This window comes from Elaeis guineensis, chromosome 12, assembly GCF_000442705.2.
Source record: "Elaeis guineensis isolate ETL-2024a chromosome 12, EG11, whole genome shotgun sequence".
Lineage (NCBI taxonomy): Eukaryota > Viridiplantae > Streptophyta > Magnoliopsida > Arecales > Arecaceae > Elaeis > Elaeis guineensis.
The window spans coordinates 72,987,215-73,059,303 of NC_026004.2; positions in this window are offsets into that span (position 1 = coordinate 72,987,215).

Here is a 72,089-nt window from a genome sequence, read left to right on the forward strand (position 1 = left end):
TAACAGGGCTGTGGGGGCACATATGGGCATTGTAAGGTCTCTCCCCCATCTGGTCTAAAAGTAACGGGCCTTCGACTTTATGAGGTTGCCCTTTTTTTTTGATACAGTTTGCTTGAATTGTCCAAAGACACATGGGTATGTGATTTTGATTAAAACGAAGTCACTGGTAGTACATCCGTAAGTTTTCTAGCTCCACGATCGTGGGAGGTCGGCTCCTCCGAGCTCCTTAAGATAATAAGTTCCGGGCCGGACTGCTTCTTTGACCTCATAAGGTCCCTCCCAGTTTGGGGCGAGCTTCCCCGGTCCTGAGGTTGCGAGACAGCAGCTCGTCGAAGCACTAGATCTCTACTTTAAAGGTTTTGTTTTGACCCGGGCGTTGTAATATCGGGCAACTTTCTGTCCGTAGGCTGCCATTCGAACCTGAGCGATCTCCGTCTTTCTTCTAGCGATCGTCCACGTAGACCTCCATATTTCGGCCGATCTGCTCTTTGAAGATTTTGTTCACCAGCCGTTGGTAGGTTGCACCCGCATTCTTGAGGCGAACGGCATGACCCTGTAGCAGTAAAGGCCGCGATTAGTGATGAAAGTTATCTTTTCTTCATCTTCTGATGCCATTCTAATTTATTATAGCCGGAGAATGTGTCCATAAAAGTGAGGAGCTCATGGCCTGAGGTAGCGTCCACCAGTTGGTCGATTCTGGAAGGGGGTAGCTGTCTTTGGACAAGCCTTATTCAGCTTTTTGAAGTCTATACACATCCTCCACTTGCCGTTTGCTTTCTTGACCAAAACAACATTGGAAATCCAATCAGGATAATTGACTTCCTTAATGAATCCGGCCTTGAGAAGCTTATCCACTTCCTGGCTATCGCCTTCTGCCTTTCCGAGGCATGACTCCGGATTTTTTCTTTTGTCGGTCGATGCTTTGGGTCGACAGCCAGATGATGCTCCATGACCTCCATGTCAATCCCCGGCATGTCAGCCGGAACCCAAGCGAAAACGTCCGCATTTCTTCAGAGAAAATCAATAAGAGCGTCGCACCTCCTCCCCCAGGCTAGAACCAATTAGCACCACATGATCCGGTTCCCATCATTCAAAGGGATTGGTACTAGAACTTCGATTGGGCCGCCCCTCTCTTCAGTGAGGTCATCGCGAGCATCTAGTCCGTCGACAGGACAGGGGTCGATTGATCGCTTCTTCGTAAGGCGATGTTGTAGCAGTGTCTAGCTAGGGCTTGGTCTCCCGGACCTCTCCAATCCCCTGGCTGGTGGGGAACTTCAGTTTCAAATGGTAGGTCGATACGACAGCCTGAAGAGCATTGAGGCCGGGTCGGCCAAGGATTGCATTGTAGGCGGATGGTGCCTTCACCACCAAGAAATTCACCAGGGCCCTGGATTGCCTTGGATATTGACCCGCGGCCACAGTCAAAGCTATCATCCCTTCTGTCGGGATGGCATCACCAGTAAACCCAATCAGGGGGGAGCAAATCGGCCTCAGATGACCGCCAAGAACGGACATTCTTGAAAAGGCGTTGTAGAACAAGATGTCGGCCGAACTTCCTTGTCGACAAGAATGCGACGGACGTCGTAATTTGCTATATTCAAGGAAACTACGACCGCATCGTTATGAGGGAATTGGACTCCCAGGGTGTCTTCTTCAGTAAAGGTTATGGGTTCTTCAACTTTTTGCCGCTTGGGGAATGCAGCTGGCACGTTGGTTGCCTCCCGCGAGACTCCCCCGAGATGGCGTTAACGGAATTCGGCGGAGGCCGATCATCCGGCCGCTCTGCGTTGGCGACCATAGCCGGAGGTAGCTGTGCAAGGGCCTCGCGAGAAGGCATCAGATGAAGAAAGGAGGAGTGGGTGCCAGAGAAGACGGCGGAAGGGGATCCGTTGAGCGCTCCTTTAAGAACAAGGGTACTGCGAAGGTTCAGCCCTCCTTCTAGCGCCAATCTGTTGGTGCAAAAATCTGCTTGGTCGGAGAAGCTGGAGTCGGGAAGTCGCGGTCACCGCGGGACCTGCAAAGAAGTCTAAACCGGAGGTGGGGTTGCTCCGGCAAGACCCTTCGATGCTCAAGTCAGTTCTCTGCCTCAACAAGAATGGAGTGCTCGAACGGAGAATTTAGCAGAGTTTTGAGATAAGAAATGAGCTTATAGAATAACGTATTGGGTCCCCTTTTATAGGGGAGGAGGTAATGATTGATGGCGACGTTCGTAACCATCTGGTAGTGGGCAGACCCGTGGCTATTGCTATGGCCTGCCACGTGGAGCCTGTTGCAGGTAGTGGAGCGGAATCATGGCCGTTGATACAGCCTGTCAGAGAGTAATAGCTGCCGGAATCCGCCACAGGAAGTGGAGCAGGATCGTGGCCGTTATTGTGGCCTGCCAGGGGGTGCAGATCCATTGGTTAAAGTTCGGCAGCGGTCGGAGTCCGGCCACCGTAGAGGTCCGGACGAAGACTGTCTGCAGCCGTTGGAATCGAGACGGAGCCTGCTCCCATAGGAGTCCGGGCGAAGTCTTCCAGTAGTTGACGCTGAGGATGGAGCCCAGCTCCCGTAGGAGTCCGGGCGGAGTCCACTTGAGGTCGAAGTTGTCGGCGGAGTCCGGCTCCCGTAGGAGTCCGGACGCAGTCTGTCTTGCAGCCGTTGGAGTCGAGGATGAAGCTCGACTCCCGTAGGAGTCCGGGCGAAGTCTTCCTGCAATCAAGGTTAAAGGCGAAGTCCGGCTCCCGTAGGAGCCCGGACAAGGCTTACAAGCAGTTGACGTTGAGGACGGAGCACGGCTCCCGTGGGAGTCCGGCGGAGCTGTCTGTAGTCGATGTCGGCGGCGGAGCCCGGCTCCCGTAGGAGTCCGGGCGGAGTTGCTTGCGGCTGAAGTTGTTGGCATCGAGGATGACCTTCTCAAAGAATATAATTTTTTTAAAAATTATAACATGCATATCAAAAGTTTTTACAATTAAAACTAATAGACCAAAACTCAAACCTAGAATCACCTTGTAGATGTCGAACAAACCAAAACTAAGTATGCAAAGAGTTAGAAACTAATACTTTCTAGAATAAGCATTATGGTAAAATGGCAATCTTCATAAGACTTCAAAGTAGAAGTCCTCCAATGGTGATCCACACGAAAGAAGATCAAGGTCCTTCCCAACCAGTGTAGCACCGTAACTTTTTCTTTACAAGTGTGCTGTCGGCTTCCTTCTCAAAGAATAATCGCACCAATACCCATTTACCTTCGATTCCTCCACTAGGACCATGCCAAGATAGTTACCTCTAAAAATCTCATAATCTTGAATTTGATTTTGTACTGCAACACATGAAAAAATCAAACCCTAGGACAAGCACGCCACACTTGCTTTTTTCTCACCTCTCTTCTTTCTAGTTTTTCCACTCAATTTTCTTATCTTTTTGCTCTATTTTTTTTTATTTTTTCCTCTCATATATAAGCCTAAGAATTAATTTTTTTAAGATTTTAACCCATGTGGAACATCCCATATAAATATTGGATGAAGGAATGGCAGGGAGTCCCAAGGGGTGCCAACTCTTAACACTCCACCTCCCACATAGAAATTAAATCTTCGATGAATTAATTGGTGTAGATGAGTCTTTACATAGAAGGACTCCTCCTCTTCTATACCTCATAAATTTTTTAGATTAATTTAGCATGTGACAATTAAGGAATGAGTGGATAAACAGGAGGTGGTTAGGTGCCTTAATATAGAAGGACTCTTCTTTCTCTTAGGTGCAATAAATATGGGGCAGCAATAAATAAATATTTGGACCTAGTGGCATGGAGGACTCCTTTCTCATCTAAAACACTTCAAAGATAAGGAAATAAATCAAATAAATTAGACCTAATCTAATTAGATCAAAGGTAGTAGGTTAAGACTGGCTCAAATTTATTTGAACTAATCTAATTGGAAACTTGGGTTAATATAATATGCTAGCATATCAAATAAACCCCTCAGATTTATATTAAATTCTAATTAAATTATATCAAGATCAAATCTCAAAGTATGTGACCCATTGAGTTTCAAATCTAGCCAGCAGTGCACTCAGACTCTTGACCTAACCCTGATCCGATTAAACTAGGTCAGCCCAATTGCACCAATTAACTAGAACTTTTTTTAATTAATTTTTAAATTAAACTTTTAATTTTTGTGAGTCTACAAGTCAAGATTGACATCTAGCAATGTATCATGACCACTCGAAAGAAATAAAATTTGATAGAAATATCTAAAATATATTTTAGTGATAAGTTATCATGTAATTCAATCTTTCAGTCGTACAACACCCCAAATGAGCTATGGATATAGAATCATGTCAAGTCAATTGCTTATCTAAATGTATCTTGATCAAAAGGTGATGATTTAATTGATGATACGGTAGAAATTTCTTTCTAATTATCATCCTACTTTGGCTAAAGACTTTCAGAATCATCAACCTATAAGATCATATAGGATGTTCACTTCTTTTATTAGGAGTGATCGATCCTTTATTGATCACTCACAATCTCTATGCATAATTCATCATATCCAAAACATCCCACACAAAGATTAGAGAATCAAGTTAGAAAGTGAACCAAAATATGGATTCATATACACAAGGTACCATGGTGATCTTGTTGGAAAATATGTCCCAAAAATCAATTATCAAGCTGTTGACGGTTGAGCAACCTTTATTGTAATTGATTTGTTAATAAATAAAATATATTTTTGGTATTTTTATCACAAGTTTTCATCTTCTAATAAACTCCATTATGGTGATGAAGTCCTTAGGACTATTTAAGTTTGATAAAGAGAAGATTTATCGATTAGTCCTTAAAACTATTCACGACTAAAAGATAGGTTGTTAATAAGGATGACAGCTTCTATCGAGCATAGGTCACTGTAGGCCATATGGGTTGGTTGTCTTCTTAACCAAGGAGTGTGGAGATACTGTATGACATACAGATGAGATGTAAGGGTAATCATTATTGAATGTGACCAACTCTAGAGCATTCTGCTGTCAAAAATGTCTCTAATGAGATATAGGTATAAGTGTCCCTTAGACCTAAGATCACCTCAGTGACTTGCAAGCAACTCACTGTGCTTTGGTACTGGACTAACTGAATTTTTAATTCAATGGTGGAAGGCTTCTAAGCATAGTCAAGAACTTGCAAAGTTAGAGTGTGATCAAGATGGGATTGACCACCCCAAGAGTTGGAGAAGAATGAGTCGCTGTATTTCAATTTAGCAAAACTTTGGTTTGGATAATCCATCAGATAGATTTGATATTTTGAAATACAATGTGGACAACCTGATCAGAGTTGACAGTTGAACTCTGAGGTGTCCTATGAGCATTTTGGTCAAGGAGATGAATTATATGGAAACTATATCCGTATGGGTTCTAAGAATGTTGTTCTACACATTCATCTATCTGGCCATCGGGTACCATTGCTAGATGGTCACTTTGATTGATATAAAAATTTATTTCTATACTACTGGCTTAGGTTCGGACCTATGAGATTACACACATTAGAGTTACGATCCAATCGGATGGTTGATCAATGATTAAGAATCATTCTAGGGTTAAACGATCAATACGATTGACATTTAACCTAGTACAAATATTGCAGAAGATCGATTAGCAATTCGATTGTTAATTGACTTAATTTGATTAAGTCAATGGTTGAGATTAAATTAATTGAATATAATTTAATTAGATTTAGTTTGGACTTGATTGGATCAAAGTCCAATTGGTTTATTGGATAAGCCAAGTGCAAGGAAAAACTAGTCCTAGTTCAATTAGGACTTGGGTCAAACTAATTTTAATTTGATTAAAAAATTAAATCAGATTTAAATCTAATTTAATTGATTAAATTAAGTTCTTAATTGGGTTAAGATATATTTTAATTAGATTGATTTTGATTTGATTTGGTTTGAGAAATCAGATTGGAATAAGTCATAGATTGAATCCTAGTAAGACTAGGATTCCACCTTGCGTCAATTAAGCCCCCACGCCCACTCTCCTTATCCCACGCCCACTCTCTTTTATTTTGTATGACAAAACTTCTCTCCCAGATCTTCACATATGCCCAAAACTTTTCTCTCTTTCTTTCTTACATGGAAAGTGGTTGTGGATCAAGTCAAAGTAGGAATTAGTTTGGATTTCAAATTCTATAGATAGAGTTTTAGGAAATCAAAACTCATTCCTTATGGCATTGATTTTATTCAATTTTTTTTAATATTTTTGTGGCTTTTATGGCACATAATATGCACCCTTTTCTGATGGTCCATGCATAAAAAGAAAGAGGGGGCACCCAAGAGTTGGGCACCCCTTGTCTTGCCATGTTTGGATAATCCTTGACTAGGTATTTGACCTAGACAAGGACTCTATCATATCTCTCTACTTAAAATTAATTTCTTTATGAAATTTTTTGAAGAATAGAGAAAAGAGAGACCTTTGAGGCATACAAAAATTAGAGAGAAAGAAGATTGGGGCATGGAGATACACTAGACACAAGACTTGATGTCTCGGTGAAAGCAAAGAGAAGAAGAAGAGGGTCTTCTTCTAGGGTTGCTGTGTTCACCTCTTCCCTTTTTCCATCTTGAGTTTTCTGAGAGTGTCTCAGATCTAAAACTCCTACTTTTCATCTTTGGAAAAGTCCTAATCAAGAAGAAGGAGGTATCTGATCGACCATCAAAGAAGGATCAATGCAGTACTAGCATACTATGCTGATTTCCTAGACTAGAACTTCTGATCGTGATTCGTGGGCTCGTGTGGATGACTCTTAGAGGTCAGACACATGTGCGCTCGCAACATTATCCTCAAGCTCGGATCAGTAAAGTTAGAACATCTAACTTGCAAGGTAATAAATCTGATCTATTATATTTTACATACATTAGATGTAGTATAGAAATATGTTGATATAATCAATATGTAGTTCTTGTTGGGAATAGTGTCCCAAAGCCAATATCAGCTTGTTGACGGTTGTGCTCTTTCCTGTATTAGTACATGAATTATAAATAAATAAAAATTATTTTGATATTTTTCATCATAAATTGTTTCATCTTCTAATGAACTCCTGTGTTGTGGTGAAGTCCTTAGGACTATTTAGACTCGACAAAGAGGATTTATCGTTTAGTCCTTAAACATGTTCACGACCAAATGATACGTTGTTACCAATGAAACAATGTTTATCAAGCATAGGTTGTTGTGTGTCATATGGGTTGGTTGTCCTCTTAACCAAGGAGTGTGGAGACACTGGTATGGCATACAGATGAGATGTAAGGGTACATCTACACTGAACGTGATCGATTTGGAGCTTTTTCTACTGTCAAGATTTGCTCCAATGGGATATGGGTATAACTGTCCCTCCGACCTGAGACTACCATAGTGACTTGCAAGCAACTCACTACACTTAGGCACTGGACTACCTGAATTTGTAATTCAGTGACGGAAGGCTGCTGGGTGTAGTCAAGTACTTAACTTGTCGGTGCGTGCATCAAGATGGATTGACCACTCCAGTTCAGGAGCTGTGTATAATCGTGTTTCAATTTAGCAAAATTTTGACCAGGGTAGTCTTAGTGAGGAGTCACAGGACTGATTGAGTTGAGCACGATTCGGATGATCTGATCAGGGTTGACAGTTTAACCCTGAGTTGTCCTATACACAGGGGTCAAAAGGGATGAATTATACAATAACCATATTCACGTAGGTTCTGAATGTTGCGATTGCGACTATTCGACCTGTCCAGATGTCGGGTACCATTGCTAGATGGTCACTTCGATTAGTATAGGAATTGATTCCTGTGCTACCGGCTTAGGTTCGAACCTGCGGGGTCACACACATTAGAGGTTCCTATCAATCTGATGGCTGGTGAAGAGTCTCACTGGACTGAGACTCTTCGACCAAGAGTCCTAATGCTCGGGGACTTTGAGTCCTACATGTCTGGGATTCTATGATCAAGAATCAGGATTCTCTGATGTTTCCCAGCTATGCAACCCAAGAGGGGGGGGTGAATTGGGTTTCTAAAAATTTTAACTTAACTAATGACTTATGAAGAATGTTTGTCAATAGCTAAATGAATGAGGAGAATAACCTTAGTTTAAGATTAATTGCTAAAAGCAAAAATGCAAGGAAATAATGAAGAGTTAAAGAGAAGCAATTATGCACACCACAAAAAAAGGATTTATAGTGGTTCGGTGCCAACCTTGCACCTACATCCACTCCCCAAGCTCCTACTTGGGAATTCCAATCCACTAAACTTGTATTCAACCTGAATACAAACGTCGAAAACTCCGACACTAGCTATCCCAAGCTAGTCCACTTGTTTCTCGGGTACAAGCCAACCCAATACACTCCGATTCCAGGTTCGGATCAACCTTCCATTATTTTGGAACCCCTCCAAAACAAAAACAATCACTCAAGATGAGTAAAATAATTTATAGCACAAATAAGTACAAGAGAAGCTCCTTTAATGAGCGAATATAACTTTAAATACACTTTACTCAAGAGAAGAAGCCCCTTTTTGGATTTCTCAAAGTGGATGGAGAGTTGATTGAGCGCTGAGGAGTTGGTGAGCTTGGATTGATGGCTTCTTGAAAGCTTTAAATGAGCTCTTGATTAGGGCTGAAAAGTTGGCTTGAGAAACCCCTTTCTCTTTTGAATGCTCTTGAATGCTCTTCTTTTTCTTTTTAATCTCTTGCTTTCTCTTCTTAATCTCTTTCTTGTTTCCCACCTTTTGAATCTTTTATAGCTTTAAAAATAGAGAAAAATATTTAGGCTGAAAAAGACCGTTAGACCATATTAAATGAGCATTAAAAGCACTTAAAATGGGTTAAAAACTACCGTTGCGGAAAAATCCCGTCACAGGGGTCGACTCATAGTCGACTCTTGCCTCAGGGGTCGACTCATGAGTCGACCTTGTTGAAGCAACCAGAAAATAGGATCTGTAATTTTTGGCCTAAAACTGCAGAGGTCGACTCATGAGTCGACTCATGCCTTGAGAGTCGACTCATGAGTCGCTCACATGTTGTGCCAAGCCAAAAATTTTGCATGCCAAACTGCTCATTGTGCCATGAGCTGACTCATGGGTCGACTCATGGATTTCAAACATGCATAACTTCAAAAATACAAGTCCAAAAATAATAAAATTTTGCCAATAGATCACAAATCTTTTGTTCTACCAAATGATACTATTAAATAAGGTTTTGATAAAATTACGATTTTGCCCCTGAAGAGCACAAAGACTTTTTCAAATAAAAAATATTCGTACCCCTTCAATCTGCTTTGTAATCATCAAAATCAATCTAGGAGCAACAATCTCCCCCTTTTTGATGATGAAAAACACTTGAACAAAAGCATTTATGTGAGTCATGAATTTCAAAAAGATGCATTATAAGTGCATTTGCTTGAAAAGAATATTGATTCTTTTGGCATGTGATACAAATGGTCATATGCATAAATAGTTTGCCCATTTGCTTAAAGATTTGAAAATTTCTCATTGGATTATGTGATTTTGGTGTTAGAGCAAAAATTTATTTTTGTTATCAGAGCAAGCTGTATCTTGAAAATTTGCTCATTCCCATTTGATTATTTAGTTTTAGTATCAGAGCAAAAATAATTGAGTGTACCAATGCATGTCTAAGAATTAATTTATAGAGTATATCAGAGCATGTTAAATTTAAGATGTATCAGAGTAAGTTAAATTTTAAAGCATATCAGAGCATGTTTAAAGAAGTAATGTTAAAGGTTGCTCATTTGCATTGTACTTAGCAATTTTCTCATTGTATTGTTAAGTCATTTAATAATTTTACTTTTGATATGTTCTTTAATTTCTCCCAATTCATTCATTTTATTTTCAAATCTTTTAATAATTTATAATTTTACTTTTGATATATTTCTTTTTCTTTAATTTCTCATAATTTATAATTTTCTTTTGATATGTTTCTTTTTTTTAATTTCTCATAATTTATAATTTTGCTTTTGATGGGTTTCTTTTGCTTTAATTTCTCCAATTTATAGTTTTGCTTTTGATGGGTTTCTTTTTCTTTAATTTCTTCTTTAATTTCTCCAATTTATAATTTTGCTTGTGATTGGTTTCTTTTTCTTTAATTTCTCATAATTTATAATTTTACTTTTGATGGGTTTCTTTTTCTTTAATTTCTTCTTTAATTTCTCCTAATTTATAATTTTGCTTGTGATGGGTTTCTTTTTCTTTAATTTCTCATAATTTATAATTTTGCTTTTGATGGGTTTCTTTTGCTTTAATTTCTTCCCTTTTTGACATCATCAAACATTGTTAACTCCCCCTCTTTTTCTGAATACGTTTTCTCTTTAATACTTCTAGTGCTAATCATTAGTGTTTGCTCCCCCTTAATATAGCAATCATTAACCAAAATATGCCATAGATTTCCATAGATATGAATCATCAACAAAGAGAAGTTGTTTCAACAAAGAGAAGATATATAACCAAAAGATGATTGACATTATTACAAAGAGTAGATATATAAATAAAAGATGATTAAAACCATAGTTGTTTCAATACATATTTCATAACATAAAAGTCAGCTAGCTAATGTCATTACATGGCCCCAAAATATAGATCCTAGAAAGAACAAGAGACTAACACCTAGGATCTAGTAAAGATCATGACTAGATGGATCGGAGTCATCAGAGATAGGATGAGGAGATGATGGATCTCGACCAGAAGAACGTCCTCTACCCCGTCTGCCTCTGGCACGAGCAGGTGAGCGAGATGAACTAGGAGGCTGAGAACGTTGAGAGGCCAAGGACTGGACTGAAAGAGTGAGTCTGATGGAATCAAGAACGTTCAGTGCTCTCGAAACAGACTGAAGTAGAGCAGTGAACTGAGTAGATGCATGCTCACTCGAGCCTCTGATCTCTCTCCTCAATAACTCATAACCACCCTCCAATGCACCTCTGAGCCTGCCAGCCTCTGCAGTAAGGTCTGTGACCTCAATAGAGCTCTCCTATGGCTGAGGATGGGCCAAAGCTAAGACTTGCCCCTGCAAGTCAAGAACTCTCCCAGTCAGTCTCCAAACGGTGTCCTCTAGCTACTGAATCCGAATAGACTGATCTGAGATCAACTGAAACACAGTGGAGATATGGGGAATCAAGGTTTGATCAGATGAATCTAATGGAGTGGACCCTGGTGCAAATGTAGTAGTGCTCCACTGTTGAAAAAGTAAGGAAGCCACACGCTGAGATATCTGCTCGATCTGATCATCAGCCAATCTGAACTCTGAAGGAGGTGCTCTGCTCTCTGCTGATGTACTGGTGTGTGCCTCCTGGTGAACTCTGAAGGGCCAACCTCTGGGTCTGGAACAAACTGGATATCTGGAGATGCTGCCCTGAAGTCATGGAGAGGAGATGATGGACCTTCTTCTTCAGCTCTGTCTTCTACTCTGTCCTCAGCTCTCTCCTCAGAACCCTTGATCCAACTACCATCAGTTTTAGTAAATCCCATACGGTGCAGAGTGTGTTGGTTGATGGTGTCTACGTGAGAAAGCTTAGCAGATGCCTCCCCCTCAAAACTGACTCCAAACCTCCTGAAAACTCGAGTGAGGGCCATACCAAAAGGAAGATGTGCCTTGGATCTGTTCAGTGTCTCTCTCATGGCCTCAATCATTAATACAGGGAGGTTTAATGGGGTTTGAGTGATCACATGAAACATTATACAAATATCTCTGCTAGAAAGGAGGTCATGCCTACCACTCCTAGGGAAGAAGAGCTTTGTCACTAACTGATGTAAGATCCTCATTTCAATAGATAAAATTTTGGCTTCCAATTTATTCAAGCTTCCCGAGTAGGTTCTCCCTAGAATTACACTGATTCCCTCTTCCTTCACAGGGCAAATATAGTATTTCTCCCAAAATAACAGGATCCAGACAAATATCAACACCCTTAACTGTAGAAGTCACTGTTTCATTCCCATAATGCAGATTTTGATAAAATTCTCTAACTAGGTCTACAAAAGTGACTTCCTTGAGAGAGCAGTAGAAACCCCAACCTGGTTTTTTATTTTTGTTCCAAAGGTGAAACCTTCTTTTTCAAAGAATCTAAAATTCACATTCTTTCCGGTTTTAACCTTCCTATCAGATAAGGAGATTTTACTAGGGCTAATGGGAGACAGAGAGGGACCTTGAGCTGACACAGAAGCCGGAATGGGAGCAGTGGAGGACTGAGCAGCTTGCCTTTTTCTGCAGACATTTTCTTCCAGCTCACGGACCGATTTTCTTCTCTGAGGGAGCTTCATCTTTGGAGCCATTCTCACCACAGCAGCAGGCAGAGAGACTGGGAGGATCAAGTGGATGAGTAGAAGAAGGGCTACAAAAGGATGGAGAGGGATTTGGCAGAGAGAAGAGGCGATTTTGAGAAGAACGGTGGAGGCTAGGGCACGCTCCAACCACTTCAATCAAAGGGGAAAGATGCGAAAATCTCCTTTCTCAGGCGGTGATTTGTGGTGGAGAGGAGAAGGGAGAACAATCTTGAGCTAGATCTTTGGTTTTGGAGAGAATGAGGATGAGGATGCCGGTTCTTGGAGGGAGGAAGACGAAGAGAATGAGTCGGCTCATGAACAGGCTTCAAATTAAAAAGAAAGAGCCCGTGAGAAGTTGGCAAAAATTTCAAGTATGCCCTAGGGTCGACCCTAGGGGGTCGACTCATGAAACTCAAAAAATCAGGAAAAATATGAATAAATTCTGAAAAAATTTAAAATTTTGGGAGAAGGAATTTTGCTCAATGACAAGTTGTGAGAATGATAATCTTGAGCATTTAGGACCAAGAGAGATGATGGAAATTGAGCTCAAAGAATTTTTGACATCAAATATTTGGAATTGGAGAAATATTTAGGCATAAGGATCAAGAATTCCTAGATTTCTCCTAATTTCACAGAATCTATCCTCACTAAGGGCCTTTGTAAAGATATCAGCTAATTGATTTTTAGTGCAAACATATTCAAGAATTATATTTTTGTTTTGAACATGTTCTCTTATAAAATGATGTCTTGTTTCAATATGTTTGGACCTTGAGTGTTGAATTGGATTTTTAGATAGATTTATGGTACTTGTGTTGTCACATCTTATTGGTGTTTCATTAAGTTTGATTCCAAAGTCTTCGAGTTGTTGCTTAATCCACAAGATTTGAGCACAACAACTTCCGGCTGCAATGTATTCGGCCTCAGCCGTAGACAGTACTACCGAATTTTGTTTCTTGCTAAACCAGGAGATTAGGTTAACTCCAAGAAATTGGCAAGTTCTACTTGTGCTTTTTCTATCTAATCTACATCCAGCAAAATCAGCATCTGAATATCCTAATAAATCAATTAGTGAGTCCTTAGAGTACCATAACCCTAGAGTTTGAGTACCATTCAAGTATCTGAGGATTCTTTTAACAGCATTCAAATGAGATTCTTTAGGATTAGATTGATATCTAGCCCACAAACAAATACTAAACATGATATCAGGCTTACTTGCAGTTAAATATAATAAAGAGCCAATCATACCTCTATAGTATTTTAAGTCTACACATTTACCTTCATCATCCTTGTCAAGCTTACATGAGGGGCTCATGGGTGTGCCAATTGGTTTGGAGTTCTCCATTCCAAATCTTTTTAGTTCCTTGGTGTACTTGCTTTGGGTGATGGAGATTCTCTCTTTTGTTTGTTTGATTTGGAGTCCGAGGAAGAAGGTAAGTTCACCCATCATGCTCATCTCGAACTCCCCCTGCATGAGCTTAGCAAAGTCTTGATAGAGAGATTCATTAGTAGACCCAAAAATTATGTCATCAACATAAATTTGTATTACTAACATATCATTTTGATTTCTTTTAATAAAGAGAGTTGTATCTACATTACCTCTAAAAAAACTATTATTTAGTAAAAATTTGCTTAGCCTATCATACCAAGCTCTAGGTGCTTGTTTTAATCCATATAAAGCTTTATTTAATTTAAAAACATGATCAGGAAAAGCATGATTTTCAAATCCCGGGGGTTGTTCTACATAGACTTCTTCAGCAATATATCCATTTAAAAATGCACTTTTGACATCCATTTGAAATAATTTGAATTTCATAAAGCAAGCATATGCAAGTAGAAGTCTAATGGCTTCTAATCTAGCAACAGGTGCAAAGGTCTCATCAAAATCAATTTCTTCTTCTTGATTATATCCTTTAGCAACCAATCTTGCTTTATTTCTAATTACATTACCATGCTCATCTAATTTGTTCCTAAAGACCCATTTTGTGCCAATTATTGAATAATTTTTAGGTCTTGATACTAAAGTCCAAACATTATTTCTTTCAAATTGATTGAGTTCCTCTTGCATTGCATTAATCCAATTATGATTATTTTCAGCTTCTTCAATAGTTTTTGGTTCAAGATGAGATACAAAAGCACAATGATTAAATACATCTCTAAGTAAAGAATGAGTTTTTACCTCATGCATAAATCACCAATAATTAACTCCTTAGGGTGATTGTGAACATACCTCCATTCTTGGGTAGGTCATTTGTACCTTGAGGTTGTTCTTGAATTTCTTCACCTCTCTCATCTTGTTTGTCTTCTTGTTCCTCGTCCTCTTGAGTTGTTGAATCTTTCAGAGTGATCTCCTTCATTCCTTCTATTAGAGGATCTGCATCATCAACACCCTCATTCTTCCTTGAAGGAAGATCGTTAGATTCATCAAAAACAACATGTATGGACTCCTCTACTACTAAAGTTTTTTTGTTAAAAATTCTAAAAGCTTTACTAGTGAAGGAGTAACCCAGAAAGATTGCTTCATCTGATTTTGCATCAAATTTACCAAGTCTTTCTTTACCATTATTTAACACAAAACATCGGCAACCAAAAATATGAAAATATGCAATATTTGGTTTTCTTTCTTTCCAAAGTTCATAGGGGGTTTTCTTTAAAATTTGTCAAATCAAAGCACGATTTAAAATGTAACATGCTGTGTTAATTGCTTCCGCTCAAAAATATCTTGGAAGGTTGCTTTCACAAAGCATGGTACGGGCCATTTCTTCTAAGGTTCTATTTTTCCTTTCAACTACCCCATTTTATTGGGGTGTCCTAGGAGCAGAGAAGTTATGGCCAAATCCATTTTCATCACAAAAGTTTTCAAAGTCTTGATTTTCAAATTCAGTTCCATGATCGCTTCGAATATTTTGAATTGAAAATCCTTTTTCATTAGTGACTTTTCGATAAATTTAGTGAAAATATGAAAAGTTTCATCTTTGTGTGCTAAAAAGAAAACCCAAGTAAAATGAGAGTAATCATCTATAATTACAAAATCATATCGTTTTTCTCCTAGACTAGTGGTTCTAGTTGGTCCAAATAAGTCCATATGCAAAAGCTCTAAAGGTCTAGAAGTTGAAACAATATTTTTGGTTTTAAATGAAACTCGTGTTTGTTTACCTAGTTGGCATGCATCACAAATTCTATCTTTTTCAAAATTCAGTTTAGGCAAGCCAAGAACTAATTCTTTCTTAATTAATTTTGAAAGAGAATGCATGCTAATGTGTGCAAGTCTACGATGCCAAAGCCAACTAGTCTCATTAACTTTAGCATTCAAGGATACTAGGCATTGCATGTTTATTTTGGCTAAATCATTTAAATCTACCATATAAACATTGCCATGTCTATGTCCAATAAATTTAATGCCATCGTTAATAGGACTAGTCACAATGCAAATAGATGATTCAAAAACAACTTTATATCCTTTATCACAAAATTGATTAATGCTTAGTAAATTATGCTTTAAACCATTAACTAACAAAATATTTTCAATGTATTTGGAGGGAGTGATACCAATGTTACCTATCCCAATGATCTTTCCTTTGCCATTATCTCCAAAGGTGACCATCCCTCCATCCTTAGCATCAAGCATGATGAATTATGATTCATCACCAGTCATGTGTCTCGAGCATCCACTGTCAAGATACCATTTCCTGTTTCCTCTTTGGGATGCTAGACACACCTGCAAGCAAAAGTCAAGTTTTTGTTTTAGGTACCCAAGCTTTCTTGGGTCCTTTTTGGTTAGTCAAAATGGTTCCTTTTGGAACCCATATTTTCTTTATAGTTGAGTTTGCAGATTTGTCAAAGAAGCAAGTGTATGACTTATGTCCTACTTTACCACATTTGAAACAAGTAATATTGGTAGACTTGTTACTTAAAGAGTTTACATAAATATTTTTCAGATATTTTTGTTTCTTCAAGGGGTTATAGCCAAGTCCAGCCTTATCATATACGGCTTTTTGATTATCAAGAATCATATTGAGTTTTTTTGAACTTAAGGTGAACTTTTCTACTATTGGTTTCAGCTTGGCAATTTCATTCTTTAAGCTTTGATTTTCTTGAAGCAAGGTGGATTTTTCAATTGAAAAGTTTTCAGCTTGTTTCAATAAAGATTGATTTTTCAATTTCAGCTCTTTGTTTTTCATCCCTAGTTTCTTTAATTCATCAAATAAATCATAGAATGCTTCATGCAATTCTTCAAATGTAAAGTCACTAGGGGTTTCAAAATTACCTCATTTTCGTGTGCCATAAGGCACAGGTTGGCTTGTTCGGTTGAGGTTTCCTCATCGGAGCTTGAGTCATCACTCGCACTCTATGTGGTCATCATGGCCTTCTTCTTGAACTTCTTGGGACCTTTCTTCAGTTGTGGACATTCGGATTTGAAGTGTCCCGACTCTTGCACTCGTAGTAGATAAGGGGTTGGTCTTTCTCTTTTTCTTTACTTTGTTCCCCTTTTGTGAATGGCCTCTTTCTCATCTCCTGTTTCCTTTTTCTCAAAAATTTCTTGAATCTTCGAGTGATGAGAGCCCTCTCTTCATCCTGTTCTTCATCTTCAGTGTCATCAGTTTCTTCCTCAGGAGAAGCTGTGGATTTGAGGGTAATGGTTCTTTTCTTTTTGACTTCTTCCTCTTGATGTTGCTTCATGCTTAGCTCATGAGTCATCAAAGATCCAAGCAGCTCTTCTAAAGGTAGAGTGTTCAAGTCTTTGGCTTCTTGGATGGCAGTCACTTTGGCTTCCTAAATTCTTGGCAAGGACCTGAGAATCTTTCTTACAAGCTCACTGTTAGTATAGGACTTACCAAGACTCTTTAAACCATTAATGATATTAGTAAAATGAGTAAACATTACAGTTATGGACTCATCATGCTCTATTTTAAATAATTCATATTTATGCACAAGCATGTTTATTTTAGACTCTTTTACTTGATTGGTTCCCTCATGGGTTACTTCTAACCTATCCCATATTTCTTTAGCAGATGAACAAGTAGAAATGCGATTAAATTTGTTTGCATCAAGAGCACAATAAAGTACATTCATTGCTTTAGCATTTAATTGGGCCATCTTCTTATCAACCTCATCCCATTTTTTTTCGGGTTTGGTTGATTCCTCACCATCTATTATTTTAGTGGGTGTGTGAGGATCGTTCACTATGATACTCCACATATCATAGTCGAGTGGTTGTATGAATATTTTCATCCGAGCTTTCCAATAGGTGTAATTAGACCCATTGAAAAGTGGAGGTCGGTTGGTGGATTGCCCCTCGGCTAGAGAAGTCCGACGTGGGTTGCCATAGATCTTTGGCTCTTTGATTGTTTAGATCAAAGACGGGCTAGAGCACCGGGCTCTGATACCACTTGTTGCCCAGCTATGCAACCCAAGAGAGGGGGTGAATTGGGTTTCTAAAAATTTTGAACTTAACTAATGACTTATGAAGAATGTTTGTCAATAGCTAAATGAATGAGGAGAATAACCTTAGTTTAAGATTAATTGCTCAAAGCAAGAATGCAAGAAAATAATGAAGAGTTAAAGAGAAGCAATTATACACACCACAAACAAAAAGATTTATAGTGGTTCGGTGCCAACCTTGCACCTACATCCACTCCCCAAGCTCCTACTTGGGAATTCCAATCCACTAAACTTGTATTCAACCCGAATACAAACATCGAAAACTCCGACACTAGCTATCCCAAGCTAGTCCACTTATTTTTCGGATACAAGCCAACCCAATACACTCTGATTCCAGGTTCGGATCAACCTTCCCTTATTTTGGAACCCCTCCAAAACAAAAACAATCACTCAAGATGAGTAAAATAATTTATAGCACAAATAAGTACAAGAGAAGCTTCTTTAATGAGCGAATATAACTTTAAATACACTTTACTCAAGAGAAGAAGCCCCTTTTTAGATTTTCTCAAAATGGATGGAGAGTTGATTGAGCGCTTGAGGAGTTGGTGAGCTTGGATTGATGGCTTCTTGAAAGCTTTAAATGAGCTCGTGATTAGGACTGAAAAGTTGGCTTGAGAAACCCCTTTCTCTTTTGAATGCTCTTGAATGCTCTCTTGAATGCTCTTCTTTTTCTTTTTAATCTCTTGCTTTCTCTTCTTAATCTCTTTCTTATTTCCTACCTTTTGAATCCTTTTATAGCTTTAAGAAATAGAGAAAAATATTCTAGGCTGAAAAAGAGCCGTTAGACCACATTAAATGAACATTAAAAGCACTTAAAATGGGTTAAAAACTAGCCGTTGCAGAAAAATCCCGTCACAGGGGTCGACTCATGAGTCGACTCATGCCTCAGGGGTCGACTCATGAGTCGACCTCTGTTGAAGCAACCAGAAAACAGAGATCTGTAATTTTTGGCCTAAAACTGCAGAGGTCGACTCATGAGTCGACTCATGCCTTGAGAGTCGACTCATGAGTCGACTCACATGTTGTGCCAAGCCAAAAATTTTGCGTGCCAAACTGCTCATTGTGCCATGAGCTGACTCATGGGTTGACTCATGGATTTCAAACATGCATAACTTCAAAAATACAAGTCCAAAAATAATGAAATTTTCGCCAATAGATCACAAATCTTTTGTTCTACCAAATGATACTATTAAATAAGGGTTTTGGTAAAATTATGATTTTGCCCCTGAAGAGCACAAAGACTTTTTCAAATAAAAAATATTGGTACCCCTTCAATCTATTTTGTAATCATCAAAATCAATCTAGGGAGCAACATCTGATCATGAGTTTCACACATTTTGGGTACCGGGCTCAAGAGTCTCACTGGTTTGGGACTCTTCGATCAGGATTTCATATCGATGGACTTTGATGCCCGATTGCCCATCACATTTGGTCTCAGTATTTATGAAAAGTTTAATTAGTAATTTGATCACTAATTAAGTCAATTTAATTGAGTAATTATTTTTGGATCAAGCAAATTGAACTGGATTCAGTTGGATTTGACCCGATTAGGTTAAGAGTTGACCTAATCGTCGAGGTGGTTTGGTCCCTAATTTGAGCGGGGGTTGGGCTTAGTCAATTTTTGATTTGATTAGGATTTTATTAAGCCTAATTAAGCCTAACTATATTAGGTTTAATTTAGTCTAATTATGCCTAACCTATTTTAATAAGGTTGGTTCAATTAGATTTGAAACCACCTTGACTCATCTCCCTGTGCCACCTCACCTCACCTGTGCCTATTTGAATTCACAAGAAACAAGTTCTCATGAATTTTCTCCCATGCAGAAGCCTTCCCACACCCCTCTTTTGTGTGCCATTTTGAGTGGATAAAGATGGTTGGTTGGCCATTCAAATTCAAATGAAGTTTGAATTTGAATGGGCAACTATTCTCATGCGCCACCTTATCCACTTGTGCACCACTTATTCTACACGAGAAAAAGTTTCTCATGTATATTCTCCACGCACAAAGAAGCCCACGCCCCTCCCTTCTCATGCCTTCAGTGGATAAGTATAGGTTGGTTGGCATTTGAATTCAAATTCGATTTGAATTCAAGTGAGCAACCACCTAGCTTTATCCTCTTACGCAATAAAAATGCGGTAAAAATGCGGTCTTGCACCATTTTAAAAGGGATGAGAAGGTGGGGCATGCACACATCTGATCTGTGAGAGAAGGGTGGCATGAGAAAAGCCTTGTGAGAGAGAAAAAAAGAAAAGAAGAGAAAAGAAAAGAAAAAGAAAGGGTGCAGGTTTTTCTGAGAGTACCCTAGGGTTTCCGCCTAGGGTTTGAGAAGTGAGAAGATGAGCTACGAGTGTTGTGAGCCCACCAAACATTAGGAAGAGCTTCATCAATCTCTTAAACACCTTTATTGATGATCTGGAGCATCCGAGGAGTCGACAGACATCGATTGAAGGAGTTCAATCAGCATCAGTCATCGAAAAGGTTCTGCAATGAACTAACATTCGTGAGGAGCCGATCAGACCGAGAGCTTTGTGTGGATGATCCATGGAGGTCAGACATACTGTGTGGCTACATTACAATGATCAGACCATCTCGACAGTGATCAGATTGCGACGATCGACTACCTGCACGAAGGTAATATATTTTGAACACATAACAGTAAAATATTTATTGTCGAATTAAAAATTTTAAATTTAAATGCATGCTATATATATCATATTTAGATCCTTGTATAGGATTAATATATGTTAATTAATTAGATTAATTAATAATTTTTACTATAAAATTATAATTTTGAAAAAGTTTTAAAATTATCATTTTACCCCTGCACCCAAATTTCACTTCAAATGGTATCAGAGCGGGTTCTAAAATGTGACATACATTTGCATGCATAGATTAAGTAGTAATCTAAAAGTTTAAATTTAAAATTTAAATTTAAAATTTGAAATTCAAAATTTGAATTTTAAATTTTGAATTTTGAAATTTAAAATTCAAAATTCAAAATTTTAAAATTCAAAATTTAAAATTTGAAATTTGTTTAAAATTTCAAATTTGAAATTCAAAATTTAAAATTTAAAATTCAAAATTCAAAATTTAAAATTTAAAATTTAAAATTTAAATTTTGAAATTGGTATATTTAGATATACTTGATCCAAGTAGCAAGTAGTCTAATTAGGTTGGTTGCCATGGTCGTCCAGTCATAGGAGAAAAGTAGGGTTTAAAGGCCCTCTCCTCCCATTCGATGGGGTTCTCCTATGGCAGTAGGGGTGCCGATGCGATTATATCCCATGCAGATGAAGCAGCGAAAGGACTTAATTGTAAAGGTTCAATTGTAAAATTTATCATGAATATGTAAGATTAGATCTAAAGGAATATTCATGGTTTATTTTGATTGAGTTATTTTTTGTTATGTAATTAGCAATAGGATTGTTGTTTATGAAATATGCTGATCCGTTTGTGAAATGAGTCAACACATTTGGTGAACATAAAATAAAATCTTTCAAATTTGAAAATTATTTTTGAAATGCCAAACCCTGACCCATCAGCCTAAATACTTAATTAAAAGAATTAAGTATTGTCTAGTTAGTCTAGAATTGTGAATTAAGACCTAAGACAATTGCATAAACTTGTGGGTCAATGGGTTAGATGGATTAGGTCCATAATTGGGTTAGACCTAAGGTTAGCTTAAAGAAATGGACTAAATTAGAGTAATTGGTCAAATCTAATCAAAAGTTAAATTAGATTAGGTCAAAGACACTCTAGACTCAACTCCAATAGTTGTAGTTGAATGGATCCATGTCTTTAACTAGACCAAGATGGACTTAATTTATGGCTACATGGTGAAACCCTATTTACTAAGTTGATCAAATTAAAACTAATGAACCAGTTAGTGTCTAAGGTAAGTTTGACAGTCTGACCAGTGGTTTTTAACTAGGAGCTACTCGCATTGATTCGATCTCTGATGAGTTAATGGCATATCCCTTCCACTGATCTCACTTACCTGGCCAACCTGGTAAGTTAAATTTTGATTAGATCACTTGGTGATTAGGGCTCACCCATATCATTAGGTAAATCAGTGTGACTGATTTAGGTGCTCCTAATGCCGGCTTTAATTAAATCCTTTTTAATCTGACTTGGTGAAGTCAGTGGGAGGATTGAAATTGGCAGGTTAATTTTTTCTCTTCTATCCTTTAATAAAATCCTCAAAAATTATTAGGTCCCTAAAAATGATTAAGTTATAGTGATAACTAAGTCATAGCCTCCCATTAAGTGAGTGATAATGAGTCCATTAGTTTAATAATCACTGGAGGCCCAAAGGCCTGGTGCTTATTGACTAATAGAATTATCATTCATAATATGATAATTTGGTTGAGTCTTTTTGATGGTGGTCAGGTTGGCCGGCCAAAGTCGGGTTTGATCATTTATTGGTCTGATTCACCAAATCAAATCATGTTAATGGTTGGACCTAACCAAATCTTTTCAGTGGAGGCCAAAGCCTACTGATTAGGTTCTGGGGTAAAATAAATTACTAGAAGTTGTTTAGAGAAATAACTGGTTATGAACCTACCCATAGATGCACATGGGTTGACCAACCAAAGTTGGGCTCGTGTGTAGTCTGTGTGGATTCTAGTACCCACTAAGAAATTAAAGTAATTCCTCAAATTGAATGTTGAGGTTACCAGTTCGTAGAAATACTGGGAGAAACTTTAGACTAAAGTCTAAGTCTTTAGTATTAATAATTTATATACTAATAAAGGTCTGATTTTTTTTGATGCAGCTATGGCCACTACCCTATCGTTCTGATCATTATTAGATAATGACAAGCTCATGGGACCTAATTTTGATAGCTGGTATCGAAAATTAAAAATCATCCTTGAGCATGAACGGATCCTTTATGTAGTAACGGATCCGGCACCTGAGGAGCCAGCCCCGAATGCTAGAGGGACGGTCTGAGATACTTATCAGAAGTGGCTCAACGACCGCACCACCGTTCGGTGTAAAATGCTGGCAGCAATGAATGATGAGTTCAGTCGTAGGTTCGAGAATGCCCAGCCGTAGGAGATGCTTCAAATGTTGAACGACTCCTTTGGCAAGCTTGATGATGTTGAAAGGCACAAAACTAGTTATGCCATTTTCAATGCTCGGATGAGGGATGGAGCCTCAGTCACTGATCATGTACTGTACATGATCAAAATGATTGAGTGCCTATGTAAACTGGGCTTTCCCTTGCACGAGCAGCTCGGTAAGGATGTGATCCTTAATTCTTTGCCCAAGTCCTTCCTCTCCTTCCTTACTCATTTTCGGATGACAAAGCCTGCAGTGAACTACCACGGCTTGTTGGAGTTGCTGCAGAATATTGAGAAGGACCACCAGCTCCATAAGGAGTCGGTGAATGTTGTGGGAGGGTCTTCTTCTGGTCGTCAACCCTTTAAGAAAGGGAAGAAGAACAAGAAGAAGAAGAATAAGATGGTGCAGCCGCATGCTGGGACGTCTGCACAGAGTTAGACCAAGAAGTGCAAGTTCGACTAGAGCCAGGAGGAGTGCTTCTTTTGTAAGAAGCAGGGGCACTGGAAGAGAAACTGTCCGCTATACATTGCCTCCTTGGACCCGAATAGGCCGAAGAAGAAGCAAGGTAATTATATGATAATACGTTGCAACTTTTTCATTTGTGATACTACTGCCTGGGTATTGGATATCGAAAGCCCTTATCATATCTGTAATTCGATGTAGGGTCTGCAAGTCAGTAGGAGATTTGATGAAGGTGAGAGGTTCCTGAACGTTGGAGATGGAAGCAAAGTTTCAGTTCTAGCCTTAAGAATCATGAACCTTGTAATCAACTCTCGTAATATAATTTTGAGTGAATGTCACTATTGTCCCAATTTTTTATTAAATATTATTTCTGTAGGCTTTTTGGCCATGTACAGTTATGAATTTTTAATAAAAAGAAATGTTTACAATATCATTTTGAATGGTGTTATAATATTTGTTGGACAACTAAATAATAGAATTTACTTACTATCACAGCCTGTTAATATGGTTCAAACCTCCGGTAAACACCCTAGAATGGATAATATGTCAAAAGTCTACCTTTGGCACTATAGGCTAGGTCATATCAATAAGAACAGGATAAACAGGTTGGCTCAAGAAGGAATTCTTGAAGTTGGTGATTGTGAATCACTTCCAACCTGTGAGTCCTGTCTTCTTGGGAAGATGACCAGATCATCTTTTACTGAAAAAGGTGAGCGAGCCAGTGAACTCTTGGATCTAATACATTCTGATGTATGTGGACCCATGAGCTCAAGTGCAAGAGGTGGATATTTCTACTTCATAACCTTCACAGATGACATATCGAGGTATGGGTATGTCTACTTAATGAAGCATAAGTCAGAGTCGTTTGAAATGTTCAAACTATTCCAAAATGAGGTAGAAAAACAAACTGAGAAGTGTATTAAAACTCTTCGATCTGATCGAGGAGGTAAATACCTTTCCAATAAGTTTTTGACATATCTTGGAGAGAATGGAATTCTCTCTCAGTGGACTCTTCCTGGAACACCATAGCATAATGATGTGTCTGAAAGGAGGAATTGGACCTTGTTGGACATGGTTCGATCCATGATGGGGTTTGCTAGTCTACCGATCTTCCTCTGGGGATATGCACTCGAATTGGCTTGTTACCTTCTAAATAGGGTTTCGAGTAAGTCTGTAACCAAAATGCCTTATGAGATATGGATAGGACGTAAGCCAGTACTCTCACACTTTAGGGTTTGGGGGTGTCCGACTTATGTTAAACATTTAATTACGGACAAGTTTGACCTAAGTCTGACAAGTGTTATTTCATAAGGTACCCAAAAGAGACCAAAGGGTATTATTTCTTCTTAGCTGATGAGCAAAAGGTGTTTGTCAGCCTTAAGGCAATCTTTTTCGAAAAAAAGTTCCTTGATGAAGGGACTGTTGCCTCTAAGGTCAAACTTGAGAAAGTTCGACAGGTGAAAAAACCGACACAAGTTGCTGAACCTGAACCGCATTTGGTTAGATCAGATCAGGAGCCCATTGTTTTTGCACCCTTAAGGCGGTCTGGTAGAGTACCACGTCAACCGGACAGATACTATGGTTTCTTGATCTGAGACGGCAATCCCGTCGAACTTGATGAAAACAATGAGGATCCAATCACCTACATGGATGCAATGCAGAGATCTAACTCTGAGAAATGGCTAGAGGCCATGAAATCCGAAATGGAGTCCATGAATGTCAACGATGTGTGGACATTGGTTGACCCACCCGAAGGAGTAAAATCTATAGGGTGTAAGTGGGTCTTCAAGAGAAAGAGAGGCGTAGATGGAAAGGTAAAGACCTATAAAGCCCGTCTGGTTGCCAAGGGATATCGTCAATATTATGGTATAGACTATGATGAGACATTTTCTCCTGTGGCAATGCTCAAATCCATTCGGATTATGTTTGCGATAGCTGCCCATCTGGACTATAAAATCTGACAGATGGATGTGAAGATAGCTTTCCTAAATGGAGAGCTGGACGAAGAGGTGTATATGATACAACCTGAAGGGTTCACATCCACAGATGAGTCTAAGGTGTGCAGGCTACAGAGGTCCATTTATGGACTTAAGCAGGCATCCCGAAGTTGGAACTACGTTTTGATAGGACGATCAAGACGTATGGCTTCGTTAAGAACAGAGAAGAGCCCTGCATTTATAAGTGGGCTAATGGTCCAATAGTGGTATTTTTTGTATTGTATGTGGATGATATTCTCTTAATCAAGAATGATGTCCCTGCATTACAAAAATAAAGATTTGGCTGTCGTCATAGTTCTCCATGAAGGATCTGGGAGAAGCTTCCTACATCCTAGGGATGAGAATCTATAGGGATAGATCTAAAAGGTTGCTTGGCTTATCCCAGTCCACATACATTGATACTATGCTGAAGAGGTTCAGCATGGAGAATTCCAAGAAAAGCTATCTACCGATAGGCCATAGAATTTCTCTCTCGAAGAGGGATTGTCCGACAACACCTCAAGAGAGAGAGCATATGGGTAGAATTTTATATGCTTCGATAGTGGGATCTATCATGTATGCCATGACATGTACACGACCAGATGTGGCATACTCACTAGGGATAGTGAGTAGATACCAATCTGATCCAGGGGAGAATCACTGGAAGATTGTTAAAACCATCCTAAGGTATTTAAGAAATACTAAGGACCAGTGGCTTATTTTTGGTGAATCGGACTTGAAACTTATAGGGTTTACAGACTCTAGTTTTCAGTCTGATCATAATGACAATAAGAGTGTGTCGGGATTTATTTTTACCCTTAATGGTGGGATTGTCTGCTGGAAGAGTTCCAAGCAGCACACTGTGGCTGATTCAGTTTGTGAGGCAGAGTATGTCGCTGCATCAGATGCTGCCAAAGAAGCGGTGTGGCTGAGAAAATTCATCACCGAGCTCAAAGTAGCACCCTTCCTTGTTGGTCTAGTTCTGCTCTACTGCGATAGCTCTGGAGCCATTGCTCAGGTGAAGGAACCGAAGGCACACCAGTGGATGAAACATATTCTGCGCTGCTACCATCTTATCTGAGAAATCATAGATCGAGGTGACGTCGACCTTCAGAAGATTGACGGAAAGGAGAACCTGGCCGACCCATTCACTAAAGCCATTGCAGTGAAGGAGTTCGATGACTTCAAATCAAAGATGGGTATTAGATACTGCACCGATTGGCTTTAGGCCAAGTGGGAGATTGTTGGAAATAGTGTCCCAAAGCCAATCGTCAGCCTGTTGACGATTGTGCTATTTTCTGTATTAGTATATGAATTATAAATAAATAAAAATTATTTTGATATTTTTCATCACAAATTATTTCATCTTCTAATGAACTCCTGTGTTGTGGTGAAGTCTTTAGGACTATTTAGACTAGACAAAAGAAGATTTGTCGTTTAGTCCTTAAACCTGTTTGCGACCAAATGATACGTTGTTACCAAGAACAATAATATTTATTAAACATAGGTCGTTGTGTGCCATATGGGTTGGTTGTCCTCTTAACCAAGGAGTGTGGAGACACTGGTATGGCATACAGGTGAGATATAAGGGTACATCTGCACTAAACATTACCGACTCCAGAGCTTTTTCTACTGTCAAGATTTGCTCCGATGAGATATGGATATAACTGTCCCTCCGATCTGAGACTGCCACAGTGACTTACAAGCAACTCACTGCACTTATGCACTAGACTACCTGAATTTCTAATTCAGTGACGGAAGGCTGCTGGGTGTAGTCAAGTACTTGACTTGTCGGTGCGTGTGTCAAGATGGGATTGACCACTCTAGTTCAGGAGCTGTGTATAGTCGTGTTTCAATTTAATAAAATCTTGGTCAAGGTAGTCCTAGTGAGGAGTCACAGGACTAATTGAGTTGAGCAGAATTCAGATGATCTGATCTGAGTTGACAGTTTAACCCTGAGTCATCCTATACACAGGGGTCAAAAGGGATGAATTATACAGTAACCATATTCACGTAGGTTCTGAATGTTACGATTGTGACTATTCGACCTATCCGGAGTCGGGTACCATTGCTAGATGGTCACTTCGATTAGTACAGGAATTGGTTCCTGTGCTACCAGCTTAGGTTCGAACCTGTGGGGTCACACACATTAGAGGTTCCTATCTGATCTGATGGTTGGTGCAGAGTCCCACTGGACTGAGACTCTTCGACCAAGAGTCCTAATACTTGGAGGTTCTGAGTCGTATGTATCTGAGATTCTGTGATCGAGAATCAAGATTCTCTGATCATGAGTTCTACACATTTTGGGTACCGAGGTCAAGAGTCCCATTAGTTTGGGACTCTTCGATCAGGGTTTCATATCGATGGACTTTGATGCCTGATTGCCCATCAGATTTGGTCTCAGTATTTATGAGAGATTTAATTAGTAATTTGATCATTAATTAACTCAATTTGATTGAGTAATTACTTTTGGATCAAGTCAAATTGAATTGGATTCAATTGGATTTGACCCGATTAGGTTAAGAGTTGACCTAATCGTCGAGGTGGTTTGGTCCCTGATTTGATCAAGGGTTGGACTTAGTCAATTTTTGATTTGATTAGGATTTTATTGAGCCTAATTAAGCCTAATTGAGTTAGGTTTAATTTAGTCTAATTGTGTCTAACCTATTTTAATAAGGTTGGTTCAATTAGATTTGAAACCACCTTGACTCATCTCCCTGTGCCACCTCACCTCACCTGTGCCTATTTGAATTCATGAGAAACAAGTTCTCATAAATTTTCTCCCATGCAGAAGCCTTCCCACGCCCCTCCTTTGTGAACAGTGCCCTCATTGCCCTCATTGCTTTCAAAAGAGTCAAACTTTTCTCCCATTGAGAAGCCTATTTGAATTCATGAGAAATAACTCTTCTCTAGAATCTTAGATCTAGGAATTCTCTGATTTTATAAGATAAATTTTGATTTATTTTAGTCTTCCGCTGCCTAATCTCGAAAAAGTTTCAAGATCTAACCCTGAAATCCTAGATTTGATTCCTTCAGATCTTAGGTCAAAGGATCACTTGCATAACTCTCACTAAAGAACAACCAGCTGATATGTAAATAAAACTCCATCAGATATTCTCTTGGAGGTCAATTTAGTGAACTCATTATCTAATGAGCACCCACATCTTTGTATTAGTGTCACCATACAAGTGGTTGTGAGATCAATCACCCTCACCATTGAGCATACATAGGATGTGCTAGCCTTACCGGTATCATTGATCTCCAACTCAATGAACCAATGATTGAAAATATTTTAGATCAAGGCTATCAAGAATTTAGGTCTCACTGGCATGATCTCATCATGATCTTAAAATCATTGTCCAGACCTATAGGGTTCATTATAATCTTAAAACAATAATAAGATGCAGCATATAATGAATCAAAGTACCTATTTTATCAATTAACAATATCAGGTACATGAGTTTGGAAGATAAAATATAGAAAAATATTTCATCACATCCCATATGTGATTGGTTTGTAGGGTATAATTCTTTCATGAAGACCCTCACTGACCTCCTTAACATTGGCGAAAAAGTTGAGGAGAAGACCAGAGCATTGATCTTACTTTCATCACTTCTCCCTTCTTTTGAATCTTTGGTGACTGCTCTTCTCATGGGGAAGAGCACCATCATGATGGAGGAGGTAACTTTTGCTCTACTCTAGAATGAGGTTCTTAGATGAGAGAACCGAGCCTTGTGTTTAGATGGTGACTTGGCCATGATGGTGTCTGGAGGTAGTGGTGGCAGAAGATAAAGAGGAAAAGGATCGCAACATGGGTGGTCTAAGTCCAGGATGAGGGACTCAAGCAAGATCAGATGCTATTAGTGCAACGAACTGGGGCATCGAGTCAGAGATTTTTCATAACCAGAAGATCAGATGAAGGCTACTGTGGCGATAGTAGGTAGCAATATTGAAAATAGTGATAATGTTCTTCTGATCTCAAATGAGATATATTTTTCTTCCTACCAGTGGATTATGGATTCTACCTGTTCGCATCATGTATGTTATAGAGAAGAGTTGTTTGACTCTTTTGAGAGCAATGAGGGCACTGTTCACTTGTCAGATGGATCGAGCTGTGCGATCGAGGGCATTAGGAATGCTAGTGTGAAGGTATATGATGGAACAATCAGGAAATTAGGTGAGGTCCAATATATACCCTATTTCAGAAGGAATCTGATCTCACTGAGCAGATTGGATTCGACTAGCTACAGGTGGAGAGTTGATGGAGGAATCCTAAAGGTCTTGCCCGACAGTAGAATTGTGATGAAGGAAAGAAAGTATGGAAGACACTACTTTTTGGCAGGGAGCTCAGTGCGAGGTGGAGCTTCAGAAGCCAGTAGGAGTCCAGTGCGAGGTGAAGCTTCAGGTGCAGGTGGATCGGGCATGAGATGCGAGACTCGAGAGGATGACCAGCGATGTCGTAGGATGAAGTTTCTATTATCGTAGGAGGCTACCTCAAGCAGGTCTTAGGTCAGGAAGACAATAGTATGTGATGGAGATGCGATCGAGCAGCCTGGCTCAACTCCCATGTTTATCCATCCATGATCAGTAGGTATTTATCTCAAAGCATGGGGACAAGATCATCCAGAAAGCTCTTAAAATTAGGAGGAGGCCAAATGTCGAGTCGAGATAGAGATTGTTGAGAAAAATATGTCAAAATTTGATCCACAGGTGAAACCACATCCTAGGAAGGAGAAACCCATGCAAGAAGACCCATGGACATGAGAGGTGGGGCTCGGGGGCTTGCAGGCCAACAGAGGGCCCATGCCCTTGGGTGTAGCCCAGTGCACAGGCATGCATAGGCGAGCATAGCCCAGCACGTGGTTGGGCCCAGCTTATGGGCACACGGCCCAGCATGAGTGCGCACAGACGCACCATGGGTGAAAGTGGTGTGGCATACCATGGTCTACCGCACTAGAGAGGCTGGTGTGGTCCATAAGGGGCTGCATGGACCAGGCACCCATTTCTAAGTGGTTTCATGCAGTCCATAGTTGTTGGGTATAAAATACCCACAGCCGAAACCCCCAGCGGAATCGACGACGGAACAGAACAGCTCCGCCCGGACTCCTACGGGAGTCGGGCTCCACCACCGGCATCGACAGCAGCTCGGCTCCGCCCGGACTCCTACGGGAGCCGGGCTCTGCCTTCGACTTCGAGCAGCTCGGCTCCGCCTGGACTCCTACGGGAGCCAGGCTCCGCCTTCGATATCAACAGCAGCTCGGCTCCGCCCGGACTCCTACGGGAGCCGAGCTCCGCCTTCGACTTCGAGCAGCTCGGCTCCGTCCGGACTCCTATGGGAGCCAGGCTCCACCTTCGATATCAACAGCGGCTCAGCTCCGCCCGGACTCCTACGGGAGCCAGGCTCCACCTTCGATATCAACAGCAGCTCAGCTCCGCCCGGACTCCTACGGGAGCCGGGCTCCGCCCTCAGTATCAGCTGCTGGTAAGCTCCGTCCGGACTCCTACGGAAGTCGGACTTCATCTTTAACTTTGATTGCAGAATGCTCCGCCCGGACTACTACGGGAGTCGGGTTCCGCTTTCAGTATCCACTGCAGGTATGCTCCGTCCGGACTCCTACGGAAGCCGGACTCCACCTACGACCCCAACCGAAAGGAGGACCCTTCCCGGACTTCTACAGAGGCCGAACTCCGACCGCTGTCGAGCCTCGGCCAACAGATTCGTGCCCCTTGGCAGATCACAATAACAACCATGATCCTGTTCCACTTCCTGTAGTGGATTCCGCACGGCTCCATTACTCTCTGACAGGCTGTGTCAATGGCCACGATTCTGCTCCGCTCCCTGCGGCAGGTGCTGCACGATCCCACTACTCGCTGACAACTAGCGGCAACGGACGCCGCTCCACTACCTGCAACAGGCCCTACGTGGCAGGCTATGACAATAGCCACGGGTCTACCCCACTGCCTTTCGCAATAAATTCTCCTGACCATGGGCGGCCCACTACCAGACGGTTACAAATGTCGCCATCAATCCGTTGCCCCCTCCGCCTATAAAAGAGGGACTCAGATACGTTATTCTCTAAGCTCATTTCCTATCTCAAAACTCTGCTAAATTCTCCGTTCGAGCACTCCATTCTTGTTGAGGCAGAGAACTGACTTGAGCGTCGGAGGGTCTTGCCGGAGCAACCCCACCTCCGGTTTAGACTTTCCTTGCAGGTCCCGGCGGCGACCGCGGCTTCCCCGACTCCAGCTTCTCCGGCGAAAGCAGATTTTTGCACGAACAGGATTGGCGCTAGAGGAAGGGCGTGTGTCTTCGCAGCACCCTTGTTCTTAAAGGAGCGCTCAACGGACCCACTTCCGGCCATCTTTTCCGGTGCCCAATCCTCCTTCCCTCATCTGATGCCCTCTCACGAGGTCTCTGCACAACTACCTCCGGCTATGATCGCCGATAAAGGGTGGCCGGATGACCGGTCTCCGTTGGATTCCGTTAACGTCATCTCGGGGGAATCCCGGTGGGAAGCAATCAGCACATCAGCTGCATCCCTCAAGCGGCAAAAAGTTGAAGAACCCATAGCCTTCACTGAAGAAGACGCCCAGGGAGTCCAATTCCCTCATGACGACGCGGTCGTAGTTTCCTTGAACATCGCAAATTACGACGTCCGTCGCATTCTCGTCGACAACGGGAGTTCGGCCGACATCTTGTTCTACAACGCCTTTTCAAGAATGGCCACTCTTGGCGGTCATCTAAGGCCGATTTGCTCCCCCTTAATAGGATTTACTGGTGACACCGTTCCGACGGAGGGAATGATAGCTCTAACTGTGACCGCGGGTCAGCATCCAAAGCAGTCCAGAGCCCTGGTGAATTTCCTGGTGGTAAAGGTGCCGTCTGCCTACAATGCGATTCTTGGCCGACCCGGCCTCAATGCCCTCAGAGCTGTTGTTTCAACCTATCATTTGAAATTGAAGTTCCCCACCAGCCAGGGGATCGGAGAAGTTCGGGGAGACCAAGCGCTGGCCAGGCGTTGCTACAACATTGCCTTGCAAAGAAGCGATCAAGCGGACCCCTGTCCGGTCGATGGATTGGATGCTCGCGATGACCTCACTGAAGAGAGGGGCGGACCAATTGAAGATCTAATACCAATCCCTCTGAATGATGGGAACACAGAGCATGTGGTATTAATTGGCTCCAACCTGGGGGAGGAGGTGCGGACGCGTCTTGTGGATTTCCTCCAAAGAAATGCGGACGTTTTCGTATGGGTCCCGGCGGATATGCTGGGGATTGACACAGAAGTCATGGAACATCATCTGGTGGTCGACCCTAAACATCGGCCGATAAAAGAAAAAATCCAGAGTCATGCCCCGGAGAGGCAGAAGGCAATAGCCGAGGAAGTGGATAAGCTTCTCAAGACCGGATTCATCAAGGAAGTCAATTATCCTGAGTGGATCTCCAATGTTGTCTTGGTCAAGAAAGCAAACGACAAGTGGAGGATGTGTATCGACTTCAAAAAGCTGAATAAGGCTTGCCCAAAGGACAGCTACCCCATTCTCAGGATCGACCAACTGGTGGACGCTACCTCGGGCCATGAGCTTCTCACTTTTATGGACACGTTCTCCGGCTATAACCAGATTAGAATGGCATCGGAAGATGAAGAAAAGACAGCTTTTATCACTAATCGCGGCCTTTACTGCTACAGGGTTATGCCATTTGGCCTCAAGAACGCGGGCGCAACCTATCAGCGACTGCTGAACAAAATCTTCAAGGAGCAGATCGGCCGAAACATGGAGGTTTACGTGGACGATATGCTCGTGAAAAGCAGGTCTTCCGAAAATCATGTCGCCGACCTCGAGGAAACCTTTGGCGCTCTTCGAAAGTACAGAATGAAGCTGAACCCGACCAAATGCGCCTTTGGGGTAACCTCAGGAAAGTTCCTGGGCTTCATGGTATCGGGGCGCGGGATTGAGGCCAATCCGGAGAAACTTCGCGCCATCCAAAATATGACCGCCCCAAGGTCGATCAAGGAGGTTCAGTGCCTCACGGGGAGGATTGCGGCCCTTAATCGCTTTGTCGCGAGGTCGGCCGAACGATGTTTGCCCTTCTTTCAAACCCTCAAGCAGCCGAAGAACTTCTGTTGGACCTCTAAATGCCAACAGGCATTCGAAGAATTAAAAGGCTACCTTAGCTCACCCCCACTGCTGGCGAAGCCCGAACCTGGGGAGGAATTATTTTTGTACCTGGCAGTCTCTCCCACAGCCCTCGCAGCTGTCCTTGTCAAAGAAGAAATGAAAGTCCAGCGGCCGGTCTACTACATTAGCCGTGCGCTGAGGGACGCCGAGACCAGGTATACTAAATTAGAAAAACTGACCTACACCTTGTTGATTGCAGCTCGAAGACTCCGACCTTACTTTCAAGGGCACACGGTGACACTACTCACCGATCAACCGATCAAGGTGGTTTTGCACCGAGCTGATACCTCTGGAAGAATGGCAAAATGGGCAATCGAGCTCACAGAATTCAACATCAACTACAAACCTAGACCAGCAATAAAGGTCCAAATATTGGCAGATTTCATAGTAGAATGCACCATCCCCGAGGAGGCCGAACCTGAGCAAAGTCAAAGGCCCGGTTCTTTTAGACCGGATGGGGGGAGAGGCCTTACAACGCCCATATGTGCCCCCACAGCCCTGTTAGGGACAGGAGGAGAACCTCGCCCTAACTTGAGCAAAGTCAAAGGCCCGATTCTTTTAGACCGGATGGGGGGAGAGGCCTTACAACGCCCATATGTGCCCCCACAGCCCTGTTAGGGACAGGAGGAGAACCTCGTCCTAACTTGAGCAAAGTCAAAGGCCCGGTTCTTTTAGACCGGATGGGGGGAGAGGCCTTACAATATCCATATGTGCCCCCACAGCCCTGTTAAGGACAGGAGGAGAACCTCGCCCTAACTTGAGCAAAGTCAAAGGCCCGGTTCTTTTAGATCGGATGGGGGGAGAGGCCTTACAACGCCCATATGTGCCCCCACAGCCCTGTTAGGGACAGGAGGAGAACCTCACCCTAACTTGAGCAAAGTCAAAGGCCCGATTCTTTTAGACCGGATGGGGGTAGAGGCCTCACAACGCCCATATGTGCCCCCACAGCCCTGCTGGGGACAGGAGGAGAACCTCACCCTAACTGGAGCAAACCCGGAAATCCGATCCTTCTAGACCGGATGGGGGAGAGACCCCACAGCGCCCTAAAGCGCCCCCGCAAGCTAGGCTAATAACGCGAGGAGGACCTCACGCCGGCCCGAGCAAAATGAAAGGCCCGGACTCCTATGGGAGCCGGGTTCCAACGACAAAAAAGATTTCACCCGGACTCCTACAGGAGCCAGGCTCCATCGACGACATCAGCTACGGGACAACCACGCCCGGACTTCTACGGAAGCCGGACTTTGCCTAGGACTTTGGTTGCAGGAAAACGAAAGCTTTGCCCTGGCCCCTACGAGAACCAAGCTACTCCAACTTCAGGAGGACTTCTCCGCTCGGACTCCCAAGGGAGCCGGACTCCGCTTCGACTTCAACAGAGAAGAAACCCAAGCAAAAAGGAAAGCAAACAGTGCCCAAAGGCAATGGAAGCCTGGACCCCCAAATTCAAGCCCTAGGGGGACTTCGGGCCCGAAGGGCCCCAAGCGAGCCTGCAGCCGTCAACGGAATCACAATTGGATATCTTCGAACGACGTAAGAACTGAAAAAGTAGCTCGGCAAATGATAACCCCACTGAAGAGGCCGCCGACGACCTTGGGACGACGTGACACAGACGAAGAGAAGGAAAGGAAAATGAAGAAGTTCGACAGACAACTATTTAACGTGAGATGCAGACGAGGTACCAAAATCTCTTTCTCATTTAACAAGAGTATACGTTACAGGACCCGGTGGGTCAGAAACAAAAAAAAAAAAGAGAGAAAAAGAAGATACACGTCATTACAAGTCTCGCAAGCACGGTTCGGGCAGGACGAACCGGAGGCCACTACGAACTCCTCTCTCCGTCTCTATCCTTCTCAGTCGCGTTCTCCAGTGCGTGTACCAGCTCTCACCCCATCTCGCCTCATTCTATTTCCGAAGTCCCAACCCTAGTGGAAAGGGGTGGGATAGATCTCCGGAGGCGGTAAGGGCAACGGCGGCAGTAGCGAAGACCTGTTTCAAGAAGAACCGGAGTCACCTCGGAAGCGATAGCGACTCCAGAGATGTACCTCATCTCCGAGTGCACCACGACAGCCGCCCCCCAAGATGCTCCGACAAGGTCAGCATGCGCTACTTCCACCGTCCCCGCAACAAGTTCTACTGCCCCACCGTCGACGCCGACCGCCTCTGGTCTCTCGGCCCCGACGGCGTCAAGGATCCCGTCATGGCTTATGTCGACTGCTCTGCCCTCTTGACCGGTATCACCCCACCTTGCTACTCCGAAATTCGCGGGCAGAATAACTTCACCAACAGCCCCCGTTATTAAACCCCTGTTGTTGAAGGAATTCTTCCTCGGGCCCCCTTTAAAACGACAGAGATTCTCACTGGCAGCCATTCTCCTCCTCGCCTTCCTCCAAGCCCTAAACATTCCCTCAAGAACGGCTTCCGGGGTGGAGGACATGACGTAGGGACCCTCAAAGAAGAATTGGGGGGCTGAAGGAGGCAAGGACTGGTGCGAGGGAAACAAGACTCTCAGACGAAAGAAAAGCGCCAGGATGAAGCCACGAAAGGACTGAGGGGTTTAAATAGCCGACGGATCCTAGCGCAGTTATGGCGGCGAGTATTCCTGGGCCAGCTGGTGTGTGCCACGTGTCGCGCTTATCCACTTCATTGCTATCGAGGGTTGATCGCTCACAAATTCTCATGGCACGACGCTTGGGATCGCGTTTCAACGGGAGTTCCGAAAAGACTCTTCACCGAGAAGCGGGCTATGACGTACACGCATTAAATGCCAAAATATCTGGAGGCGGCAGTGCGCAGGATTCGAAGAGACGATTTTGGCTGTACCCATCTCTCTCTCTGTACTTCCTTCATCTGAAATTCAAACTCGAAAGTAGAGGGACTAGTGTTAGGTATAAAATACCCACAGTCGAAACCCCCAGCGGAATCGATGACGGAACAAAACAGCTCCGCCCGGACTCCTACGGGAGCTGGGCTCCACCACCGGCATCGACAGCAGCTCAGCTCCGCCCGGACTCCTACGGGAGCCGGGCTCCGCCTTCGACTTCGAGCAGCTCGGCTCCGCCTGGACTCCTACGGGAGTCGGGCTCCGCCTTCGACTTCGAGCAGCTCGGCTCCGCCCGGACTCCTACGGGAGCCAGGCTTCGCCTTCGATATCAACAGCAGCTCGACTCCGCCCGGACTCCTACGGGAGCCGGGCTCCGCCTTCGACTTCGAGCAGCTCGGCTCCGCCCGGACTCCTACGGGAGCCAGGCTTCACCTTCGACTTCGAGCAGCTCGGCTCCGCCCGGACTCCTACGGGAGCCAGGCTCCACCTTCGATATCAACAGTGGCTCAGCTCCGCCCGGACTCCTACGGGAGCCAGGCTCCGCCTTCGATATCAACAGCAGCTCAGCTTCGCCCGGACTCCTACGGGAGCCAGGCTCTGCCTTCAGTATCAGCTGCTGGTAAGCTCCATCCGGACTCCTACGGAAGCTGGACTTCATCTTTAACTTTGATTGCAGAATGCACCGCCCGGACTCCTACGGGAGCCGGGTTTCGCTTTCAGTATCCACTGCAGGTAAGCTCCGTCCGGACTCCTACGGGGGCCGGACTCCACCTACGACCCCAACCGAAAGGAGGACCCTTCCCGGACTTCTACAGAGGCCGGACTCCGACCGCTGTCGAGCCTCGGCCAACAGATCCGCGCCCCTTGGCAGATCACAATAACAACCATGATCCTGTTCCACTTCCTGTAGCGGATTTCGTGTGGCTCCATTACTCTCTGACAGGCTGTGTCAACGGCCATGATTCTGCTTCGCTCCCTGCGGCAGGTGCTGCACGATCCCACTACTCGCTGACAACTAGCGGCAACGGACGCCGCTCCGCTACCTGCAATAGGCACTACGTGGCAGGCTATGACAATAGCCACGGGTCTACCCCACTGCCTTTCGCAATAAATTCCCCTAACCATGGGCGGCCCACTACCAGACGGTTACAAATGTCGCCATCAATCCGTTGCCCCCTCCGCCTATAAAAGAGGGACTCAGATACGTTATTCTCTAAGCTCATTTCCTATCTCAAAACTCTACTAAATTCTCTGTTCGAGCACTCCATTCTTGTTGAGGCAGAGAACTGACTTGAGCGTTGGAGGGTCTTGCCGGAGCAACCCCACCTCCGGTTTAGACTTCCCTTGCAAGTCCCGACGGCGACCGCGGCTTCTCCGACTCCAGCTTCTCCGACGCAAGCAGATTTTTGCACCAACAATAGTGAATTGAAGCCATTTCACCTAGTTTCTATGAATTGATAGTGCAATTGGATGGGCGAGAGAGTGAGCGAGCTTGATCAGCATGATCTAGGCTTGATCTGATGGACTAGAGGTGTTGTTTGAGTCCTATTAGAGTTCTATCTCTGATCTTCACATAGTTTGAGGCCTTTAAGAGGCCCTATGGGCAACAGAGAACCAGTGGCTTGGTGATTCGATAGCAGTAGCCGAGAGTGAGTTCGGTAGGTAGCAGACAGATCCTGAGGGCACCAGTAGAGAATAAAAGTTGGAGCTTCGAGCAGACTAGCAAGCAATGGATAGCGGTCATTTCAAGGGGTTTCCTAGAGAGAGCTTTGTGCGAAAATGCTTCTTGTTGAGAAAGAGGGATTGGTGTACAAGGATTAAGAGTGTGATTTTCTCTTATAATTTTTTTCTTTTTTTTATAGTGAAGGTTGTGTTGGGTTCTAGCCACGTAGTGGAAAGTAATTTTTAAAATTTTTTAAAACACTCAAATCAATAGCTATATCAAATAAAATTATCGAGCCGAATCCAAAATACTAGAATCACCTTGCCGAACACAATCAAAGCAAATTCTAGCATGCAAAGAGATAGAGTATTATACTTTAACTAAAATAAAAAAGTGGCACATTGGTGTTCTCCACAAGACCCCAAGGTAGAAGTCCTCCAACAGTGATCCACATGGAAGTTGGTCAAGATCCTTCCCAATCGGTGCGCAGCCACAGCCTTGTCTTCTCAAAAATACTGTCGGCTTCAAACTTGTGTCATGATCACACCAAAATCTAGTTGCTTTTGATCTTGCTACCAAAATGACACCAAGAAGACATCTTCAGATATCACAATCTAAGAGTTAATTTTTAGCTCCAACATATGGAAAAACTAAATCCAAAGGCACTCTGGTAACACTTGCTAAAAATTTCACCACCCTTATAGTAACTTTTGCCACTCAAATTCTCCTCCTTCTTTTATCAAAATTTTTTTAGATCTTTTTTTATGATTTCTACATCCCTTCTCTTTAGCTCATCCAAAAATTTCAGCTAGAAGCTATCTAGGGCCTCCCCTATAAATAGGAGACCATGGGATGTTACATGGGATGAAGGGGCACCAACTTTTGGTGCTCCAACTTCCCACATGCCAAATAAATTTATCAAGTGAATTTTTAGAGATTTAGATACTTGGATCAGAAAGAATTTCCTTCTTTATGTGCCATAAAAATTTTATTAATTTTTGGCATCAAAACATAGGATTTCTGATTTATCTTCTAAGGCAACACGTTTAATAAAGAGCCTTCTTTAAGGAGGACTCTTTATTTCTCATGCTAATTTGAGATGGGCAGCAATTATATTTTTGTATCGCTTTTCGTGAATGTGAAGGAGTCCTTCTCTACTTAAAATTGATCCAAGTTGGATAAGGATCCAATCCAAATTGACCCAGTCCCTTTAGGTCAAAGCCAACTGGTCTAGGTTAGCTCACATACTTTGAACCAAACTAATTTGGGAACATGGATTAATACAATATGCTAGCATATCAAATTAACCCATAAAATTTATATTAAACTCTAATTAAATCAGATCAAGATTAAATTTTAATGTGTGTGACCCATTGGATTCCAAATCTAGCCAGCAGTGGATCCGAACTTTCGATGTAATCCTAATCCGATGAGATTAGGTCACCCAAAGAGTTCCAATCAACTTGGACTCTTCCAAATTGATTTCAAAATTAAATTCTTTCAATTTTTGTCAAGTCTACAAGTCAATATTGATATCTACTAACATGTTATGACTATTTGAAAGATTTAAAATTTTGATTAAAAATTATCAAAATACCCTTCAGTGGTAAATTTTGTGTAATTCAATCCTTCAGTCAAACAATATCCTAGATGAGCTGTGGGTATGAAAATATATCAAACCCAATCACTAATCTTTATGTATCTCGATCTGAAGGTGATGATTTAGTTGATGATATATTAGAAATCTTTTTCTAATTATCACCTTGCTTTGGCCAAAGACTTTCAGAATCACCGTCCTATAAGATCACATAGGATGTTCGCTCTCCTTATTATGAGTGACTGATCCCTTATTGATCACTCATAATCTCTATGCATACTTCACCATATCCAGAACACCCCACATAAGGATCAGAGAATCAAATTAGATAGTGAACCAAAATATGGATTCATGTACATAAGGTACCATGGTGACATCAAGTCAAAAGATCACTTACACAACTCCCATTAGAGAATTATCAGTTGGCATGTAAATAAGACTCCATCTGATTGTTCTCTCATAGGTCAATTCAGTAAACTCATTCTCTAATGAGTACCCATATCCTTATATTAGTGTCACCACACAAGTGGTTGTGAGATAACCATCTTCATTTCTGAACATATATAGGACATGCCAGTCTTATCGATATCATTGATCTCCAACTCAATATATCAATGACTAGAAATATTTTAAATCGAGCTATCAAGAATTTAGGTCTCATTGGTGTGATCTCATCATAGCCCTAAAATCATTGTCTAGACCTATGTGGTTCATTATAATCTTAGAATTAATAAGATGCAACATATAATGAATTAAAAATAATAATTTTATTAATAATATTAATATCAATTACATAAGTTTGAAAGATAAATTATAATAAACATCCTATCGCATCCCATATGCGATTGGCTTATAGGACATAATTCTTTCAATCTCTCACTTGCACAAAAGTCAATTGCCCCTATACATGATACCCATGCTATCAAGGTGATGGTCAAACTACTGCATTGACATGGCCTTAGTGAACGGGTTTGCTATATTGTTCTTAGTGTCAACATGCTCCACAATCACATCGCATCTTTCGACTATCTCCCGAATGAGGTGGAACCGTCTTAGGATGTGCTTGGATTTATGATGAGACCTTGGTTCTTTAGCTTAAGCAACTGTCCCAGTATTATTACAACAAAGTGGCACTGATTGTTCAATCCCTGGAACCACATCCAACTCTGTGATGAATTTCTTCATCTAGACGGTCTCCTTAGCAGCTTCACTTGTAGCAATATACTCAGCTTTAGTGATCGAGTTAGCAACAGTTTGCTGTTTGGAATTTTTTGACTTACTGCACCACCATACAAGATGAACACATATCCAGATATCGATTTGCTATAATCCGGATCAGATTGAAAACTAGAATCGATATAACCTTCTAATTTTAAATCAGATCCACCATATAATAGAAAAATATCTCTAGTTTTTCTCAAGTACTTGAGTATATTTTTTACAGCTTTCTAATGATCCTTTCTGGGATCAGTCAGAAATCTGCTTACAATGCTCAAGGCATAAGCAACATCAGGCCTGGTACATAACATAGCATACATTATTGATCCTACTGCCGAAGCATAAGGAATAGAGATCATTCTATTTCTCTCTTCAGGTGTCTTAGGAGACATCTTCTTAGAGAGTTGTATGCCATGACCTATGGGCAAGTAACCTCTTTTACTTCTCTCTATGTTGAATCTCTTCAACACAAGGTCAATGTACCTAGACTGGGATAAGCCTAGCATCCTTTTCAATCTATCTCTATAGATCTTTATACCAAATATATAGAATACTTCACCCAAGTCTTTCATGAAAAATTTTTATGATAGCCAAGTCTTGATCGATTGCAATATTGGGATATCATTCCCAATGAGCAGTATGTTATCCACATACAAGATCAAGAAGATAATAGCACTCTCACTATTCTTCTTATACACACAAGGTTCATCCACATTTTTGATGAAGCCAAATGATTTGACTGTCTCATCAAAATGGATGTTTTAGCTCTTCAATGTTTGCTTTAATCCAAATATGGATCTATTTAGCTTGCATACCTGATTTGCTCTTTCACTTGAGATAAATTTTTTTGGCTTAGTCATGTAGACTTCTTCCTCAAGATTTTTATTGAGGAAGGCAGTCTTGATATTCATCTGTCAGATCTCATAGTCATGTTATGCTGCAATAGCAAGCATTATCTGAATAGACTTGAGCATGGCTACCGATGAAAAAAAATTTTTATAATCAACACCTTGTTTTTATCTAAAATCTTTTGCCACAAGCCTGGCCTTATAAGTCTCTACTTGGCCATCTGCTCCAATCTTCTTTTTGAAAATCTATTTGCAGCCTATTGGGGTCACACCCTCAGGTGCATCAACCAACGTTCAAACTTGGTTGGCATACATGGAGTCTATTTCAGATTTCATGGCATTGAGTCACTTGTCAGAGTCACTACTCATGATAGCTTCTGAATAGGTTATAGGCTCATCATTCTCAATGATGTGGGTTATGTTGTCATTTTCAATGATAAACCCATATCTGAGTGGTACACTACGCACTCTACTCGACCTTCAAAGAGGAGGTGTGTGTAGTGGCTGTGCCTCAACAATAGGCACATCTGGTTGAGAACCATCTGGTGAATCTTGGATGGATTGTAGATTTTGAACTTTTTCATGTTCAATAGACCTCCCCCTGCCTCCTTCTTGGATAAACTCTTTTGCCAAGAAAATGGCATGCCTACCAACAAACAATCTTTGTTGAGTAGGGTTATAGAAGTAGTATCCTATACTCTTCTTGGGATAACCTACAAACCTGTATTTTTTTGATCTAGCATCTAGCTTATGTCCATCAATATTTTTCACATAAATGAGACAGCCCCAAATCTTAAGATGCTTAAGATTGGATCATTTTCCTTTTAATATTTCATATGGAGTGTTAGAAATAGATTTTGAAGGTACTTTATTTAAAATATATGCTGCAGCCTCGAGGGCGTATCCCCAAAAAGATAATGGAAGATTCGTAAAATACATCATGGACCGCACCATATCTAATAAAGTATGATTCCTCTTTTTTATAATTTTATTTAATTATGGAGTATAAGAAGGTATCCATTGAGAGAGTATACCATTTTGTTTTAAATAATTGAGGAACTCACTAGACAAGTATTCTCCTTCTCGATCCGATCAAAGAACTTTAATATTTTTATCAGTTTTGTTGGGTATAAAATACCCACAGCCGGAACCCATAGCGGAATCGACATCAGCAAGTGCGGCTCCGCCCGGACTCCTACGGGAGCCGAGCTCCACCGTCGACAGCAAGTGCGGCTCCGCCCGGACTCCTACGGGAGCCGGGCTCCACCGCCGACAGCGAGTGCAGCTCCGGCCGGACTCCTACGGGAGTCGGGCTCCACTGACGACATCAGTGCAGCTCCGTCCGGACTCCTACGGGAGCCTGACTTCGCCACCAACATCAGAACAGCTCCGCCCGAACTCCCACGGGAGCCGGGCTCCGCTCTCAGTATCAACCGCTGGTAAGCTCAATCCAGACTCCTATCAGAGCCGGACTTCACCCCTAACTTTGTTTGCAGTGCGGCTCCGCCCGGACTCCTACGGGAGTCGGGTTCCGCCGCCAGGAAAGCTTCACCCGGGCTCCTACGGTAGCCGGGCTCCGCCACCAAGAAAGACTTCGCCCGGGCTCCTAAGAAAGCCAGGCTCCATCCGCAACTTCGCCAGCAAGGGTTAAAAATGGTGGCGAGGCTTAGCCACATGACGAGATCAGATGGAAGGGAAGAGCCCCTTCCCACGACGACCTCTAAGCCAAATAGGCCAAACGACGAGAAAGGGTCAACGAACGACAATATTGGTGCTACGCGCGGACAAGGTAATACAAAGTGCTTTTTTCTCATTTCCGATATATGTACTACAGGGCCAGGACAGCCAGAGAAAGAGGGACAAAACGATAAGAAAAAAAAAAAGGGGGCAGCTACAAAAAGGGTGTGACTACAAAAGAACTCTAAGGAAGTCCTGCTCCCTCTAACCTAAGGTGATCACCTCCATCCCCCAACCAAGACTGCCTCAAGCTATCCACCGTTTCCTCTAGTTCTTCCTTCTTTTGCAGCATATCCTGGAACGCCTGACGAAGTCGCCGGCTCTCAGCCTTCGCTTCCCGACGCCACTTCCGCAAAACTTCGGACTCCGCCTCTGCGTCCGCGACGGCCTTCCGCTCAAGCCCCAGTTGGATTTTTACTTGTTGCAGCTCGGCTGTCTTCTCCCCAAGGGAGACAAAAATCCCTTCGACAGTGCCCCTCAGGGCTTGGAGCTCTTCGGTATCTTGAGCGTTGGCAAGCTGCGCCCTAGTAACCAACTGCCTCTGGAGACGAACCACCTCGTCCGCCGCCTGACGGAATCTCCCTTTGTACTCTTCTACCTGTCGGTGCCAGCTGGCCCGCTGCACATCGTGGCTCATCTCAGCATCTTGAAGCTACTTCTGGAGGTCGGAGACCTTCTGCGACCATTTCTGCTCATCCCGCGCCGTGAGCCGGGATGTGTTCCCTTCCAGCTGGCCGATCCTCCTCTTCGCAGCTGACAGCTCCACCTTAAGGGCGCTGATCCTGGCTTCTTGAGCCCAAGTTCGGTCGCTGGCGCTCTTCGTGCATTCCTCGAGCTCCTTTGTGAAGTTCGCCTTCCTCCAGCTGTAGTCCATGATGGCCTTCACTTGGAGACTCCTGAAGTGGGCGGCCTCAGCGGCGACCTCGGAATGGCATTTCTTCGCCTGGCGGAGCTCGCCCTCTGACTTCTTCAACTTCTTCGTCAGGTGGAGGACCTTCTTTTTTAGCCGTTGGATAGTTGACTTCAGCGGGACCCCCAGGGGCAAGGGGAGTGCTTCGGCGGGACACTACCATCGGAAGAAGCAAACGTCAAAGACCAACTCATTACAAGAAGAAAGGCAGAGAAGGAGGAGCAGGGGGAAGAAAAAACCATCCGCAATAAGGAATTCAACTTTATTGATTAATCTGAAAGACAAGCGAAAAGGAAATATAGCGACAAAAGAAAGATACAAGATCGGAGGTCTCAGACCTCGGGGGCAGGGGGTGGAGAGCTCGGTGCGGGGGGTGCAACTGCGGCAACCACGGACGAAGGGGCGGCCTCGTCGTCAGACTCCTCCAAAAAGCCGAGATCAAGGTTGGGGTATCTGCTGGCCACCCTCTCTCGGCAGAGCTCGAACCCCTTGGTGAACGCCTCCAGGCCGAACTGGACGTTCAGCTCTCTCATCTCCGCGGAGGCCTTGAACTCCTCCACCGCAAGGGTCCTGGCCTCCGAGACCAGAACCGAAGTTTGCTCGGCCAGATGGGCGACCTCGGCCTCCGCCTTCCTTGCCGACTCCTCCAAGCTTCGCCTCTCCTCCTCCCGGGCTCGTCTTTCCTCTTCCCGATCTTGTCTCTCTCTCTCTAGGGCCTCCCGGAGGGCGGCCACCTCGGCCGTCTTCGCTTGAAGACGAGCAACCTCATCTTGGCAACGCTCCTCCGCCCGAAGAAGGTCCCTTCTCATGCGGCCCGACGCCTCGACATAGGCGAAGAGCTGGTGCCCGATCTGCAAGGACAGATAGAGAATTACAACAAAGACCGAGCAACTGTGCAAATAAAAATCCGCTTACCTCAAGAAAGGACCCCAAGGTGTCCCAGGCCCGCTGCTCGGGATCGGCACGGTCGATCCTCTCCACGACATCGGACAGAATGCAACCATCGAGCAGCTGACGGATCAGAGCCTTGTCGTTGAAGGGGTTCTCCGATCCCCCCTCGGAGCAGATGGACTCGTCTGCAGCGGCCCGGTGGCTGCTCGGCCTGCGGGCCACCGATTTCCTCCTCCTCCCCGCGGCGGGCGCCTCCGTGGGGCGGACCTTCGGAACGGGGACCCCAGTCGGCGGGCTCCTTGAGGGAGCCTGGGGGGCCGCTGGCTCGGCATCCGAAGGAATGTCGATTGCCCGGGTCACCTGGACGGGCGCAGCCAAGCTCGTCTCCTCCACCCTGACCCTCTTCGCCGAGCCAGAAGTCATCGCGCCCTTCCTTTTCTGGGCTCTCATAGCCTTGGTGAGCATCCGTGTGGCTTCGGCGTCCATTGCTAAAAAAAAAAAAAAACACGCAGAAAAAGAAAAGAAGAAGGAAAAAGCGGCGCCGATCAGTCCAGAGTCAAAAAAAAAAAAAAAACACAGGAAAAGAAAAGAAGAAGGAAAAAGCGGCACCGATCAGTCCAGAGTCAAAAAAAAAAAAAGAGAAGAGAGAGAAAAAGAAAAGAGAGAGAAAAGAGAAAAAAGGAAAGAGAAAGAAAGAGAGAGAAGAAGAAGACAAGAAAAGGAAAGATATATACTTGCTGGATCCTGAGGGCTCAGGCCGATGTTGAAAAGAAGCTGCTCCCTCAGTAGGTTTGGAAGGGAAGGAGCGGGATAACTCAGGAGTTTCTGGGCGGCCTGGAGGTCGTCCTCTCCCAGGCAGGGAGCCCGGCGGACGGAATCCCTCAGAGACCCCCAAGGGGGCAGGCCCAGTTCCAGGGTCGGACAGTAAATGAAGAGAAATTTTCCCTTCCAGTTGTGAATCGAAGAAGGGGCGCCCTTCAGCAACCCCTTCTTACCGAACTGGGGGGAGAAGTACCACCAGTCCTTCGCTGAAGGATGACATTTGAAGGTGTAGAAATGTCTGAACAGGGAGAGGGATGACTGGACCTCGGCTATATGACAGAGAGAGAGAAATCCTATCAAAAACCTAAAGGAATTCGGGGCGACAGAGGCGAGAGAAATGTCTAAGAAACGAAAGAAGGCGGCAACAAAAGCAGGAAGCGGAAGTCGGAGTCCGGCACGGAATGCCTCCTGGTACAAACAAAAGCGACCAGGAGGAGGAGCGCTGGCCCGGTCAGAGGGGCCAGGAAGCTCCAGGTCGTACTCTGAAGGGACCTCGTACCGAGCCCTTATCAGAAGAAGTTCGTCCGGAGTTGACGAACATGGGATGGCGCCCGGTGCGAAAACCGGGCGAGGCCCTGCCCCGAACGCGGGTTCATCCGCAGAGACAGGGGCTTGGGGGTTCGAAGCGGAAGAACTCCCAGAACTTACGGGGGCAGAAGAATCGGAAGATATTTTTCTTTGGGGGAGATCCTAAAGGGCCCTAGAAAGGCAAGCCGAGAAGGGAAAGGGACGCCGAAGGTCAACTCAGGAGAAGACACAAAAGAAGTGAAAAGAGGAGAAGGCCCTAGGCGGTAAGAAGAAGAAGGTGGGCACTAACCTATCTTGCTCTGGGGGCCTGGGGAGCGAGAAACGGAAGGCGCCTACGGCTCGAGAGGGCGTTCGCTAGAGCAGACTCTCGGGGAGATGGCAGACGCCAGCAAGAAATCAGAAACGGAGTAGGGCGCCTGAAGGGGGGAGGACGGGTTTAAATAGACCCTGGGATCCGGCGCCATAATGATCTCGAATCCCCCCAGGCCAGTCCGCATCCGACGCGTGTCCCACTCCCTGTGGCAGACGGCTGAAGGTGGCTGGCGGTTGGCAGGGTCATAATTGCACCGTACCTAGGCCAGTGTACCTGCGGGGTCTTCGAAGCGTCCCCTCATACCGCCCCAATTCGAAAAGACTCCGGCACGCGCTCATTTAATGCCAAAATATCTGGGAGCGGCAGGGCGCGGGATTCAAAGGGACGGTTCCGGCTGTACCTCTTTGTACTTCCTTCATTTGAAATTCAAAACTCGGATGTAGGGGGACTGGTGTTGGGTATAAAATACCCACAGTCGGAACCCACAGCGGAATCGACATCAGCAAGTGCGGCTCCGCCCGGACTCCTACGGGAGCCGGGCTCCACCGCCGACAGCAAGTGCGGCTCCGCCCGGACTCCTACGGGAGCCGGGCTCCACCGCCGACAGCGAGTGCAGCTCCGACCGGACTCCTACGGGAGCCGGGCTCCACCGACGACATCAGCGCAGCTCCGTCCGGACTCCTACGGGAGCCGGACTTCGCCACCAACATCAGAACAGCTCCGCCCGGACTCCCACGGGAGCCGGGCTCCGCTCTCAGTATCAACCGCTGGTAAGCTCAATCCGGACTCCTATCAGAGCCGGACTTCACCCCTAACTTTGTTTGCAGTGCAGCTCCGCCCGGACTCCTACAGGAGCCGGGCTCCACCACCGACAGCAAGTGCGGCTCCGCCCGGACTCCTACGGGAGCCGGGCTCCACCGCCGACAGCAAGTGCGGCTCCGCCCGGACTGCTACGGGAGCCGGGCTCCACCGCCGACAGCAAGTGCGGCTCCGCCCGGACTCCTACGGGAGCCGGGATCCACCACCGACAGCAAGTGCGGCTCCGCCCGGACTCCTACAGGAGCCAGGCTCCACTGCCGACAGCGAGTGCAGCTCCGACCGGACTCCTACGGGAGTCGGGCTCCACCGACGACATCAGCGCAGCTCCGTCCGGACTCCTACGGGAGCCGGACTTCGCCGCCAACATCAGAACAGCTCCGCTCGGACTCCCACGGGAGCCGGGCTTCGCTCTCAGTATCAACCGCTGGTAAGCTCAATCCGGACTCCTATCAGAGCCGGACTTCACCCTTAACTTTGTTTGCAGCGCAGCTCCGCCCGGACTCCTACGGGAGCCGGGCTCCACCACCGACGGCAGTTGCAGCTCTGCCCGGACTCCTACGGGAGCCGGGCTCCACTGTCGACATCAGCACAGCTCCGCCCGGACCCCCACGGGAGCCGGGCTCTGCTCTCAGTATCAACTGCTGCTCCGCCCGGACTCCTACGGGGGCCGGGCTCCACTCACGACACCTACCACCAGGAGGGCCTCACCCGGACCGCAACTGAAACTGGGCTCCGGCCGTTACCGAGCTTCAATCGACAGATCCACGCCCCCTGACAGGCCCTCAAAATGGCCACGACCCTGCTCCACTTCCTGTGGCGGGCTCCGCGCAGTACCATCATTCCCTGACAAGCCGCAGTAGCCATAGCCGCCCTACTCCACTTCCTGTGGCGGACTCCGCACAGCTCCACTATCCCCTGGCAGGCCACAGTGACGGCCACGAACCTGCTCCACCTCCTGCGATGGATACCATGCGATTCTCCTGACGACGGACGCTGCTCCACCCCTCACAACAGATTCCACATGGCGGGTCGAGGTGATGGCTACGTGTCTGCTCCATTATCTTTCGCAATCAATTCCCCTGACCATGGGCGGCCCACTACCAGGCGGTTACAAACGTCGCCATCAGTCTGTTGCCTCCCCCGCCTATAAAAGGGGGACCCAGATACGTTATTCTCTAAGCTCCTTTTCCTTATCTCAAAACTCTGCTAAATTCTCCGTTCGAGCACTCCATTCTTGTTGAGGCAGAGAACTGACTTGAGCGTCGGAGGGTCTTGCCGGAGCAACCCCACCTCCGGTTTAAACTTCCCTTGCAGGTCCCGGCGGCGACCGCGGCTTCCCCGACTCCAGCTTCTCCGACGCAAGCGGATTTTTGCACCAACAAGTTTATTTCTCGATTATTCTTTGATACTTTTTAAATTTGTCAAAGTTTTAAAATTTATATTTCATTAAATATATATATCCAAACCTAGACATATCATCAGTAAATATGATGAAGTAAGAGTATCCACCTCTGACTTGAATCGATATTGGACCATACACATTAGTATGTACAAGGTCCAAAATGTCACTCGCTTGATCTCCATGTCCAGTAAATGGAGTCTTGGTCATTTTTTCCATGAGGCAAGATTCACAAGTTTCATATAATTCATAATCATAAGAATCAAAAAAATTATGTTTGTATAACTTGTTAATCCTTGACTCATTTATATGGCCAAGTCAGCAGTGTCAAAAGTATGTGACATTCACATCCTCTCACTTTCTTTCTTCATATTATCAACATGAAACATATTATCATTAAGTGAAAGAAACATAAGACCATTATTAATTAAAACACTTTCATAATATTCATTAAAAAAATATATAGAACAACTATTGTTCTTTGCAATTATTTCAAAATCTTGTTTCAATAATAATGGTACAGAAATAATATTTCTAACAATATTTATAATGTAATAACAGATCTTTAGTTTCAAAATTTTTTCGAAGGCAACTTTAAAACCCTAATTCCTATAGCTTCGGCTTGAATGGACTCTCTACTTACGCTGAACAGCTCAAAGTCACCTTTATTTAGATTTTTTATTTCCTGTAGACCCTGCAATGATTTGCAAAGGTGTGAACCACATGCGGTATCTAATATCCAAGAATCTGATATTAAAGTATTTAATGATAAATTAGTTTGTATCATATACAAATCTTTAACAATATTTACTGATTTCACAGTTGCAAGGTACTCCTTGTAATTTTTCTTTCAATGGCTCTTCTTGCCACAATGATATTGAAGGAACCAGATCTAGGATTTCAGGATTAGATCTTGAAACTTTTTCAAGATCAGACAGTGGAAGATAAAAATAAATCAAAATTTATCTTATAAAATTAGAGAATCTCTAGATCTAAGATTCTATTATATAATTATTACATGGTATTAAATCAGAAATCAAAATATAAAGAGCAAGAACTACATATTGATCATATCAACATGTTCCTATACTACATCCAATGTATGTAAAATAGAATAAATCAGATCTATTACCTTGCAAGTTAGATATTTTAACTTTGTTGATCCGGGTTTGAGGATGATGTTGCGAGCCGCATACATGTCTGACCTCTAGGAGTCATCCACATGAGCCCATGAATCACGATCAGAAGTCCTGGTCCAGGAAATCAGTACAGTATGCTGGTACTGTGCTGATCCTTCTTCGATGGTCAATCAGATGCCTCCTTCTTCTTGATTTGGACTCTTCCAAAGATGAGAAATAGAAGAAGATGTTTTAGATCTGAGACACTCTTAGAAAACTCACAGATAGAGGAAGGAAAGAGGTGAACACAACAACCCTAGAAGAAGACCCTCTTCTTCTTCTCTTTGCTCTAACCCAGACACATAGTTTTGTGTCTATTATATCTCCATGCCCTAACACTCTTTCTCTCTAATTTTCACATGCCTCAAAGGTATCTTAATGCTCTATAATTTATAAAAAATCTCAAGAAAAAATTCATCTTAAATAATGAGATATGAAGAATCTTTGTCTAGGTCAAATACCTAGTCAAGAAAAATCCAAATAGGGCAAGACAAGTGGTGCCCAACTCATGGGCACCCCCTCTTTCTTTTCCTATCATGGACCACTAGTAAAGGGAAAACAATATGTTCCATAAAAACTCATAAAAATCTCAGAAAAAATCTGGATAAAATCTGTGCCATAAGGAAAATGTTTTGGTTTCCTAAAATTTTATCTCATAGAATTTGAAATCCAAACTAATTCCTACTTTGACTTGGTCCACAACCACATTCCATGTAAGAGAGAAAGAGTGGAAAGCTTTGAGCATATGTGAAGGCCTGGGAGAGAAGGTTTTATCACACAAAATAAGAGAGAGTGGGCATGGGGGGCTAAGGTGGCGCAAGGTGGAATCCTAGTCTTACTAGGGTTTAATCTTTGACTTGTTCAAATTTGGTTTCTCAAACCAAATCAAACCAAAATCAAATCAACCCAGTTAAAATAGGTCTTAATCCAATTAAAAATTTAATTTAATCAAATTAAATTAAATTTAAATCTTATTTAATTTTCTAATTGAATTAAAAATTAGGTTGATCCAAGTCCTAATTGAACTAGGACTAGTTTATCCTTACACTTGGCTTATCCAATAAACCAATTGGACTTGATCCAATCAAGCCCAAACCAATCTAATTAAATCATATTCAATTAGACTTAATCTCAGCCTATTAGCTTAATCAAATTAAGCTAATTAGTAATCAAATTGCTAATCGATTCTCCTGCAACACTTGCACTAGGTTAAAGTCAATCATATTGATCGTTTAATCCTAGAATGATTCTTAATCGTTAATCAACCATCTGATCGGATCATGAACTCTAATGTCTGTGACCTCATAGGTCCGAACGTAAGTCAGTAGCACAGGAATAAATTTTTATACCAATCAAAGTGACCATCTAGCAATGGTACCTGACAGTCGGATAGGTCGAATGTGTAGAACAACATCCTTAGAACCCATGCAGATATAGTTTCTGTTGGTGCAAAAATCCACCTGCGCTAGAGAAGTTGGAGTCGAGGGAGTCGCGGTCACCGTCGGGACCTGCAAAAGAAGTCTAAATCGGAGGTGAGGTTGCTCTGGCAAGACCCTCCGATGCTCAAGTCAGTTCTCTGCCTCAACAAGAATGGAGTGCTCGAACGGAAATTTTTTAGCAGAGTTTTGGGATAGAAAATAGAGCTTAGAGAATAACATATCTGGGGTCCCCCTTTTTATAGATGGAGGGTGCAACAGACTGATAGCAATGTTCGTAACCGTCTGGTAGTGGGCCGCCCATAGTCAGGAGGAATTTATTGTGAAGGGTAGTGGAGTGGAATCGTGGCTATCGCCGTAGCTCGCCATGTGGAATCAGTTGCGGGGAGTGGAGCGGCATCCATTGTCGTGACTCATCAGGGAGTGGTGGAATCGCACTGGATCCACTGCAGGGGGTGGAGCAGAATCGTGGCCGTTAGTTCAGCCTGCCAGGAAGTAATGGAGCTGCGTAGGGTCTGCCACAGGGAGTGGAGCGACTTCCGTTGTCGCGACTTGCCAGAGGATGGAAGAATCGTGTGGTATTCATCGCAGGAAGTGGAGCAGGATCGTGGGCATCATAGCGGTTGCCAGGGAGTAATGGAGCCACGCGGAATCCATTGCAGGAAGTGGAGCAGGATCGTGGCCGTTGCTACGTCACGCCAGGGAGTGCAGACCTGTCGGCTGAAGTTCGACTGGAGTGTCTAGCGGAGAGGGGTGGTTAGCTATCCATTTGAGAGGAGCCCGAAGTCCAGCTTCCGTAAGAGTCCGGACGAAGTCTTCCTTTAGCCGAAGTCAGGGATGAGGCCCGGCTCCCGTAGGGGTCTGGGTGGAGTCTTCCTGCAATTAAAGTCAGGGACGAAGTTCGGCTCCCGTAGGAGTCCGGACGAAGCTTACCAGCAGTAGAAGTTGGTGACAGAGCCTGGCTCCCATAGGGGTCCGGGCGGAGTCTGCTTGCGGTTGCAGTTGTGGGCGGAGTCCGGCTCCCGTAGGAGTCCGGACGAGGTCTGTCTGCAGCCGGAGTCAGGGACGAGGCCCGGCTCCCGTAGGAGTCTGGGCGGAGTCTTCCTGCAATTAAAGTCAAAGGCGAAGTCCGACTCTCGTAGGAGTCCGGATGAAGCTTACCAGCAGTTGAAGTTGGTGATGGAGCCCGGCTCCCGTAGGAGTCCGGACGGAGTCTGCCTGCAATTAAAATCAGGGGCGAAGTCCGGCTCCCGTAGGAGTCCGGATGAAGCTTACCAGTAGTTGAAGTTGGTGACGGAGCTCGGCTCCCGTAGGAGTCCGGGCGGAGTCTGCTTGCGGTCAGAGTTGTGGGTGGAGTCCGGCTCCCGTAGGAGTCCGGACGAAGCTTACCGGTAGTTGGAGTTGGTGACGGAGTCCGACTCCCGTAGGAGTCCGGGTGGAGTCTGCCTGCAATTAAAGTCAGGGGCGAAGTCTGGCTCCCGTAGGAGTCCGGATGAAGCTTACCAGTAGTTGAAGTTGGTGACGGAGCCCGGCTCCCATAGGAGTTCGGGCGGAGTCTGCTTGCGGTCGGAGTTATGGGTGGAGTCTGACTCCCGTAGGAGTCCAGACGAAGCTTACCGGCTGTTGGAGTTGTGGACGGAGCCCAGCTCCTGTAGGAGTCCGGGCGGAGTCTTCCTTGCGGTTGAAGTTGGGGACGGAGTCCGGCTCCCGTAGGAGTCCGGGCGGTGCTTACTAGCAGTTGGAGTTATGGACGGAGCCTGGCTCCCTAGGAGTCCGGGCGGAGTCTTCCTTGCGGTTGAAGTTGGGGATGGAGCCCGGCTCCCGTAGGAGTCCGGGCAGTGCTTACCAGCAGTTGGAGTTGTGGATAGAGCCTGGCTCCCGTGGGAGTCTGGGCTGAGTCTTCCTTGCGGTTGAAGTTGGGGACGGAGCCCGACTCTCGTAGGAGTTCGGGCGGTGCTTACCGGTAGTTGGAGTTGTGGACGGAGCCTGGCTCCCATAGGAGTCCGGGTGGAGTCTTCCTTACGGTTGAAGTTAGGGACGGAGCCCGGCTCCTGTAGGAGTCCGGGCGGCGCTTACCAGCAGTTGGAGTTGTGGATGGAGCCCGGCTCCCGTAGGAGTCCGGGCGGAGTCTTCCTTATGGTTGAAGTTGGGGATGGAGCCCGACTCCCGTAGGAGTCCGGGCGGCGCTTACCAGCAGTTGGAGTTGTGGACGGAGCCTGACTCCCGTAGGAGTCTGGGCGGAGTCTGCTTGCGGTCGGAGTTGGAGGAGACTCGCGAGGGTTAATCCCATCGGAAACTTCGACTGAGGGTATTTTATACCCAACCCCAGTCCCCCTACTTTCAAGTTCGAATTTCGAACGAAAAAAGTACAGAAAGATCATCACAGCCGAAGTTCTCCCCTTGACGTCCGCGCACGACCCTCCTCAGATGTGCTGGCATTTAATGCGCGCATGCTGGAGCCTTTTTTCGATTAGGGCAACCCGAAGAGTCTTTTCGGGGATGTGATCCCAAGCGTCGTGCCATGAAAGTTTGCGAACGATCAACTCCAGGTCACGGCGAGTGAGACACGTGGTGGGCATTGGTTGGCCTAGGGGCACCTGCTACCATAATTGCACGAGGCTCCGTTGCCTATTTAAACCCCCCACCCTTCCTCCAGGGGCTTTACTTCACCTAAAGGATGACATCTTTCATTCACCTGAGAGCTTAGCCACTCAGCCACTCCATCGGTGCCCCTTCTGACTCTGAGCATCCTCCACGCTGGTCTTTGCCATCTCTCTGCCATCTCCAGCCCCCCGATTCCTCTCTAAGGGGTTCCCCCGCCAGGGCCTCCACCCCGGAGGCCAACCTCAAGAGGATGCCACGGACTTGGAAGAGCGCAAGGAGGAGAATAGCAGTCTGTGAGTTCTCCGATTATCGAGCTGTTGCTGAGGGTTTCTGTCGCTTTAAAGGGGGCTCGAGGGAGAATTCCTTCAACAACAGGGGTTTAATAACGGGGACAACCGGTGAAGGCATTCTGCCTGAGAATTTTGGAGTAGCAGGACGGGGTGACACCGGTCAAGAGGGCAGAGCTGTCGTCACAAGCTGTGGCGGGATCCTCGATGTCGTCGGGGCCAAGGGACCAGAAGCTGTCGGCACCGACGGTGGGGCAGTAAAACTTGTTGCGGGGACGGTGGAAGTAGCGCATGCCGACCTTGCCAGAATACTTAGGACGGTTGTTGTTATGGAGCATTCGGTGATGGCGCATATCTCCGACGCCATTGCTGCCTCCGGGGCAACTTCGGTTCTTCTTGAAATAGGTCGTCGTCGCCGCTGCCGTTGCCCTTACTGCCCCCTGGAATCTATCCCATCCTTTTCCCCCTAGGGTTGGGATTTCGGAGGTGGAGCGGAACAAGGCAGGGGCGAGAGCCGATAGGCTTGTCACACGCATTGGAAAATGCAGCTGGGAAGGACAGAAACGGGAAGAGAAGTTTGTAGCTGGAAGTGGCCTCTGGTGTATCCCTTCCAAGCCATGTTCTCGAGCCTTGTAATAATGTATTCTTTTTTGGCCCTCCGGGTCTTGTAACGTAAATCTTGTTAGTCGAAAAATGAGAAGATGATTTTGTTACCTCGTCTGTACTTTGCATTGAATCGTTGTCTGCCGAACTTTTTCCTTTACCGTTGTTATTGTTGTATTCCCTTCTCCTCTTTTTTTTTTTTTTTTTTTTTCTCTTGGTGGGGCTGCGGGGGTTCGGCTCCTGCAGGTGAAGTCGGGGCGAGGTTTGGCTCCCATGAGAGTCTGAACGGGGTCTACCTGTAATTGAAGTCAGGCAAAATTTGGCTCCCGTGGGAGTCCGGGCGGAGCTTACCAGCGTTCGAAGTCGAGGATGAAGCTCGGCTCCCATAGGAGTCCGGACGAAGTTTGCCTACAGCCGAAGTTGGAGGAGGAGTCCGGCTCCCGTAAGAGCTCGGACGGAGCTTGCCTGCAGTTGAGGTCGGAGATGGAGTTCGATTCTCATAGGAGTTCGGATGGAGCCTCCTTATGATTAGAGTCGAGGGCGAAGTTCGGCTCCCGCAGGAGTCCGGACGGAGTTTTATCATGAAGGGGCCGTTGGGGAAGGTCCCCCTTTTTTTCATCTAGTCTTGAATGACCAGACCTTAATTGATGTCGGGGCGAGGTTATTTCCCTATTTCTATCGTAAAAAGGTTCAGCTCTGGTTAGGTTGAGGTTCGCCTCTTGTCCCTAACATGGCTGTAGGGGCACACTAGGGCATCGCTGGGCCCCTCCCCCCATCCGGTCTAAAGAGAACCGGACCTTCGACTTTGCTCAAGTTAGGGCGAGGTTCTCTTCCTGTCCCTATCAGGGCTGTGGGGGCGCATATGGGCATTGCAGGGCCTCTCCCCCCATCCGATCTAAAGGGAACCGGGCCTTCGACTTTGCTCAAGTTAGGGCGAGATTCTCCTCCTATCCCTAACAGGACTGTGGGGGCGCATATGGGCGTTGCAAGGCCTCTCTCCCCATCCGATCTAAAGGGAACTGGGCCTTCGACTTTGCTCGAGTTAGGGCGAGGTTCTCCTCCTGTCCCTAACAGGACTGTGGGGGCGCATATGGGCGTTGCAGGGCCTCTCTCCCCATCCGGTCTAAAGGAAACCGGGCCTTCGACTTTGCTCAAGTTAGGGCGAGGTTCTCCTCCTATCCCTAACAGGGCTGTGGGGGTGCATATGGGCGTTGCAGGGCCTCTCCCCCCATCCGATCTAAAGGGAACCGGGCCTTCAACTTTGCCGAGACGAGGTTCCCCTCTTGCTTCTGATATAATTTGTTTGGATTGACCTGTAGATGTAGGATAGTGCCAAAGACATGTAGATATATAACTTTTAATTAAAATGAAGTTATTGGTAGTACATCCGTAAGCTCTCCGAGCTCCATGGTCGCAGGAGGTCGGCTCCTCCGAGCTCCTTAAGATAATAAGTTTTGGGCCGGACTACTTCTTTGACCTCATACGGGCCTTCCCAGTTTGGGGCGAGCTTCCCTCGATCCTGAGGTTGCGAGACAGCGGCTCGTCGAAGTACTAGATCTCCTGCTCTAAAGACTTTATTCCTGACCCGAGAGTTGTAATAGTGAGCGACTTTCTATCTGTAGGCTGCCATTCAAACCTGAGCTATCTCCCGTCTTTCTTCCAGCAGGTCGAGGTTGGCTTTAAGACCTTACGAATTTTGATGTTCGTTGAATGCCACGACTCGTGCCGATGGGAGTTTAAGCTCAATTGGGATGACGGCCTCCATACCGAAGGCTAAAGCAAAGGGGGTCTCCCCTGTGGGTAGCCTCTGGGTAGTTAGATACACCCACAATACATGATAAAGTTCGTCCGCCCAAGTTCCCTTCGCTTTCTCTAGCCTTGTCTTAATCCCCTGTAGAAGGGTTCTGTTAGTTACCTCAGCTTCACCGTTCGCCTGAGGATGGGCTACTGATGTGAAGTTGTGGGAGATGTTCAGATCTTCGCAGAATCCGACGAATTTCGCTCCCGCAAATTGCCGTCCATTATCCGTGATTAGGGCCCTAGAACAGACCGAACCTGCACACGATTGACTTCCAGACGAAATCTTGCACTTTTGCTTCTGTGATTTTTGTTAGTGGTTCGGCTTCAACCCATTTGGTGAAGTAGTCGATCGCTACAAGGAGGAACTTTCTCTGCCCAGATGCCATGGAAAAGGGACCAAGGATGTCCATCCCCCACTGCGCAAAAGGCCATGGGGCACTCAAGGGTGTGAGCTCGGTGGCGGGCTGTCTCTGGATGTTGGCATATCTCTGGCATCGATCACACTTTCTGACATATTCAATCGAATCATGATGCATTGTCGGCCAGTAATATCCTTGGTGGAGCAACTTGTGGGATAAAGATCTAGCCCCCAGATGGTTTCCACAGATTCTTTCATGCACTTCCCACAAAGCGTAGTCGGCTTCCAAAGGTCGGAGATATTTTAAGAGGGGCAAAGAGTATGATCTCTTGTACAATTTTCCCTCATAGAGGATGTATCAGGAGGCTTGATTTCGGAGCTTCTGAGCTTCTTTCGCATCCTGAGGGAGAACTCCGTCTCTGAGAAATATTATCAGTGGGTCGATCCAGCTGGGCTCGTGATCAATTTCCATAACGGGCTGTGATTCTTCCATACTCGGGCGCTTGAGTACTTCAAAGAGAACACCTTTGGGTAATTCGGTCATAGCCAGCATTGCCAGCTTGGAGAGAAGGTCGGCCCTGGTATTTTCCAACCTCGAAATCTGCCTGATGTCAAAGCTGCCGAAGGCGGGGACGAGCTCTTTTACCTTTTCAAGATATTTAGCCATGCTGTCCTCCCGTGCCTCATAGTTTTCATTGACATGTCCCACTATTAGCTAAGAGTCACTGTGGACCCGGAGCTGATCTATTCCCAGCTCTTTGGCGATCCTCAGTCCTGCGATCAGAGCTTCATATTTCGCTCCGTTGTTTGTTGCGGAGAACTCGAAGCGCAGAGCATACTCCGCGACAATTCCCTCTAGACTGATCAAGATCAGGCCCGCACCTGCACCTGAAATGTTGGAAGAATCGTCCACATAGAGGGCCCAAAAACAATCAGAGGGATCTGCTTTTTCTTTAGGGGAGTTCGGTCGGGGTTTCAAGTTGTCAATTTTGCCTTGTTCAGGTTCGGCTTCTTCTGGGATAGTACACTCCACTATGAAATCTGCCAATATCTGGACCTTCACTGCCGGTCTGGGTCGATAGTTGATATCGAATTCTGTGAGCTCGATCACCCATTTTGCCATTCTCCCGGAGGCATCCACCCGGTGTAGAATCGCCTTGATCGGTTGGTCAGTGAGCAGTGTTATGGTATGCCCTTGAAAGTAGGGTCAGAGCTTTCGGGCTGCAATCAATAGGGCGTAAGTCAGTTTTTCTAATTTGGTATACCTGGTCTCGACGTCTCTTAGCACGCGACTGACGTAGTAGATTGGCCGTTGGACTTTTGCTTCTTCTTTGACAAGGACTGCCGTGAGAGCCATAGGAGAGACCTCCAGGTATAAAAATAGTTCCTCCCCAGGCTCCGGCCTTGCCAGCAGCGGGGGTGAGCTGAGGTAGCTCCTCAGTTCTTCGAATGCCTGTTGGCACTCAGAGGTCCAACAGAAGTTCTTCGGCTGCTTGAGGATTTGAAAGAAGGGTAGGCACTGTTCGACCGACCTTGCGACAAAGCGATTCAGGGCTGCTACCCTCCCTGTAAGGCGCTGAACCTCCTTTATCGACTTCGGGGCGACCATCTCCTGGATGGCGCAAATTTTTTCTGGATTGGCCTCAATCCCATGCCCCGACACCATGAAGCCCAAGAACTTTCCCGAGGCTACTCCGAAAGTGCATTTAGTCGGGTTCAACTTCATTCTATATTTTTGGAGAACGTCGAAGGTCTCCTCGAGGTCGGCGATGTGATCCATGGAAGATTTGCTTTTTACGAGCATATCATCCACGTAGACCTCCATGTTGCGGCCGATCTGCTCCTTGAAGATTTTGTTCACCAACCGTTGGTAGGTTGCACCTGCATTATTGAGGCCGAAAGGCATGACCCTGTAACAGTAAAGGCCACAGTTAGTAATGAAAGCGATCTTTTCTTCATCTTCCGGTGCCTTCTTGATTTGATTATAACCGGAGAATGCATCCATAAAGGTAAGGAGCTCATGGCCAGAGGTCGCGTCCACCAGTTGATCGATTCTGGGAAGGGGGTAGCTGTCCTTCGGACAGGCCTTATTCAGCTTTTTAAAGTCTATGCATATCCTCCACTTGCCATTTGCCTTTTTGACTAGGACAATGTTGGAAATCCAATCAGGATAATTGACTTCCCTAATGAATCCGGCCTTGAGGAGTTTTTCTACTTCTTCGGCTATCGCCTTCTGCCTCTGGTGCATGACCTTGGATTTTCTCTTTCATCGGTCGATGCTTTGGATCGACGGCCAGACGGTGCTCCATGACTTCCGCATCAATCTCTGGCATGTCTGCTGGAACCCAAGCAAAAATGTCCGCATTCTTTCATAGAAAATTGATGAGATGCGTCCGCACCTCCTCCCCCAGGTTGGAGCCGATCATCGCCACATGCTCCACGTTCCCGTCGTTTAGAGGGATCGGCACCAGATCTTCGATTGGGCCGCCCCTCTCTTCAGTGAGGTCATCGCGGACATCCAACCCGTCAACTGGATAGGGGTCGGACTGATCGCTTCTTTGCAAGGCTATGTTGTAGCAATGTCTGGCCAGGGCTTGGTCTCCTCGGACCTCCCCGATCTTCTGGCTGGTGGAGAATTTTAACTTCAAGTGGTAGGTTGATACGATGGCTCGGAGAGCATTGAGGCCGGGTCGACCGAGGATTGCGTTGTAGGCTGACGGCGCCTTCACCACCAAAAAATTCACCAGAGCCCTGGATTGCCTTGGATATCGACCCACGGCCACAGCCAAAGCTATGATTCCCTCTGTAGGAACAGCATCACCAGTAAACCCTACCAGAGGTGAGCTAATCGGCCTCAAATGGCAGTCAAGGATGGACATTCTTGAAAAAGCATCGTAGAACAAAATGTCGGCTGAACTTCCATTATCGACAAGGACGCAGCGGACGTCGTAATTTGCTATATTCAAGGAAACTACAACCGCATCATTGTAAAGAAATTGAACTCCCTGAGTGTCTTCTTCAGTAAAGGTTATGGGCTCCTCGATCTTTTGTCACTTGGGGGGTACGGCCAGTGCGTCGGTCGCTTCTTGTCGGGATCCTCCTGAGATGGTGTTGGCGGAATCCATCGGAGGCTGATCGTCCGACCGCTCCATGCCGGCGACCATTGCTGGAGGATGTGGGGCCTGGGAAACCAGAGGCGAGACCGGGGCCCGAGACATGGCTGCAGGGGCCGTGGGTCGCCGTGTGGATGTTTCGTGAGAAGACATCGTGTGCGGACCCAGTGGGAGGAAGGAGGAGCAGATGTCGGAGAAGATAACCAGAGGCAGTTTCGTTGAGCACTCCTTTAAGAACAAGGATACTGCGAAGACACAGCCCTTCCTCTAGCACCAATCCTGTTGGTGCAAAAATCTGCCTGCGCCGAAGAAGCTAGAGTCGAGGGAGTCGCGGTCGCCGTCGGGACCTGCAAAAGAAGTCTAAACTGGAGGTGGGGTTGCTCCGGCAAGACCCTCCGATGCTCAAGTCAGTTCTCTGCCTTAACAAGAATGGAGTGCTCGAATGAAAATTTTTTAGCAGAGTTTTGGCATAGAAAATAGAGCTTAGAGAATAACGTATCTGGGGTCTCCCTTTTTACAGGCAGAGGGTGCAACAGACTGATAGCGACGTTCATAACTGTCTGGTAGTGGGCCGCCCATAGTCAGGAGGAATTTATTGCGAAGGGTAGTGGAGCAGAATCATGGCTATCGCTGTAGCTAGCCATGTGGAATCAGTTGCGGGGAGTGGAGCGGTGTCCGTTGTCGTGACTCGTTAGGGAGTGGTGGAATCGCACCAGATCCACTGCAGGGGGTGGAGCAGAATCATGGCCGTTAGTACGGCCTGCCAGGAAGTAATGGAGATGCGTAGAGTCCGCCGTAGGGAGTGGAGTGGCCTCCATTGTCGTGACTTGCCAGAGGATGGAAGAATCATGCGGTATCCATCACAGAAAGTGGAGCATGATCGTGGGCATCATAGCGGTCTGCAAGGGAGTAATGGAGCCGTGCAGAATCCGTCGTAGGAAGTGGAGCAGGATCGTGGCCGTTGCTGCATCATGCCAGGGAGTGCAGACCTGTCGGCTGAAGTTCGGCTGGAGTGTCTAGCGGAGAGGGGTGGTTAGCTATCCATTTGAGAGGAGCCCAGAGTCCGGCTCCCGTAAGAGTCCGGACGAAGTCTTCCTTTAGCCGAAGTCAGGGATGAGGCCTGGCTCCCATAGGGGTTCGGGCGGAGTCTTCCTGCAATTAAAGTCAGGGGCGAAGTTCAGCTCCCGTAGGAGTCCAGACGAAGCTTACCAGCAGTTGAAGTTGGTGATGGAGCCCGGCTCCCATAGGGGTCCGGGTGGAGTCTGCTTGCGGTCGGAGTTGTGGGCGGAGTCTGGCTCCCGTAGGAGTCCGAACGAGGTCTGTCTGCAGCCGGAGTCAGGGACGAGGCCCGACGCCCGTAGGGGTCTGGGTGGAGTCTTCCTGCAATTGAAGTCAGGGGCGAAGTTTGGCTCCCGTAGGAGTCCGGACGAAGCTTACCAGCAGTTGAAGTTGGTGACGGAGCCTGGCTCCCGTAGGAGTCCAGGCGGAGTCTGCCTGCAATTAAAGTCAGGGGCGAAGTCCGGCTCCTGTAGGAGTCCGGACGAAGCTTACCAGCAGTTGAAGTTGGTGACGGAGCCCAGCTCCCATAGGAGTTCGAGCAGAGTCTGCTTGTGGTCGGAGTTGTGGGCAGAGTCCGGCTCCCGTAGGAGTCCGGATGAAGCTTACCGGCAGTTGGAGTTGGTGATGGAGCCCAGCTCCCATAGGAGTCCGGGCGGAGTCTGCCTGCAATTAAAGTCAGGGGCGAAGTCCGGCTCCCGTAGGAGTCCGGACGAAGCTTACTAGCAGTTGAAGTTGGTGATGAAGCCCGGCTCCCGTAGGAGTCCGGACGGAGTCTGCTTGCGGTCGGAGTTGTGGGTGGAGTCCGGCTCCCGTAGGAGTCCGGACGAAGCTTACCGGTAGTTGGAGTTGTGGACGAAGCCCAACTCCCGTAGGAGTCCGGGCGGAGTCTTCCTTGCGGTTGAAGTTGCGGATGGAGCCTGGCTCCCGTAGGAGTTCGGGCGGTGCTTACCAGTAATTGGAGTTATGGACGGAGCCTGGCTCCCGTAGGAGTCCGAGCGGAGTCTTTCTTGCGGTTGAAGTTGGGGATGGATCCCAACTCCCGTAGGAGTCCGGGCGTCGCTTACCAGTAGTTGGAGTTGTGGACAGAGCTCGGCTCCCGTAGGAGTCTGGGCTGAGTCTTCCTTGCGGTTGAAGTTGGGGATGGAGCCCGACTCCCGTAGGAGTCCGGGTGGTGCTTACCGACAGTTGGAGTTGTGGACGGAGCCCGGCTCCCGTAGGAGTCCGGGTGGAGTCTTCCTTGCAGTTGAAGTTGGGGACGGAGCCCGGCTCCCGTAGGAGTTCGGGCGGTGCTTACCGACAGTTGGAGTTGTGGACGGAACCCGGCTCCCGTAGGAGTCCGGGCGGAGTCTTCCTTGCGGTTGAAGTTGGGGACGGAGCCCGGCTCCTGTAGGAGTCCGGGCGGCGCTTACTAGTAGTTGGAGTTGTGGATGGAGCCCGACTCCCGTAGGAGTCCGGGCGGAGTCTGCTTGCGGTCGGAGTTGGAGGAGACTTGCGAGGGTTAATCTTATCGGGAACTTCGACTGAGGGTATTTTATACCCAACAGTTTCCATATAATTCATCCCCTTAATCAAAATGCTCATAGAATACCTCAGAGTTCTACTATAAACTTTAATTAGGTTGTCCATATTGTAGTTCAAAATATCAAATCCATCTGATAGATTATCTTGGCCAAGGTTTTGCTAAATTGAAATACAGCGACTCATTCTTCTCCAACTCTTGGAGTGGTCAATCCCATCTTGATCACACTCTGACTTCGCAAGTACTTGACTGTGCTCAGAAGCCTTCCATCACTGAATTAAAAATTCAGTTAGTTCAGTACCAAAGTACAGTGAGTTGCTTACAAGTCACTGAGGCGATCTCAGGTCTAAGGGACACTTATATCTATATCCCATCAGAGACATTCTCGATAGCAGAATGCTCTAGAGTTGGTCAGTTCAATGACGATATATCCTTACATCTCACCTGTATACCATACCAGTATCTCCACACTCCTTGGTTAAGAGGACAACCAACCCATATGGCCTACAGCGACCTATGCTCGATAGAAGCCGTCGTCCTTATTAACAGCCCATCATTTGGTCGTAAACAATTTTAAGGACTAATCGATAAATCCTCTCTTTATCGAACCTAAATAGTCCTAAGGACTACATCACAACAACGGAGTTCATTAGAAGATGAAAACTTATGATAAAAGTATCAAAATTTTATTTATTAATAAATCAATTACAATACAAGGTTGCTCAACTGTCAACAGGTTGATGATTGATTTTTGAGATATATTTCCTAATAACTCTCACTTGTCCTAAAGCCACTCGGTACAGTATCTAATACCCATCTTCGACTTGTGGTTGTTGAACTCCTTTATCGCCAGGGCTTTAGTGAAGGGGTCAGCCAGGTTCTCCTTTTCGTTGATCTTCTAAAGATCGATGTCACCTTGATTCACGATCTCCTAGATCGGGTGGAAGCGGCACAAAATATGCTTTGTTTGTTGGTGTACTTTGGGTTCCTTCGCCTAAGCAATGGCACCAGTGCTGTCGCAATAGAGTAAGACCAGACCATCGATGGAGGGTGCTACTCCAAGCTCGGTGATAAATTTTCTCAACCACACAGCTTCCTTCACAGCATCCGATGCTGCGATATACTTCGCCTCACAAATAGAGTCTGCCACAGTATGCTGCTTGCAACTCTTTCAGCAGATGGCTCCACCATTCAGAGTAAAGATATAACCCGACATGCTTCTGCTATCATCATAGTCAGATTGAAAGCTGGAGTCTATGAACCCCACAAGTTTCAGATCTGACTCGCCATAAACCAAGCATTGGTCCTTAGTATTTCTCAAATACTTAAGGATGGCTTTAACCACTTTTCAATGGTTTTTTCCAGAATCAGATTGGTATCTACTCACTACTCCTAGTGAGTATACCACATCTGGCCTTATACATGTCATGGCATACATGATAGTATTGCAAAAATTCAGTGTAGGGGTAAAATGGTAATTTTAAAACTTTTTCAAAATTATGATTTTACAATGGAAAAATATTAATTAATCTAATTAATTAATATAAATTTATCCTACACTAGGATCTAAATATGATATGTAGCATGCATTCATTTAAATTTGAAATTCAAATTCGAACAATAAATACTTTACTGTAATGTGTTCAGAATACAATACCTTTGTGCGGGTAGTAGATCACCACAATCTGATCACTGTTGGGAGAGTCTGATCATCACGACATAGCCACACAGTGTGTCTAGCCTCTGCGGATCGTCCACATAAAGTTTTCGATCTGATCGACTCCTCACAAGTGCTAGCTCGTTGTAGAGCCCTTTTGACGGTCGATGCTGATCGAGCTCCTTCGATCGATGTCTGTCGATTCTTTAGATGCTCCAAATCATCAACAGACATGCTTGAGAGGATGTTGAAGATCTTTCTGAGATTTTGTAGGCTCACGACATTCGTAGTTCACTTTCTCACTTTCCGAACCCCAGGCTAAAACTCTAGAGAACTCATCGGAAACCTTGCACCCACTTTTCTTTCTTTTCTTTCTTTTTCTCTTGGAAGGATATGGACTTCTTTCTCATGCACAAGACTTCCTCATGCCCCAAAATTTTTCTCCAAAAAATCTTCTTCCTACACGCCCCACTCTTCTCCTCCTTTTATAACAACGTCAAACATCTTATCCAAAAGAAAGAATAAAGATGAGTAATTACACATTTGAATTCAAATCAAATTTGAATTCAAATGGACACCAACTCATCCCTTATCCACTAAAGGCATGAGGCATGGCTTAAATTGTGCATGGAGTGATTTCATGAGAAACCTTTTCTCATGTAATAAATGGGGCATAAAAAAAGGGATAAGGTGCAAAGATTGATTGCCCATTCAAATTCAAACTTTATTTTGAATTTGAATGGCCAACCAATCATCCTTATCCATTCATTTGGCACATTAAAGTGGGGTGTGGAGAGGGCTTGGCATGAGGAAATAATTCATGAGAAGTTTCTTCTCATAAATTCAAATGGGTGCAATAGAAGTGAGGTGGCGCATGAAGATTGGGTCAAGGTGGTTTCATTATTTAAACCAACCTAATTGAACCAAATAAGTTAGGTCCAATTAGACTAATTTAAACCCAACTAAATTAGGCTTAATTAGGCTCAATAAAATCCTAATCAAATCAAGAATTGATTAAGTCCAATACCTGATCAAATCAGGGACCAAACCATCTCGACGATTAGGTCAACTCTTAACCTAATCGGGTCAAACCCAACTGAATCCAATTCAATTGGACTTGATCCAAAAATAATTACTCAATCAAATTAAATTAATTAGCAATCAAATCACTAATTAAACATCTCATAAATACTGAGTCCAAATTCGATGGGCAATCGGGCATCAGAATTCATCGATATGTAACCCTGATCAAAAAGTCCCAACCAGTGGGACTCTTGACCCCGGTACCCATAATGTGTGGAACTCATGATCAAAGAATCCTGATTCTCGATCACTGAGTCCCAAACATGTAGAATTCTACACCAGCCATCAGATCAGATAGGAACCTCTAATGTGTGTGACCCCGCAGGTTCGAACCTAAGCCGACAGCACAGGAACCAATTCTTGTACTAATCAAAGTGACCATCTAGCAATGGTACCCAACATCCGGATAGGTCGAAGAGTCGCAATCACAACACTCAGAACCTACATGAATATGGTTACTATATAATTCATCCTTTTGACCCCTATGTTTAGGATGACTCAGGGTTAAACTGTCAACCCTGATCAGATCATCCGAATCGTGCTCAACTCAAACAGTCCTGTGACTCCTCACAAGGACTACCCTGGCCAAGGTTTTGCTAAATTGAAACATGACTGTACACAGCTCCTAAACTGGAATAGTCAATCCCATCTTAACACACGCACCGACAAGTCAAGTACTTGACTACACCCAGCAGCCTTCTGTCACTGAATTAAAAATTCAGGTAGTCCAGTGCCTAAGTGCAGTGAGTTGCTTGCAAATCACCATGGAGGTCTCAGGTCGGAGGGATATTTATATCCATATTCCGTCGGAGCAAATCTTGACAGCAGAAATAGCTCCAAAGTTAGTCACGTTCAGTACAGATGTACCTTTACATCTCACCTGTATGCCATACCAGTGTCTCCACACTCATTGGTTAAGAGGACAACCAACCTATATGGCATACAACGAGCTATGCTTGATAAACATTGTTGTCCTTAGTAACAACGTATCATTTGGTCATGAACAGATTTAAGGACTAAACGATAAATCCTCCTTTGTCGAGTCTAAATAGTCCTAGGACTTCACCACAACATAGGAGTTCATTAGAAGATGAAACATTTTGTGATGAAAAATATCAAAATAATTTTTTATTAATTCATAATTCATGTACAAATACAAAAATGAGCACAACCGTCAACTGGCTGACGATTGGCTTTGGGATACTATTCCCAACAATCTCTCACTTGGCCTAAAGCCAATCAGTGCAGTATCTAATACCCATCTTCGACTTGTAGTCGTCAAACTCCTTCACCACAATGGCTTTAGTTAATGGGTCAGCCAGGTTCTCCTTTCCGTCGATCTTCTGAAGGTCGACGTCACCACGATCCATAATTTCTCGGATAAGATGGTAGCGGCACAGAATATGCTTCATCCGCTGGTGTGTCTTGGGTTCCTTCGCCTGAGCAATGGCTCCAGAGCTGTCACAGTAGAGCAGAACTGGACCAACAAGGGAGGGTGCTACTCCGAGCTCGATGATGAACTTCCTCAGCCACACCGCTTCTTTGGCAGCATCTGATGCAGCGACATACTCCGCCTCACAAACTGAATCAGCCACTGTGTGCTGCTTGGAACTCTTCCAGCAGATAGCCCCACCATTAAGGGTAAAAATAAATCTCGACATATTTTTTCTATCATCATGATTAGACTGAAAACTAGAGTCTGTAAACCCTATAAGTCTCAAGTTCGATTCACCATAAACAAGCCACTGGTCCTTAGTATTTCTTAAATACTTCAGGATGGTTTTAACAATCTTCCAGTGATTCTCCCTTGGATCAGATTGGTATCTACTCACTACCCCTAGTGAGTATGCCACATCTGATCATGTACATGTCATGGCGTACATGATAGATCCCACTGTCGAAGCATATGGAATCCTACCCATACGCTCTCTCTCTTGAGGTGTTGTCGGATAATCCCTCTTCGAGAGATAAATTCCATGGCCTATCGGTAGATAGCCTTTCTTGGAATTCTCCATGCTGAACCTCTTCAGCATAGTATCAATGTACGTGGACTGAGATAAACCAAGCAACCTTTTAGATCTATCCCTATAGATCCTCATCCCTAAGACGTAGGAAGCTTCTCCCAGATCCTTCATGGAGAACTGTGACGACAGCCAAATCTTTATTCCCTGTAATGCAGGGACATCATTCCCGATTAAGAGAATGTCATCCACATACAATACAAGAAATACTACTACTGGACCATTAGCCCACTTATAAATGCAGGACTCTTCTCCATTCTTAACGAAGCCATACGTCTTGATCGTCTTATCAAAACGTATGTTCCAACTCTATGATGCCTGCTTAAGTCCATAAATGGACCTCTGTAGCTTGCACACCTTAGACTTATCTGTGGTTGTGAATCCTTCAGGTTGTATCATATACACCTCTTCATCCAGCTTTTCATTTAGGAAAGCTGTCTTTACATCCATCTGTCAGATTTCATAGTCCAGATGGGCAGCTATCGCAAGCATAATCTGAATAGATTTGAGCATTGCCACAGGAGAAAACATCTCGTCATAGTCTATACCAGAATGTTGATGATATCCCTTGGCAACCAGACGGACTTTATAGGTTTTCACCTTTCCATCTGCGCCTCTCTTCCTCTTGAAGACCCACTTACACTCTATGGATTTTACTCCTTCGGATGGGTCAACCAATGTCCACACATCATTGACCTTCATAGACTCCATTTCGGATTTCATGGCCTCTAGCCATTTCTCAGAGTCGGGTCTCTGCATTGCATCCATGTAGGTGATCGGATCCTCATCATTTTCATCAGATTCGATAGGATCATCATCCCGGACTAAGAAACCATAATATCTATCCGGTTGATGTGGTACTCTACCAGATCGCCTTAAGGGTGCTTGAACAATGGGCTCCGAATCTGATCTAATCAAATCCGATTCAGATTCAACAACTTGTGTCAATTTTTTCACCTGTCGAACTTCATCAAGTTCGACCTTAGAGGCAACAGTCCCTTCACCAAGGAACTCCTTTTCTAAAAAGATTGCCTTAAGTCTGACAAATACTTTTTGCTCATGTTCTTATGAGAGAAGAAGAAGAAAAGAAGGTCTTCTCTTAAGGTTTCTTTTAGAACCCTTCTTCTCCATAAATCATGAGTTTTTTTTATGAGAAAAATCAGATATCATAAGATCTGAAAATTTTAAAAATATCTAGAGAAGAAGGTCTTCTCATGTCCTAGCATAGAAATGTTCTCAGGACATCAATCATTGATGTACTGAAAGAGAAGATCTGTCTTCTCTTAGGATCCTTTTCTTTTATATATTATTTATGATTTTAGAGAGGTCAAAAGATTTGACTTGTCCCTCATTCCTCCTCATATTCTTCATCTCATGAAATATCCAAGAGATCTGAAGAATATTTTTAAATTAACCATCCAGAGAGATTTGCAAGAAGCAACACTTCGAGCGGATCTTCGTTCGACAAACTTTCAATTTTATTGCAGGCTCGTGTGGATCATCTGTAGAGGTCAGACATATGTGTGGCTCCAAAGATAATAAAAAAAATCAATCACGGAGTTCTTGACCCGCATGAAGGTAAGATATCTGATCTCTTCACTTATCTAGATGTGATCTATGTTTTAGATCTAAAACTATTTTAGATCTTGGGTATTGATTTGATCAATATCAAAGTTTTTATTTTTTGATTTATAAATATAATATGACATATTATAGGTCCTAATTATCAGATTTAGTAATCTGATTATATGCATTTATATATTAAATTATTTAATTTACATATTTTGCTGCGTTATATTTCAAAATTATTTAGAAATTCATGCATGAAATCTTGCACCTTTTCCAATAGTGGTATCAGAGCTAGATTCTTTTATAACATGTTCATGATTGTATTAACATAAATCTAAAAAATAAAATAATGATCGGACGGACTGTAGGTTGTCCTGCTGTAAGATTTACCCCTTACAGTGCAAAGGTTATCCTCACACGTGATTTAGAAAATTTAAAAGAGTTTAAATAAATCTAGTCATGAATATTTTAGATTAGGTCTATTTTATTTCATAAATTTTTATGTAATATACATAGATTAAAATCAATCAAGAATAGGATCTTGAGAAGGTTCTATTTGCTAATCGAACTGGCTCGTCTGAAAATCGGGCTGCCTCGACCAGCATGCCAGCTCGACTGAAAAGTTGGTTAAATTATATTTCTGACTAATTTTAATTATTTTAACCTATAATTAGTATTTGTTAGTGAAATAAGCCGATCTATTTTTGAAATGAGTCGATCTATTTAGTGAAACAACACTATATTATATTATATCTTTCAAAAATTGAAAATAGATTTTGAAATGCCGAACCCCAACCCTTAGCCATGAACTTAATTAAAAGAATTAAGTGATTGTTTAGGATCTAGGTTTGTGATTAAAAGATCCTAAGATAATTTCATAAAACATGGGTTAAAGGATAATGGGTTAGCTTTGATCAGGTCATTAACTGGGTTAGACCTAGGGTTAGATTAAAAATGGATTAAGTTAAGAAATTGATCAAACCTAATTAAAAGTAAATTAGGATTAGGTCATTCCTATAGATCACTTCAATAGTTGTAGTTGATCAAAATCTATATATCTAACAAATGGACACTGATCATGGCTCAGTGACCGAGCCCGAGTTTTTAGGCAGACCAAATCAAAACTGATAAACCAGTTGGTGTCTCAGGTAAACATGATCGGTGGTTTTTAATTGGGAGCCCACTTACCTGGCTATTTCTGATGGTGTCTAAGGCAAGCTTTGGCAGACCCTCCCACTGATCATATTTACCTCACCAATGTGGTTAATCAAGTCTTGATTAGGTTGCTCATTGATTCGTGCTAATCCATACACATAAAAAATTAGTGAGTCTAATTTCAATCAGTGAGACTGATCTAGGTGCCGATGGATCAAATTTGATCCTAGCCCTTATTAATGACTTGAGAAGTCAGTGGGAGAACTTGACTTGATGAAGTCAGTGGGAGCAAATTGATCCATATCCTTTCTATCCTTAAATCACTAATAATTTTAAATCTTCTAAAATTATTAGATCCTTAAAATGATAAAGTAATGGAGATAACTGAGTCATAGCCTCCCATTAAGGTGTTTGATAATGGGTCCATTAACTCAATAATCATTGCAGACCCAAAGGCCTGGAGCTTGTTGACTAATGGAATTATCACTCATCATATGATAACTTGGAAGTATCTCTCTAGTGGTGGTTAGGTTAGCCAACCAAAGTTGGGCTTAATCATTCGTTGGTTAGATGCACCAAGTATGGTCATGTTAATGGTTGGACCTAATCGAATCCTTACAGTGGAGGCCAAAGCCTACTGATTAGGTTTCTAGGGCAAAATTAAATTACTAGAAGTTGTTTGGAGAAATAATTGGTTAATGAACCTACCCGTAGATGTAGATGGATTGGCCGACCAAAGTCGAGCTTGTCTGTAGTCTATGTGAATTCTAGTACCTACTAGAAAATTAAAGTAATTTTTTGAATTGGAGGTAGAGGCTACAAATTTGAATAAAATAGTGGAAGAACCTTGAGACTAAAGTCCAAGTCTCTAGGTTTAAAATAATTCATATACATTAGGTCATTGTTTTCTTTTCTCAAAATAAGGCTAAAACTTAATTGCTCCAACCGATGTTAGACAATGATGACTTATGGGACCCAACTTCCTTAATTAGTATCGAAAGTTGAATTTGGTTCAGTAGTATGAATGAATTTGTATTGGGGCTTCTTAGTCCAGTCATAATAATTAATCCAAAATTGATTCAAATCAGGCATGTTGCTTCTACTGTTAGAAGCAAGATCATAGGAAGAAGAATTGTCTTGCTTCCCTTGACCATAATAGGCTGAATAAGAGATGGGAGCAAGAGTTACTCATCAAGGATGTGATATAATAACACTTTAAAGTTTCTCTATAAAATTCTACTACCTAGGTATTAGATACCGATGGTCTTATACAATTTATTGCTAGGACTACAAGTGGAATGTTTGAAAATGATGAGAAATTCTTGAATGTTAGGGATGAAAGTCTTATTCCAATCCTAATTTTAAGAATTATAGAGCTTATTTTCAAATATTATCATTTAGAGTAATTATTACTGTTGGTGCAAAAATCTGCTTGCGCCGGAGAAGCTGGAGTCGAGGGAGTCGCAGTCACCGCCGGGACCTGTAAAAGAAGTCTAAACTGGAAGTGGGGGTGCTCTGGCAAGACCCTCTGACACTCAAGTCAGTTCTCTGCCTCAACAAGAATGGAGTGCTCGAACAAAAATTTTAGCAGAGTTTCTAGGTAAAAAATGAGAGCTTATAGAATAACGTATCTGGGGCCCCCTTTTATAGGCGAAAGGGGGCAGCAGACTGATAGCGATATCTGTAACCGTCTGGCGGTGGG